The 72089-nt window shown below is 40.2% G+C and overlaps 2 protein-coding genes across 2 annotated transcripts; one reads left to right on the forward strand and one right to left on the reverse strand.

Moving 5' to 3' along the window:
* Positions 1–4773: 4773 nt before the first annotated feature.
* LOC144307933 (histone H2B-like) lies at positions 4774–5454 on the reverse strand. The gene has a single exon (XM_077888010.1). The coding sequence runs from the start codon at positions 5360–5362 to the stop codon at positions 4952–4954; it is 411 nt and encodes a 136-aa protein (XP_077744136.1). The 5' UTR covers positions 5363–5454; the 3' UTR covers positions 4774–4951.
* Positions 5455–14519: 9065 nt separating this feature from the next.
* LOC144308852 (uncharacterized) lies at positions 14520–26513 on the forward strand. The gene is made up of 3 exons (XM_077889872.1): positions 14520–14584; positions 18063–18698; positions 26351–26513. Coding segments are annotated over exons 1-3 (702 nt in total). The 3' UTR covers positions 26352–26513.
* Positions 26514–72089: the final 45576 nt, after the last annotated feature.

Genomic DNA, 72089 nt, shown 5'->3' on the forward strand with positions numbered 1-72089 from the left:
TAAAATCATAGAATCGTCTTAGTAGATGCAGAAAAAGTATTTAACAAAATTCAATATTCGACTCTCATTAAAAAAAAAAATCTCAAGAAGTGGGAATGGAGAGGACACACCTCAACATAGTAAAGGCCATGTGTGACGAGCTGACTCAATGGTGAAAAGCTGAAAGCTATTTCTCTGAGATCAGAAACAAGACAAGGACGCCCACTTTTGCCACTTTTATTCAACATACTATTGGAAGTCCTAGCCAGACCATTTAGGCAAAACAAAACAAAACAAAACAAAACAACCACGGAGAAGAAATGAAAAGGCATTCAAGTTGTAAGGGAAGAAGTAGAACTGTCACTATTTGCAGATGACATAATATTACTTATAGAAAGCCCTGGAGACTCCACCAAAAGACAGTTAGAACCAATAAATGGATTCAGTAAAGCTGCAGGAAACAAAATCAAAATTCAAAACTCTGTTGCATTTCTGCACACTGCTAACAACCTATAAGAAAGAGAAATTAAGAAACCAATCCGTTTACAATTGTATCAGAAAGAAGAAGATAACTGAGACTAAATTTAACTGAGGAAGTGAAAGATCTGTACACTGAAAACTATGAGACAATGATGAAAGAGATTGAACAGATGCAAATAAATGGAAAGATATTCCATACTCAGGGAGGGGAAGAATTGGTATTATTAAATGTTCATCCTACCCAAAGCAATCTAGAGATCAGTGCAATCCCTACTGAAATTCAATGGCATTTTTCACAAGAATAGAAGAAACAATCCTAAAATTTGTATGGAACCACAAAAAAACACCCCCCCCCCAAAAAAAAAAACCCAAGTAACCAAAACAGTCTTGAGGAAGAAGAACAAGGCAGGAAGCCTCATACTCCCTGATTTTGAACTATTTTACAAAGCTATAACAATCAAAACAGTATGGTATTGGCATAAAAACAGATGCATAGATCAACAGATGAGACTAGAGAGCTCAGAAATAAACACAGACATATACAGTCAATTAATTTACAAAAAGAGCCAAGAATATACAACAGGGGAAAGAACAGTCTCTTCAATAAATGGTGTTGGGAAAACTGGACAGCCACATGCAAAAGAATAGAACGGGATCACTGTCTTACACCACAGGCTAAAGACTGAATGCAAGACCCAAAACCATAAAACGCTTGGAAGCAATCATAGGTGCTAAGCTCCTTGACATCAGTCTTGGAGATTGATTGATTGATTGATTGATTGAGTTTTTGGATCTGACACCAAGAGGAAGGATAACAAAAGCAAATATAAACAAATGGGGCTACATCAAACTAAAAAGCTTCTGCACAGCAAAGGAAATCCTCAGCAAAATGAAAAGCCAACCTACCGAGTGGGAGAAAATATTTGCAAATCATGTATGTGATAAAGGGTTAATATCTAAAATATATAATGAATTCCAAAAACTCAAAGGCAGAAAAAAGAAAAATCAAACAACTTGATTAAAAACTGGGCAAATGATCTGAATAGACAGACAATTTTCCAAAGAAGACATACAGATGCCCAACAGGTACATGAAAAGGCCTTCCATATCACTAATCAGGGAAATACAAATCAAAGCCACAACAAGGTACAACTTCGCACCTGTTAGAATGGCTATAATTAAAAAGACAAGGAATAACAAATGCTTGTGAGGATGGAGAGAAAAAGGAAGTCTCATGCACTGTTGGTAATATAATGTATGGGATGTAAATTGGTGCAACCACTGTAGAAAACAGCATGGAGGCTCCTCAAAAAACTAAAAATAAAAGTACCATATAATCATCTAGTAATTCCACTACTGGGTATTTATCTGAAGAAAATGGGTACAATGAACGGGCACCACCATGTTCATTGCAGCATTATTTACCATAGCCAAGATATGGAAACATCCTAAGTATCCATTTCTGTTGGCATGATATGGCCTTTTTTTTTTATGTTTAGGATTTTCATTTTATTAGCTTTTTTTTTAAAGATTTTATTTATTCATGAGAAACAGAGAGACAGAGAGTGAGAGACAGAGACACAGGCAGTGAGAGAAGGAGGCTCCATACAGGGAGTCTGATGTGGGATTTGATCCTGGGACTCCAGGACCATGCCCTGGGCTGAAGGCAGGCACTAAACCGCTAAGCCACCCAGGGATCCCCCATTGTCAGCTCTTACATTTAGGTCTTTGATCTATTTTGAGTTAATTTTTGTATATGGTGCTAGGTCAGAATCCAAACTCCTTCTTTTGCATACGAATATCCAGTTTTCTTAGCTTCAATGGTTGAGAAGTCCATCTTTTCTATTGAACTCTTTGGTGAGACATCTGTCTTGAACCAAAGTATCCTCAAAGAGGGCTGATAGCTGAGGGGTGTCTGCTGGCAGCACATTTGATATGCTTTGAAGTCAGACCCACCTGGGTACAAATCGCAGCTGGTAAATAGTAATATTTACCAGTTGTGTGGCGTTAGGGAAGTTCTCTGAGCCTGTGTTTTCTCATCTGTAAAAAGGGAATGATAGTATTATCCACCTCATAGGGTTGTTGTGAGCATTAAATGAGATGACGGAAGTAAAATGCTCAGCACGACAAATGTAACAAGCACTCCGTAAATTTAGGCTGTATCATTTCCTCCCACATGGCACAGGAAGTCAGCTCATTTGCCCAACCCTGGCCTTTGTCTCCACAGTCTGGTTAATTGTCTTCAACCACGTACCTGTGACATGATTGTAACAAGTGCCAAATATGGTTCTTACTCCTGATATATGACAGCAAATGAGACAAGGACTCTCATATCAGGAAGTTCACTATCCAGTGTGAATTAAAGATAATAGTTAAGGAAACGGATATCTGAACCAAATAATTCTACAAAGAACTAAGTATATACACACACATACATAATGGGGGAGAGAGCAGTACTAGATTAGGTGGTCAGGAAGACCTCAATGCAGAAGTAGCAAGCAAAGGAAAATAAGATCCTAAAACGACTGTATTAAAAATTTCGAATAGGCATTGAACATGAAGATCAGTTAAACAGTAATTCACATGTAAATTTTAAAATATGACAAGAATGTAAAATAATGTGAGGAAAAAAACCTAAAAGCAAACAACTTTTGAAATCCAGTTGAACCTAATTCAATTACAGGACATTTGGGCAAAAATGAAAATTCTAGAGTATGCATACAATGAAAGGGTGAAGAGAAAGAACAACCCAGTAGGTTGACTTTGATTTATCATCAGTAGACTGCCAATAAAAAGAGGTACTTCCACTGAGCATACTCTTATTTCACAAACTCATGTGATTTTGAAAAACAAAAAATTGAATCTGCTGAGTGCTCTCAAAACCAGTTTACTCAATGATGGAGAATATGACTAATAGCAGGTCACATTATGGTCATACTTAACAGAACTGTTATCAGGGTGAACCTGTTTGAGCACCTTCTAAAGGTAGTTAGAACAGAAAACCCCAGGCAGCACATTGAAACTCTTCATTTTAGTCAGGGATCTTGGAGCCCTTATTGTGAGAAGATGCAAAATCAATCACTCGGGTATTGTGACAACAACATCTTTTTAAGAAAGAGGAATGAGTTGGAGAATGAAGTAGGGCAAGTTGTGTACGGCCTGCATTTCTATCAGGTTAAGAAAGAGACATGAATGCCAATAAAATTGGGAGTAATGAAAGAGCTCAGATTAATTTACAGCTTTCAGATCACTTCCAATCAAGGAAGGTAGGCCTAAACATCAGGAAACAAATCACACAATACGTATCTCTGATACTTCAAAGTGCCTCCAATTAAGGGGTTCCCTTACACAAATCTAAGGAAATTTTAATATTGGAAATGCTATAATTTACTTAAATAAATCAAGAGAAAATAGTGTTCTCAATGGCTGCTAAAGCTACCAAGAGGGCGCTTTTGATACCTAGTAAGTTACCTTAAATGGCTTAGAAAACTAAAATTGTTGTTCTGAGCACATAGATTTCAAACAAAATCTTAATATCACCTTTGCTGATGAAATGCTACTATCATTCTTATTAGAGCCAGCAAATGAAAAGAAAGCTTTTAATCAGCATTACGATTTAAAAGTATTTGTGAATATTTGGAAATTAAATTTTAAGAAGATTCAAACACTAAAAAAGGGCCTAAATAGTTTTGTTGATCTGATTGCACTGCAAATGAGTAAATATCTAGAAAAGCTTTGTCTTGGGAAACCTTACACTCCTAAAAGTAAACAGGAACTGCTGAAGCTATTATGTCAATCATATCTGCCAATATTCGCTGTACAAAACATTATAACAGAAATTTAAAGAAATTTATTGCAGGATCCATTTAAAATTGTAATAAAATTATGTATTTTATTTTAACATAATTACATCATGTTAACATAAATTATAAGTGCATATGAAAAAATTTTTCTAAAAAAGCATAGAGGAAAAAAAAATAAATAAAAATTAAAAAAAAAGCATAGAAGAGAGAGACGTTTCAGATTTTAAAAATCTCCTCAATAATTCACCTAACAGAAGTCAGATGGATTCTTATATCAGTTTCTGCACTTTATCTCTTGCCGTATCACTGATTATGAGCCTCTGGGAAACTCACCATAGGCTCATGAGAAAATGAGAGAGAAAAGGGTAAACATCATTACAACTGGAAAAAAAACCCCATTGAGACTGACCTACAGAAATATCTAACAGAAATGACTGTTGGGGAAAGCCAAGAAATGCAGCATGGTTAAGGAGAGTTCACAATTGTCCAAGGAATAAACGGCACTCAAATATATTTTAAAGGAGAGTTGATCATGTTTTGTTCATGGTAAAAAATACTTTAAATATCTGCAGAATGCCACAAGAACAAAAACTAGAGTTTGTCCCACTTTTTAGAGCTACAGGTCTTTTTCTGCCAAGTGAGGTGGCTCTGAAAAGAGCCTTTGGTTTGTGAGGTGGTCCTGAGGCAGCTCACTTGCTAAAGGTGTACCTCATGAGGGCCTTGGTGGCCTCAGACACCGCGTACTTGCCAATCTCCCCCGGCAGCAGCAGGCGTACGGCGGTCTGGATCTCCCTGGAGGTGATGGTGGAGCGCTTGGTGGAGCGGGCCAGGCGAGAGGCCTCGTCAGCGATGCGCTCGAAGATGTCCTTAACGAACGAATCCATGATGCTCAGGGCCTTCTGTGAGAGGCTCAGACCCTCGTCAACCTGCTTCAGAACCCTGGGGAAGTAGATGGCGAAACTGTCTGAGCGGCTGCGCCGGCAGCGACGGTGGCATTGACGCCTTGGCTTCTTCCTCTTCGGGGTCTCTGGTTCGGCTTCCCTGGGCTCTTTAGTGCCCAGGCATTCCTCCGAAGAGGTCTCACAGCCAGGCTCAGCCATGTGGGGCTCACCCTCCCGACAGCTCAGAAGGACGGACAATGGCGGCTGCTGAGGGGCACTGGCCCCTTTATAGTCGCTGCATTTCCTGACGTCACAGGCAACCTCTGTATCTGATTGGACAAAATACAATACAGGGAAGTGGGGTTCTATGCCAGGCTGTGTCGCTTATGATTGCATGCCCTCGAGTTTGACATCACATCAGACAATTAGAGAGGGAATCCAGTGTCCTCTAAACTTCTTGGTACCTCGGTCAGAAAAACTTTCAACCATTCCATTTCATTGTGCATTTTGTCTGCTGTTTTTCAACATCAAAATAGTAACAGATCTTGGGATCCCTGGGTGGCGCAGCGGTTTAGCGCCTGCCTTTGGCCCAGGGCGTGATCCTGGAGACCCGGGATCAAATCCCACGTCGGGCTTCCGGTGCATGGAGCCTGCTTCTCCCTCTGCCTGTGTCTCTGCCTCTCTCTCTTTCACTGTGTGCCTATCATAAATAAAATAAAATAAAATAAATAGTAACAGATCTTAGAAGAGTCGTGTTTTTATCAGAATACTTCATATTCCACATCATCACCTTATTTCTGATAAGCAGTAAGTGCCATTGGATCAGGATGCGCTAGAAACCAGGATGCTCTGGAGACCCAGAGTCAATGTGTATACCCCTTAAAATGGCAGCAAAGGTAAAGTGGTGGTGATAGAAACACAGGAGCACATAGGGAGACAAGGAAGAAAATGACACCTGTGTTTAAATAGTTAACGAATGTATAACAGGATGTAGCACTTCTTGAGCACCTTCCCCCCCCCTTTTTTTTAATTTATTTATGATAGTCACGCACAGATGACTCGTGGTGCTACTTTGTAAATGCTATAGGGAAGGACCTGCAGAATGGGATATCCCAGAGCTGAATCTTATTTCCCCATGTTTTCTGCACAAAGCAAGAGGTGAGGATATGAGATTGGGGTGGTTGGCTGTGGATCTGCTGAAAATGCCTGGTGCCCTGTGAACCTTAAGGTTTGTCCACAAGAGATAACAGGAGATGCCAGAAATTCTCAAGCAGAGCTCTCATGTGCATGCCTGGCCTGCCCTGGTGGGGCAAGACACATCTAGTGCCTAGAATAGAATGGAGAGAAACACAAGCAACCAAGAGTCCCCAAGAAGCCTCCATTCAGTCAGTCACTAGAATACCTTTTTTCTTTCTTGTCAAGCAACCAGATGACAATCTTAGCAGAGGGCAAAACCACTACTAACAAATAAATCAGAATAGATCTGGGCACACTGGCCAGTTTTTCAGGACCAGTTTGCTTACATTTTCAAGCAACTACCATCACTGTCAGATGCTCAGCCTAACCCAACAGGTGCCACTACAGGAAGGGAGAGGGAGAAGGACCAGCCCCAGAGGGACTGACAGCCTGGAACCTGTAGCTACCACAGATGGGTCCCTCTGAAGATCCTTTGCCCTCCTCTGGCTTTCCAGGTATCATGTCAACTAATCAAAGTTGGTATTAAGCTTCCTGTTGCCTGTCTCAGAAATACTACAAAAACATACCAGTCATAGAAAGGTCAACCAATGTTTGTTCATTGATGTCCCAACAGGGGAGCTTTGGAAAGACTTCACCAGAAGCACCAAAAATTGTAGACCTTTCAACTTTGGCTTTTTTGAGGGAGTCTGATCTCTATATAACAAGCCTATAGTTCCAGGGGAACAACTGTCCAAATTGGGACCATTTCTCCTACTAATCAGAATGGACTGTTGTCCTGGGCTAAGCCACTGTAGCTTGGGCAGGAACTCTCACATGGCCAGCAGAGTGCTGGTGCAAATCAAGAGAAATAACTAACAAGCAGCTGCCCCAAGTTCTGACTAAGACCCTCAGGAAAAATTGCAAAAGCCACAGTCTCCAAACATAGCACAACAAAGAAGTCATACTGATAAAAACAGCAAGATTTTTAATGTTTTCATCAGGATTTGCCAAGTTTAAAATTTTAAAAAAATATTTTACTTATTTATTCATGAGAGACACAGACAGAGAGAGAGGCAGACACAGGCAAAGGGAGAAGAAGGATCCATGCAGGGAGCCTGATGTGGGACTTGATCCCAGGACTCCATGATCACATGCTGGGCTGAAGGCAGGCGCTAAACCGCTGAGCCACCCAGGGATCCCCTAAAATTATTTTATGCTTGGAGGTGGCAAGATAGTTTTGGATCCTTAAAAAACATGTCAGTGATCTCAACCCACAGCAGTTGTCAGTAAAACATGTGTGGCAAAGAGTGCAAAAGCAAGCCATGTCCGATTTACTGCCAAGGCTAAAACCTCACTGAAAAAGGAGTGTATGAGGGTGCTTAGCAGGTTATAACAAAGCCCTTGTTACAATCATGTCACAGGTACGTGGTTGAAGACAATTAACCAGACTGTGGAGACAAAGGCCAGGGTTGGGCAAATGAGCTGACTTTCTGTGCCATGTGGGAGGAAATGATACAGCCTAAATTTACGGAGTGCTTGTTACATTTGTCGTGCTGAGCATTTTACTTCCGTCATCTCATTTAATGCTCACAACAACCCTATGAGGTGGATAATACTATCATTCCCTTTTTACAGATGAGAAAACACAGGCTCAGAGAACTTCCCTAACGCCACACAACTGGTAAATATTACTATTTACCAGCTGCGATTTGTACCCAGGTGGGTCTGACTTCAAAGCATATCAAATGTGCTGCCAGCAGACACCCCTCAGCTATCAGCCCTCTTTGAGGATACTTTGGTTCAAGACAGATGTCTCACCAAAGAGTTCAATAGAAAAGATGGACTTCTCAACCATTGAAGCTAAGAAAACTGGATATTCGTATGCAAAAGAAGGAGTTTGGATTCTGACCTAGCACCATATACAAAAATTAACTCAAAATAGATCAAAGACCTAAATGTAAGAGCTGACAATGGGGGATCCCTGGGTGGCTTAGCGGTTTAGTGCCTGCCTTCAGCCCAGGGCATGGTCCTGGAGTCCCAGGATCAAATCCCACATCAGACTCCCTGTATGGAGCCTCCTTCTCTCACTGCCTGTGTCTCTGTCTCTCACTCTCTGTCTCTCTGTTTCTCATGAATAAATAAAATCTTTAAAAAAAAAGCTAATAAAATGAAAATCCTAAACATAAAAAAAAAAGGCCATATCATGCCAACAGAAATGGATACTTAGGATGTTTCCATATCTTGGCTATGGTAAATAATGCTGCAATGAACATGGTGGTGCCCGTTCATTGTACCCATTTTCTTCAGATAAATACCCAGTAGTGGAATTACTAGATGATTATATGGTACTTTTATTTTTAGTTTTTTGAGGAGCCTCCATGCTGTTTTCTACAGTGGTTGCACCAATTTACATCCCATACATTATATTACCAACAGTGCATGAGACTTCCTTTTTCTCTCCATCCTCACAAGCATTTGTTATTCCTTGTCTTTTTAATTATAGCCATTCTAACAGGTGCGAAGTTGTACCTTGTTGTGGCTTTGATTTGTATTTCCCTGATTAGTGATATGGAAGGCCTTTTCATGTACCTGTTGGGCATCTGTATGTCTTCTTTGGAAAATTGTCTGTCTATTCAGATCATTTGCCCAGTTTTTAATCAAGTTGTTTGATTTTTCTTTTTTCTGCCTTTGAGTTTTTGGAATTCATTATATATTTTAGATATTAACCCTTTATCACATACATGATTTGCAAATATTTTCTCCCACTCGGTAGGTTGGCTTTTCATTTTGCTGAGGATTTCCTTTGCTGTGCAGAAGCTTTTTAGTTTGATGTAGCCCCATTTGTTTATATTTGCTTTTGTTATCCTTCCTCTTGGTGTCAGATCCAAAAACTCAATCAATCAATCAATCAATCAATCTCCAAGACTGATGTCAAGGAGCTTAGCACCTATGATTGCTTCCAAGCGTTTTATGGTTTTGGGTCTTGCATTCAGTCTTTAGCCTGTGGTGTAAGACAGTGATCCCGTTCTATTCTTTTGCATGTGGCTGTCCAGTTTTCCCAACACCATTTATTGAAGAGACTGTTCTTTCCCCTGTTGTATATTCTTGGCTCTTTTTGTAAATTAATTGACTGTATATGTCTGTGTTTATTTCTGAGCTCTCTAGTCTCATCTGTTGATCTATGCATCTGTTTTTATGCCAATACCATACTGTTTTGATTGTTATAGCTTTGTAAAATAGTTCAAAATCAGGGAGTATGAGGCTTCCTGCCTTGTTCTTCTTCCTCAAGACTGTTTTGGTTACTTGGGTTTTTTTTTTTGGGGGGGGGGTGTTTTTTTGTGGTTCCATACAAATTTTAGGATTGTTTCTTCTATTCTTGTGAAAAATGCCATTGAATTTCAGTAGGGATTGCACTGATCTCTAGATTGCTTTGGGTAGGATGAACATTTAATAATACCAATTCTTCCCCTCCCTGAGTATGGAATATCTTTCCATTTATTTGCATCTGTTCAATCTCTTTCATCATTGTCTCATAGTTTTCAGTGTACAGATCTTTCACTTCCTCAGTTAAATTTAGTCTCAGTTATCTTCTTCTTTCTGATACAATTGTAAACGGATTGGTTTCTTAATTTCTCTTTCTTATAGGTTGTTAGCAGTGTGCAGAAATGCAACAGAGTTTTGAATTTTGATTTTGTTTCCTGCAGCTTTACTGAATCCATTTATTGGTTCTAACTGTCTTTTGGTGGAGTCTCCAGGGCTTTCTATAAGTAATATTATGTCATCTGCAAATAGTGACAGTTCTACTTCTTCCCTTACAACTTGAATGCCTTTTCATTTCTTCTCCGTGGTTGTTTTGTTTTGTTTTGTTTTGTTTTGCCTAAATGGTCTGGCTAGGACTTCCAATAGTATGTTGAATAAAAGTGGCAAAAGTGGGCGTCCTTGTCTTGTTTCTGATCTCAGAGAAATAGCTTTCAGCTTTTCACCATTGAGTCAGCTCGTCACACATGGCCTTTACTATGTTGAGGTGTGTCCTCTCCATTCCCACTTCTTGAGATTTTTTTTTTTAATGAGAGTCGAATATTGAATTTTGTTAAATACTTTTTCTGCATCTACTAAGACGATTCTATGATTTTATCCTGTGTCTTGTTAATGCAGTGTATCACAATTATTGATTTGCATATGTTGAGCCATCCTTGCAACACAGGGATGAATCCCCCTTGATCTATGTTGAGCCATACTTGCAACACAGGGATGAATCCCCCTTGATCATGGTGGATGATTTATTTTTAATGTGCTGTTGAATTCAGTTTGCTCATGTTTTTTTTTTTTTTTTTTGAGAATATTTTCATCTGTATTCATCAGGGATATTAGTCTGTCAATTTCTTTTCTTGTAGCGTTCTTACCTGGCTTTTGTGTCATAGTAATGCTGGCCTTGTAAAATGAGTTTGGGAGTATTCCTTCCTCTCCAATTTTTGGGAAGAATTTGTGATGTATTGGTGCTAGTTCTTTCCTTCTTTCTTTCTTTCTTTCTTCTTTCTTTCTTTCTTTCTTTCTTTCTTTCTTTCTTTCTTTTTTTTGGTGCTAGTTCTTTAAATGTTTGGTAGAAGTCACCAGTGAAATAATATGTTCTTGGGATTTTCTGTTTTGGCAGGTTTTAAGTAATGATTCAATCTCCGTACTTGATATTAGCCTGTCAGATTCTCTGTTTCTTCATGACACAGTCTTGGTGGATTGTGTGTTTTAGGAATACATCCATTTCTTTTAGGCTATCCATTTGTTGGCATATAACCATTTGTAGTAATCTCTCGTGGTCCTTTGTATTTCCGTGGTGTCAGTTGTAATGTCCCCTCTTTCACTGCTGGTTTTATTTGAGTCTTCTCTCTGTTTTCCTGAGGTAGCCTAGCTGAAGTTTCATCACTTTTATTTATCTTTCCAAATCACCAGTTCTTAGTTTCATTAATCTTGTCTATCATTTTTTCTGGTGTCTGGCACATTTATTTCCACTCGGATCTTTGTTACTTCCTCCCTTCTGCTGACGTTGTGCTTAGTTTGTTCTTCTTTTTCTAGCTCCTTGAGGTGAAAATTTAGGTTGAGATCATTCTTGTTTCTTAATGTAGGTGTTTGTCACTGTAAATTTCCCTCTTAAAACAAAACATATAGGTTGCTGCAAAAGCAGTTCTGATATGCTATGCTTCCATTTGCATTTGTGTCTGGATTTCCCCTTTTGGTTTCTTCTTTGACCCAAGTGTTATCCAGAAGCATGTTGTTTAATCTCCACATACTGGTGAATTTTCTACCTTTTTGCCTGCTAGTGATACCTTGTTTCATACTCTTGCAGTCAAAAAAGATAGTATGATTTTAATGCTCTTAAATTTGCTAAGACTTGTTTTGTGATCTATCTTGGTGAATGTTCCATGCGCACTTGAGAAGAACGTGTATTCTGCTGCTGCCAGATGAAATGTTCTATATATGTCTGTTGAGTCCGTTTTGTCTAAAGTATGGCTCAAGTGCAGTGCTTCCTTGTTGATGTTCTTGTCTGGAAGATCCATGCAATATTGAAAGTGGGGTGCTGGAGTCTCCCTGTATTATCCTATTGCTGTTTATTTCTCCTTTCAGTTTTTTAAGTATTTGCTTAATATATTTAGGTGCTCCAGTGTTGAGTGCATATTTATGATTGTTACATCTTCCTGAAGAATTGACCCCCCTCATCATTACCTAACGACCATCTCTGTCTCTCGTTACCATTTTAGCTTAAAGTCTATTTTGCTCGACATTAGTATAGCTAACCCCACTCTCTTTGGTTTCCACCTGCATGGAATAGCTTTTGTCATCCCTTCACTTTGGATCTATGTATGTCCTCAGAGCTGAGGTGAGTCCCTCGTAGGCAGCACATAGTTTGATCTTGCTTTTTGTCCACTAAACCACTCTATGCCCTTTGATTGGTGAATTCAATCCATTAAGAGAGTAATTATTGATAAGACTTACTAATGTCGCCTTATTACTGGTTTCTTGGCTGTTCTCTAGTTCCACTTTTCACTATTCCTTTCTTGATGCCCTCCTTTGTAAATGGAATATTTTTCGTAGTGGTATGCTTTGATTACTTTCTCTTTATCTTTTGTGTATCTAGGTAGTTTTTACTTTTTGGCTCCCATGAGGTTTACACACAACATCCTGTAGGTATGACAGTCTATTTTATGCTGACAGCTTAACTTTGATGACATAGCAAAACTCTATCCTATTATTCCCCACCTAAATTTACTGTTTTTACATCATTGTTTATATTTTGTGTGTGTGTGTGTGTGTGTGTGTCCGTTAACAAATTGTTTTCAATACCTTTGTCTCTTATTCTTTATTTTAAAGTTACCTAGTCAGCACATCACCACGTTACAGTCTTAGGGTATTCTGAGTCTGACTGTATGCTTACCTTTAACAGCGTGTTGTGTATTTTCATATGTTTTGGTGTTACCAATTAGTTTCAGCTTGAAGAACTCCTTTCAGCATTTCTTGTGACATAGGGTTAGTCACAACGAGTTCCCTCAGCTCTCGTTTACTAGGGAAAGTCTTTATTTCACCTTCAATTTGGAAGGGCAGCATCGCTGGGTAAAGAACTCTTGGTTGGCAATTTCTTTCTTTTAGCAGTTTAAATATATCATCCCATTCTCTCCCGGCCTTTAAGGTCCCTCCCAAAAAACCCACTGATAGCCTTATGGAGCTTCCCTTGTATGAGAGAAAAATTGTTTTCTGTTGCTGCTTTTAAAACTCTCTCTTCGATTTTTGTTTTGTTTTGTTTTGTTTTTTTAAAGATTTTATTTATTTATTCATGAGAGACACAGAGAGAGACAGAGACACAGGCAGAGGGAGAAACAGGCTCCATGCAGGAAGCCTCACGTGGGACTCGATATTCGGTCTCCAGGATCATGCCCTGGGCCGAAGGCGGAGCTAAACCACTGAGCCACCCAGCCTGCCCTTCGATTTTGGTTTTAGACAATTTTATTGGTATGTGTTTTGGTGAAGCATGTTTTGGATTGTAATTTTGAGGTGACCTATTAGCTTCATGAACTTAGATGTCCACATCTTTGGGGAGTTTTCAGCCATTATTTCTTTAAATAAGTTTGTAATCCTTTGTCCTTCTCTTCTCCTTCTGGGGTGGCAGTAATTCATACATTATTGCTTTTTGATGGTGTCCCTAAACTCACATAGGCTTTCTTGATTCCTTTTCACCGTTCTTTTTTTCCTTTTGCTCTTCTAATTGTATAATTTCAATAGATAATGTCTTTTAGCTCACTGATTCTCCCTTCTGCTTGTTCAAGTCTGGTGTTGAAGTTCTCTATTGAATTATTCAGTTGCTTGTATTCTTCAGCTCTGAAATTTCAGGTTGGTCCTTTTTTATGTTTTCTGACACTTTGTTGAGCTTCTCATTTTGTTCTTGTATTGTTTTCCTGATATCATTAATTTGCTTATCTGTGTTCTCTTATAACCCTCTGAGCATTTGTAGAACAATTTTTTTTTGTGAATTCTTTGTCAGAAAATTCCTGGATCTCCATTTCTTTGGGGCCCACTACTGGAGGTTTGCTGTGTTCCTTTGGTGAACACGTTTCCCTGATTCTCGGATCACTGTTGCCTTGTGTAGGTATCTATGCATTTCAAGGAGCAGTCACCTCTTCCAGACTTTATGGAGTGATTCTGCAGTGTGGATGTGCAGCACACTGGGCTGTGCTATGACCCTGCATCTACTGGTGCAGGGCACTAAGGGCAGGGGCACACGGCAGCAGTGGGTCCAAGGAGGCTGTAATGTCTCTTCAGTTCAGGCCACTGAGGTCCACATTATCAACAACCGTGTGTATGTTGGTGAGCATGGTGGAGAGAATGCAGTGGCTGCAAGGGCTGTTGGGCTCCTGAGTGGTGACTCCAGGACCCATAGCTAGGGACCAGGGCAGGCAGTAATGGTGGCCAGAGCCAGTGGTGTACACATACTCTGCTGTGAGGGCCTAGTGCAGGTGTCTATGTGGCAGCAGTGGTCACCTGCAGACACACTTGTGGTGATGGGGGTCAGGGTGGGTAACAGAGGCCAAGGCCATCTATGCACTCACTGGAATCTGTGGGGGACCTGGGTGCCAGTGTGCTCTCCTATGGCTTCACACTCTACCCATAGGTATGCAGACTGCAGTGGAGTACAGTGATGGGGGTAAGGCTGGGGGTCATGCAGGTCCACAACCAGAGGAACCAGCCACCTGTGGGCATGGTGGTGTCAGCCAGTGACAGGAGGTAGAGCCTGATCTGAGCCCACAGACAGCTACAGGGGGCCCTGGATGATGGTGTGCTCTTGTACAGCTGCACTTTCTTCCCCTAGGCATGCATATGGACTTGAAAGCCAGTGATGGGAATCAGGCTAGGGCTTCACAGGTTCACAGCTGCGGGGACTATCTATAGGTGAGTGTGGTGTTGCTGGCCAGGGACAAATGACTGGGCCTGATACAGACTCACAAGGACATCAGGGGGCCCTAGGTGTCAGTATGCTGTCCTGTGGCCACACGATCTTTCCCCTGTGCCTATGCAGTATAGTGAGGGCCAGTGGTGAGAGTCCTGCTGGAGTGAAGCTGGAGATGCTATCTATAGGTGGGCATGGTGTTGCAGGCCAGAGACAGAAGGCTGAGCATGCTTTCCATAAGCAGCTGTTGCTGGGGGCCTGGCTGTCAGAGAATTCACCCATCACTGCACACTCTCCTCTGTGTGTGTACCCGCTGTAGCAGATGCAAATGATAGGATCAGGCCATGGCTAGAGGGGCTATCTGTGCCCCCAAGTGCAGGCAAGCTGGTGCGTCAGCCCAGGGTACTTAAGCTGGTGTCTTGCTCTTGCACACCTACGAGAAAACCGGATTGGCTGTAAGCTTAACTCCTGGGTCTTGGTGGAGGTAGGAAGGGACCAGGGTGGCTGGTGTTCTACACCTGTGCAGCCACAGAGTATTTGAATGGTTACTCATGTGGGTCCTGGCTCTGGAAGGGTGTGGTTTTGGTAGAGGTGTTGGCAGGAGGGTGGTCTGGGGCCTGGGGGTGGGTACTGAGGAATGGCTGGCTCTAGGAAACTTAAATACTTCTAGGACCATTGTCAGGATCTATGCACCCAGGCAGTGACTTCATCGTTGGTGGAAGCTGCTGAGTTGTATGCCACAAAATTCTCTGTAAACTGAAATCACTCCTGCTGCATATGTGTTGATAATAGCCTCTGCTTTTATTCCTTCTTCCTAGTCAAGTCTTTGCTGTTATGAGTGGAGTGAAACTGAAGCTAGACCTTCATGCAGTGCCAGGACAGTCTAGACAAGTTGTTCACTCACTCTACTTTTTCCTTCCCTAGTAAGAGGAATTCTTACTAGTTGGGAAATTTTTTTTCCTGGTCCAGAACAATGCTGGCTTGAGGGATGGAATGATGCAGGGAGAAGGATGTTGTCTTCCTTCACTTCTTGTGCAATTATGCTTTGCTTGTTTGTTTGCTTGACACTATTGCTAGAGCCTCCTAAGTGGAATGTAGAGGTCTCCCAGACTGTTTTTGTTCATGGACCACCATCTAATCATTGATGCTGTCAAGGAATGGGGAAGTGGAGACTCCCACATCCCTATTTTTCTCCAAAGTCTGAGAAACTTCCTGTCATAAAAGGGGAATAATATTCATGAGGCCAGTCCAGTTATTATACTCAGCAAGTAATTATGCACATGATTTTTCTTAAACATAATTCCCAGTGATGTGTGACAATACACCTGGGTAAGCACCAAAGACACCTAAAGCAATATGGTCCCTATCTAACTACATCTCCCATGGGTTAACATTGTTCACCATTGCCTCTGCAGGAATATCACTCCTCTGCTGGAGTGAAGCTGGAGGTACTATCTTACCTCCCCTAAGAGGAGGGTAGGTACCTAATTGACAGCTTTCAGGATTTCAGGATTTAAAGGCCTCTTTAGTGCCCTGCATACCTAACTCCATCTCAATTATGGTTACCTTAAGACTTTAACTCAGAAGTAAAGACATTTAAGAAAAATGATAACTCAGTACTTATACCCACTGAACACCATATGAAAGGAGATTTTAAAGAATGTAACTTAGAAGATGGAAAATGATCTGAGATGCCAGAGGAATGATAATAGAATGAATTGGCAAATAGAAGTAAATGAAATATCGATGGCATAAAATATTTATAATGATTATGGCGACTTAAAGCAAAAAGTTAACAAGACGGAACTAAATACAGTATTACGAATCACTTGGATGATGGGTTGTGTCCAAGGAGAGCACCTCATAGCAATACAGGAAGCATTCCACCATCACCTCCAGGGAGATCCAGAGAGCCATATGTCAGTGGCCGCCTGGGGAGACTGCCAAGCACACTGTGTCTGAGGCCACCAAGGCCGTCATCCGGTGCACCAGACACCAATGAGCTGCCTCAGGACCGCCTGACCACACCGCAAAGCAAAGGCAAGAGCCTTTTCTTTTCAGAGCTACCTCACTTGGCAGGAAAAGACCTGAAGCTCTCCAGAGTGCAGTCTACTCTAGTGTTTGGATCTTTGCCATTTTGTCGATCTTTATAAATTCTTAGTGTGAAAGAAATGTTAAAAAAAAAACAGTATCAGCTCGACTTTCTATGTCTTTAGTGCTATTGGCTATGATTTTTCTTAACCATACTGCATTTCATCACTTTGCTAAATGGTCATTTCTATTAGGTATTTCCCTAGGTTAGCCTCTTCAGGGATCTTAATGGTCAAAACTATTTCCAAAATAATTTTATTTACCTCACCTATTCTTATTCTCCTACCTGTGTCCAATAGTGTCATCCGGAGATTTTTGTTTTTTCAAAATGTGTGGTATAGCAACAATTTAAGTGCAATACCAGATATAACAATCACACTTACCCCATTCGCACCCCTTTAGTATATCCCATTATCTGAATTCAAATAACATAAAAGGGGACCCAAACAATGTGCCAAAAACTCAATCAAACAACCTAGAATCGTGAAGGCATAGAGTAACTCCAGATTTCCAACATGTTGCATTCCAACATAACGGAACGTGGAAGAGTGGTAGTTTTATTGGAATAATTTTGATTCCACATTAGTGCATCATTTCTGATAAGCGGTAAATGTGATTGACTTAGGATGTGCTACAAATACTCTGATGCTCTGGAATCAATGTGCCCGACCTTTATTTATCTTTAAGGATTTTATTTATTTATTCGTGAGAGACACACAGAGAGAGGCAGAGACACAGACAAAGGGAGAAACAGTCTCCTCACAGGGAGCCCCCTGTGGGACTCTATCCCCGGACACAGGATCACGCCCTGAGCAGAAGGCAGATGGCTGAACTACCCAGGCATCCCATTGTGTGCCCCTCTTTTATAATCACAGCAACGGTAAGGTGGAGATGAGGACTACTATGGAATAAAAAGTATTGCAAAAGGGTGCCTAGGTGGCTCAGTCTGTTAAGCATCTGGCTCTTGATTTTGGCTCAGGTCATGATCTCAGGTTTTGTGAAGTACAGCCAGACTTCGGGCTACACGCTGGGTGTAGAGCCTACTTGAAATCTCTCCCTCGCTCTCTGCTCCTCCCCCTTCTCTCCTACTCTCTCCTTCTCCAGAAAATTTTCATGTTGGAAATCTAGAGGTACTCAACGGCTTCCTGTGGAATGTTTAGAGGTCCTTCTGGCAGCCCTCATGGGAAACTTAGAGGCTGCCTGATTCCCGCTCTGACTGAGGAGATGCCAAGCTCGAAGGTGTGCCACGAGATCTGACAAGACCTGGCTGAATGACCCGCTCACTTCCTGGCTTTGCCTTTTGTCCAATCAGAGAGGAGCTTCCGGTGACATCGGGCCATACAGTGGCTATAAAAGAGCCCTGGCCCTTCAGCTGCTGCCAGTGCGCTTCCTTCTGAGCTATCGGGGAGGTGAGCCCCACATGGCTGAGCCTGGCTGTGAGACCTCTTGGGAGGAAAGCCTGGTTACGGAGGAGCCAGGCGGCAGCCTATCAGGAGAGCCCTCAGCAGGAGCAGCCGAGGCGCCAATGCCGTTACCGCCGCTGCCGCCGTCACCACCGCCACCGCTGCAGTCACCACCGCCACCACCGCCAACTCCGCCGCCGGGTCCGCTGCTCAGGCAGTTTCGCCACCTATTTCCCAGGGTTCTGAAGAAGGTTCATGAGGGCCTGAGCCTCTCGCAGAAGGCCCTGAGAGTCACAGATTCGTTCATTAATGACATCTTCGAGCGCATCATCGACGAGGCCTCTCGCCTGGCCCACTCCACCATCACCTCCAGGGAGATCCAGACCGCCATGCATCTGCTGCTGCCAGGGGGGATTGGCAAGCATGTCGTGTCTGAGGCCTCCGAGGCCTTCATCTGGTACGCCAGACGCCAATGAACAGACGCCAATGAACAGCTGACCCTCTGACCACCCCACAAAACAAAGGCTCTTTTCAGAGCTACCTCACTTGTCGGGGAAAGACCTGTAGCTCCCCACAACGCCACCTACTCCAGCGTTTGGCCCTATGCCATGCTGCCCATCCTTAAAGCACGTTCACCGTGGGCAGAACATGACAAAATGTTGTCAAGTCCACTTTAATATACGTGTGTGGTGTGGACCGTTAGGATTTCCTTGGCCGGGTTGCATTTTGTCACTTTCCTAAATGGCCCGTTCCTTCAGGCCAGCCTCTTCTGGTATCTTTTTGGTCACAGCTGTGTGTCCACAGTGATTTGACTTGCCTTAAGTATTCTCCTTCTCCCTCTTGTGTCGAGTGGTATCATCAAGAGATTTGTTTGAGTTTGTGATACAGCAATGAGTGAAGTGCTGTAGCAGATCCCGAACTGACACATAGCGCATTCACACTCCCCCAACAGAGCCTCTCGTCCAAATTCAACTACACACATACAAGAGGACCCAAACACTGTGCCGAAAACTCAATCAAACGACCTCGAATCGTGGCCTACTCGAGCTCCCCACCTTGGGAAAGGCCGATTTTACTGCACTCACATTTATCTGATTCCGTTCCTTGGTAGCCTATACTCTTGCACTTTTGACCCCAAATCTTCCTGAACCACGACTACGCATGGCTGATGGGATCGTCCAATGAGAGCAGCTGTGCTCCCAGCCGCTGCTAGCAGCAGCCAATCAGCAACTGGCAGCACATGATCCGTGGCCATTGGCCCAAAGGGTGGTGGGGTGACCAGGGCTGAACCAATAACAGCCTTCCTCGGACACCCAGCCTGGAGATTGAAGGGGGAAGGTGGCATGATTGTCTGCCTGGGGGTTTCCGTTCAAGCTCTTGCTTTGAACCAGTGTGGTTGGAGTATAAACATCCAGATGTCACGGTGGGACAAGTCCCTATCGTTTTTTGCATCCAGATAGGCAGAGGCTGTTTGGAAATTAAGGGAACTAAGATGATTCCTTCCTCTACCTCAAGTGATCTGATGGGTCGGAGGACTTAGGATAATGGTAATGCGCTTTACTACCCACTGTGTTTTTTCCTTCTTGCACGGGCTCTCCACCACCACCCCTTTTTTTCCTTTTCCTATAGGTACATGCTGAATTTCAAAGCAGTTCGTGATTATCCAAGTACGTTTTATTTCATTGATTCCTAGCTTCCTATATCTGTGGAGAGAGAACCCACGCGGGGCGGGGGGGACAGAATTCAATCCTTTGAAATGTGTTAGGAGTTGCATTAAAACTCACGATTTCATCAAGTTTGCTATGTGTTCCGTGTGAACTTTTAAAATAAATTCTAAATGACCTTTTATTTGAATGTAGAAACCTGTAAAGAATGTTACTCTGCACCTAGCAGTGAGACATAAGCTGGGTAAACTATGGAAATACAACTTTTTCTGGCGCCCACTAAAAGACAGAATAAGCCAAAGGTATTTGGAGCGGGGACACAAAGTGCTTGCTTCATAAATCCCAAGAAAAGCTACCACAAAATATAGTGCAAATAAATTCTCGTGGGTGGTACCTAGAAATTTCCATATACAGCGGGAAGAAAATTTTAGAAGCCAAAGGTTCTTTGCGGAGCCGTTGCCTTTTCAGAAAAGAACTGTGGACCATTTAGAAAAAGAAAACTGCATTTCAACAAGTCTAATTTCTATCATGCTTATTGCTGTTCACAATCCATGTGTCAATATGACATGCAGATGTTTTTCAAAGTTATTCATGCATATTGGCCTCATACACGTTGTATTATGTAAACAGTTATTTAAGAACCTGGATTCATTAGGATTGTGTGTGTGTATGTGTGTGGTTTTCATTTGTAATTTCAGAAATCAAATGGGAGTGCTAGTAAAACAACATTAAAATGCACCATAATTGGGCTGTGGATGGGACACTTGGAGTGGAAGTGTGAGAGACACACATGAAATCTGGGAAGGAGAAAGGAAAATGCCATTTGATGTTGAAGTCCAGAGTGGGAATTGACTACATCTGATTATTCCTATGAGTGAGTAATTGAGGAGAAAGGCACCTAGTGACTAATCATGATGTAATGCTGTGGTTACTGAGATGAAATAAAAGAATGGCTACTGCCTCACTAACAAATTATAGCAACAACATGGGGGGAAATAGCATTAATAGGACAGGCATACCCAAATCAAACTTTTTCAATGGTATTCATATTATTAAGTTCTTTGAAAAGCCATAAGCAAGGACCCAAACTCAGTACATAAATGTCTAAATCCAAAAATTCAAAAAACAACACCTATTCAGGACCCCTCCCAACTAAAGCTGCCACTGTTAACCCATTCAGATTTATCTGACTTTGTTCTTTTCAGGCTATAAACTTTTGTTCTTGAAAAGTCAGAACTTAATTACTTACAACACTACAGGTCTTATGGAGCGTCCAATCAGTGCAGCCCCACGCTTCTGAATCAGCCTCTGATGGACCTGCAGCCTCTGACCCACAGCCATTGGCTCTATATATGAGGCAGTGTCTCAAGATGAGCCAATACGTGTCTTCCTTGGTTATTCCACATGGGAAATTGAGGAAGAAGCATCTGCGATTCTTTCTTTTTTTTTTAATGAGCTCAACGTGTTTATTATTCAATTCAGCAGACATAAAGCCACTCTGTCTGATTGCTGTTGAGGTTTTTAAATGCTTCTTTCCATTTCTGCGTTTACGCTGTTGTGAGAGGGTAACAGTTTGTGGATCAGCACCAGCCCGGGGGAGGGGGGACGCATTTTGAGTAGCAATATGATGGAAGATGAAGCGATTGCCTGAAAGATGCTAGCTGTGAGCATCTGAGGAGGGGATCAAACCCAGGTCTTCTTACTCCAGGTACAGAAAGACTTGCTCCCCCTGCGAGCCTGCCACTGAACCTACCTGAAGCTTTTCTTCCCCTGTAACCATGGACAAAAGGAGGTCCTTGAGGTGGGTAGTAGCAGTCCTTCAGACACAGCAATGGAGACATCACTCCCCATTCTCCACATATCCCCAACTATAGGCAACCGTTATTCTGTTTTCTGTCTTTATGGATTTGCCTGTTCTGGACATTTCACATGAATGGAATCATACGATATTTAGTGTTTTCTGACTGGGTCCTTTCACTTGGATGTTGTCTTCAGGTTCGTCCATGTTTCACCATGTATCAGTACTTCATTTACTTTTATGGCTGAATAATATTCCATCCATACCACTTCTATTTATCCATTCATCAATTGATTGCCATTTGGGTTTCCCCCCACTCTTTGGATATTACAAACAATGTAGCTATAACCATTCTTTTCTATCATTTTATGTGGACATAGATTTTTATTTCTCTTAGGTATATATTTGGGCATGAAATTGCTGGGTTGTATGTTATCTCTCTGTTTAAGGTTTTGAGGAACTGCCTGACTGGTTTACAAAGTGGCTGTGTGATTTTACTTTCCCACCAGCAACAAATGACAGTCCCACTTTCTTCTCATCCTCAATAACACTTTGTTATTGTCTGTGTTTTTGCTTGTAGCCATCCTAGTGGGTGTGAAGTGGCATCTCACGGTGGTTTTGATTTGTCTTTCCCCGGTGACTAATGATGTTGAACATCTTTTCATGTGCTTACTGGACATTTGTGCATCTTCTTTGGAGAAATGTGCATCCAGATCCTTTGTCCATTTTTAATTTGGTTATTGTCACTTTCTTACAGAGTTTTAAGTGTTCTTCATTTATTGTAGAGACAGGTCCCGTATCAGATATATACACATATATTTGTAAATATTTTCTCCCATTCTGTGGGTTTTCACTTTCTTGGTGATGTTTTCTGAAGCATGGGCTTTTTACATTTCAATCAGGTTCACATTATCTATTTTTTTTATTGCTTGTGGTATCATATCTAAAATTCTATAGCCATATCCCAGATCATGAAGATTTACCTTTATGTTTCCTCCTAATCAGTTTATATTTTAAACTCCTATTTTGGTCATTGACCCATTTTCAGCTAATTGTTAATTTTTTTTTGTTTTCTTAAATCTTTAATTCCAGTATAGTTAAAATACAGCATTATATTAGTTTCAGGTGTACAATATAGTGATTCAACAGTTCCATATATTATTCAGTGCTCATCAAGGTAAGTGTACTCTATTTTTTCATTTATTTTTTGCATATTTTTTATTGAAGTTCAATTTGCCAACATATCGCATAACACCCAGTGCTCACCCATCAGGTGCACCCCTTAGTGGGTAAGTGTACTTTTAATCCCCTTCACCTATTTCACCAATCCCCCACTCGTCTCCCCTCTGGTAACCATCCCTTTGTCTTCTACAGTTGAGAGTCTGTTTCTCGGTTTCTCTTTCTCTCTCTCTTTCTGTCTCTCTCTCTCTCATTTTTTTTTCTCTGCTGATTTGTTTTGTTTCTTAAATTGCACATATCAGTGAAATCATACGGTATTTATCTTTCCCTGACTGGCTTATTTTGCTCAGCCTATACTCTGTAGATCCATCCATGTTGTTGTTGTAGATGGCAAGATTTTGTTATTTCTTATGGCTGAATAATATTCCATTATCTATATCTTTATTTCACATCTTCTGTATTTTTTAAAGATTTATTTATTTGAGAGAGAGAGCAAGAGAGAGCACGAGCACGTGGGGTAGGGAGGGACAGAAAGAGAGGGAGAGAGAATCCCAAACAGACTCTGCACTGAGCACAGAGCCCCTTGTGGCACTCAATCCCACAACCCTGATGTCACACCCTGAGCCAAATCCAAGAGTTGGATGCTTAACTGACTACACCACCCAGGTGCCCCTATATCACATCTTCTTTATCCCTTCATCCATCGATGGATGGTTGGGCTGCTTCCACAGTTTGGCTATTGTGAATAATGCTGCAATAAACATAGGGGCGCATACATCCCTTTAAATTCGTGTTTTTGTATTCTTTGGGTAAATACCCGGTGATGTAATTCCTGGATTGTAGGGTAGTTCTATTACTAATTTTCTGAGGAACCTCCATACTGTCTTCCACAGTGGATGCACCAATTTGCATTCCCAACAACAGTGCACAAGGGTTCCTTTTTCTCCACATTTGTGCCAGCACCTGTTGTTTCTTGAGTTTTTGATGTTAGCCATTCTGACACATGTGAGGTGGTATCTCATTGTGGTTTTGATTTGCATTTCCCTGATGAGTGATATTGAGCACCTTTTTATGTGTCTGTTGGTCATCCGTATGTCTTCTGTGGAGAAATGTCTGTTCATGGCTTCTGCCCATTTTTAATTGGATTATTTGCTTTTCAGGTGTTGAGTCTTATAAGTTCTTTATATATTTTGGATACCAATCCATCATCAGATATGTCATTTGCAAATATCTTCTCCCATTAGTAGGTTGTCTTTCAGTTCTGTTGGTTGTTTCCTTTGCTGTGCAGAAGCTTTTTATTTGGATGTAGTCCCAGTAGTTTATTTTTGCTTTTGTTTCCCTTGCCTCAGGAGACCTATCTAAAAAGATGTTGCTATCACCAGTGTCAGAGAAACTACTGCCTGTGCCCTCTTCTAGGATTTTTATGCTTTCAGGTCTCACATTTAGGTCTTAATCCATTTTGAATTTACTTTTGTGTATGGTATAAGAAAGTGGTCCAGTTTCATTCTTTTGCATGTAGCTGCTCAGTTTTCCCAGCACCATTTGTTAAAGAGGCTTTTTCCCATTGCATGTTCTTGCCTCCCTTGTCGAAGATTAATTGACCATAACATTGTGGATTCATTTCTGGGCTTTCTATTCTCTTCCATTGATCTATGTGTCTATTCTTTTTCAAGCTTTTATTTAAATTCCAGTTAGTAAACATAGAGTGTAATATTAGCTCTTTGTGTCTTTGTGCCAGTACCATACTGTTTTGATTACTACGCCTTTGTAATATAACTTGAAGTCTGGAATTGTGATGCCTCCAGCTTTACTTTTCTTTCTCAAGATTGCTTTGGCTATTCGGGATCTTTTGTGTTTCCATACAATTTTTTAGGATTGTTTGTTTTAGGTCTGTGGAAAACGCTGGTGGTATTTTGATAGGGTACTTTGATAGGTATTTTGCATTAAATGTGTAGATTGCTTTCGGCAGGACATTTTTTTTCTTTTTCTTTTTCGTTTTATTTTTAATTTTTTTATTGGAGTTCAATTTGCCAACATATAGCATAACACCCAGTGCTCATCCCATCAAGTGCCCCCCCTCAGTGCCTGTCATCCAGTCACCCCACCCCCGCCTACCTCCCTTTCTACCACCCCTTGTTCGTTTCCCAGAGTAAGGAGAATATTTATTCTTCCAATCCATGAGCATAGCATATCTTTCTGTTTCGTTGTGTCATCTTCAATTTCTTTCATCAGTGTTTCATAGTTTTCTGGTTACAGGTATTTCACCTCTTTGGTTAGGTTTATTTATAGGCGTCTTATTATTTTGGAGTGCAATTGTAAATGGGATTTGTTTTCTTAATATCTCTTTCTGCTGCTTCATGATTGGTGTATAGAAATGCAACAGATTTCTATATGTTGATTTTGCATCTTGCGGCTTTACTGGATTGAATTCTGTATCAGTTCTAGCAGTTTTTGGTGGAGTCTTTCGTGTTTTCAATATATAATATCATGGCATCTGCAAAGAGTGAGAGTTTGACTTCTTCCTTGCCGATTTGGAATGTCTTTTATTGCTTTTTGTTGTCTGACTGCTGTGGCTAGGACTTCCAGTACTATGTGGAGTAAAAGTGTGAGAGTGAACATCTTTTTCTTTATTGCTGAAGTATAATCGACATATGGTGCTATATTAGTTTCAAGTGTACAACATATTGACTTGACAATCCTGTACATTCCTCGGTGCTCACTACGACAAATGTAGTCACCATCTGTCACCATACAACATTATTTGTATGATATACTCAATATATTATACAATATAATATACTCAATGTATTATTATTGAGTATATTCCCTATGCTGTCCTTTTCTCCTCCATGACCTAGTTATTTTGTGACTGGAGGTTTGTAATTCTTAATCTCCTTTATCTATTTCACCCATCCTTCACCCACCTCCCTTCCAGCAACAGCCAGTTTGCTCACTGTATTTAAGAGTCTGTTACAACATTTTCTGGAGCCTATCAGTGAGACGTAAAGCAAAAGGGATGTTTCAAATGGGGAGGTGGCTTTCTTCATAAATACTGAAGATAATCTTCCAAAATATCCAGGGAAGTAAATCCATCTGTGTGGTGCCTAGATCTACCATATATATCAGGAAGGCAGTTTTGTAACCAAAGCCCTTTGCAAAAACATTTGCCTTCTTAGAGGATGAACTGAGATCTATTTAGAAAAACAAATCTCCATTTCATCCAGTCACTTAATTTCTATCATGCTAATTGCTGCTAGTTCAATATTCCCATGTTTGTCAATATGACATAAAGTTGTTTTTCTATTATTCATGCATTTTGGTGTCATTCCTGTCATTTTATGTAGAAAGTTATTTTGAGGATATAAATCCATTAGGATATTTGTGTGGGTTGTGGCACATGCACCCGTGTTTGGTTTTGGATTTTTTTTTTGTTTTGGTTATTTTTGTTTTTTGCATTTGTAATTTCAGAAATCAAGTGGGAGCACTAGAAAAACAAGTTAAAAATGTACTATCCCTGGGCTGTGGATGAAGACTGGATGTGGAAATATGAGGGACATGTATGAAATTTGCAAAGGAGAAAGGAAAATAAAGTTTAATGTTGAAGACCAAGCTGGAAATTGAGTGCATCTGATTATTCCCTTCAGTGGGTGATTGAGGAAAAAGGTACCTGGGGAGCATCTAATGCTGTGGTTATTCAGAAGGTGATATAAGAGAATGGATCCTGCTTCACTAATGAATACAAGCAACAATGCAAGGAAAATCATCTTAATAGGACAAGCATACCCAAGTCAATCTTTTTTCTACGCTATTCACATTATGCAATTCACTGAAAAGCATCAGGAAGGACCCAAATCCATTACAGAAATCTCTAAATCCAAAAGTTCAAAACAAAGTTTATTCAGGCTCCCTAGAATCTGTAGTTACTATTCTATCCTATTTAGATTTATCCGACTCTGTTCTTTTCATAATGTGTTTTTTTAAAGCTCAAAATTTATGACTTGCCACCTCAGCATAGGGATGATGGGAATGTCAGTTCAGAACATGTCATACCCCACACCCTTCTGAGGCATCCAATGAGGCCCTTACAGACTCTGAGCTACAGTTATTGGTCACTGTATGAGGAAGTATCCTTAGGTAAGCCATTAGGAGACTTCTTGGTTTGCCCCATTTTGGAAATTGAGAGGAAATCAACTGTGATTCTTACTGTCTTTTCTTTGTTTGATTAACAGCAGTTTTTAAATTATGGTGAATTCAGATATTTCTATATTAGTTTTCTAGGGTGATTATTCCAGTTACCAGGGACTGGTGAACTTAAGTAACATGTACTTCTTCGCAATTCTGAATGCTAGAGTTGAAAATCATGTGTCAGACACTTAGATGAGTCTGAGGTCTATGTGCAAAACATCTTTTATGGCCCACTTTCCTTATTGTCTTTTTCCACTTAGAATGCTACACTATTTCTCTTATACCACCCAGGGAGAGTCCAGAGAGATAAATTGGAGAGCAATGAATGTGTCCCACTTTTCTCTACATGTGGCTCTTCCCAATTGAGATTATCTCTATATATGGTATGGGGGAGTATAAGTATATAACCAATTTATTCCTACTATGCATTCATATGTAGAAGCAGCGATTATAGTACATTGAATTGGCCAAAAAGGTCCTATCCATGATTTTACATTAGCTTCCCTGCCTCACTATGAGCCCTGCCCAAATCCCATTAGCTGAATCCATGCACTTTTTTCCCAGAGGTCCAGGTAAGATAGTAACTTGAGCACCTATACCCAATAAGACCATTAAAATTTGAGTTCCACCCCTCCATCAAATTCTTTAGCATACTCATGTGAATGCGATGGCTTTCCCCTCTAGGCATCAGCCCCACTTCTGTTTTCAACTTTGAAACACCGAAGTTCGGCATGCATGGAGAGGTATTACAGACATGGAGGGAGAGAGTTCTATGCCATTAAACAAGACTTTGCATTACTTTCAGTTTTGACTGGCATGACAGCAGCTCATAACTCAACCAGATGTTTTCAGCATGCTTAATGCCTATATTGAGTGAAAAAGTCATCATGGTGGCACCTTTTATTTTAGCCTTGAGATCCCAGTCACTCAACAACCACAGCCATAGACATCCTGCTTTCTGGCTGAGGCTGTAAGGTTTCCTTGTTTTGGCTGCCTTGGGCTTCATTTATGTAGCAACAAATTGTTTTTAAAGAGTCCACTTTAATCTGGGTCATCTAATGTGCCATTGTCATAACATCTCCTAAATTGGGGTCCAGTTTCAACATTAGAGCTGAGAGTTTTCTAGGATAACAATACTGATCACAAGAATTTATTTAGCTTCTTTTTGTCAGTTTCTCATTGTCCAATGGGTCACCCCACTGAAACCCAATCCAAGGCAATAAAAGCCAGTAATACAGTACTAGTCAATTCCTCACCTATGGCTTTTCATGGGAACTTGTCTGTCTCAAGAAAATCTCCCTGAGAATACCTAAGCCAAATCTAGAAGTGCCTTAGTGGCTCAGTGGTTGAGCATCTGCCTTTGGCTCAGGTCATGGTCCTGGGGTCATGGGATCGAGTCCTGCATCAGCCTCCTTGCAAGGAGCCTGCTTTTCCCTCTGCTTATGTCTCTGTCTCTCATGAATAAATAAAAAAATAAAATCTTTTTTTTTAAATGCAGCCAAATCTAAGGTTGAAACAATAGACTGGATAGGATTGATCTAAAAGAACAGTGATTGCTATTTTTCTTTAATAAGCATTTCATATCCCACAAATCTCATCTCCTTTACTATCAAAGTTTTAAAAATTCACCCAGTTTCTCCCCATTGCAGTTGTGTAACTGTTGTCTGAGAAGGAGATCTTCCAGGCTGAATTCTAGTGCTATAGTTGTTACAGTGGGATAGACATTAAGGTAACCACCAAATGGGGGAAGACATCTGCTTTCTGTAGGGTAGTTAACAACTAGGGCACCATTCAAGAAGGCATCTTTGAGCTTACTTCCCACTTATCAGTTGGTAACTACCTCCTCAATTTCTCATTAATAGTAATTAGGTGGAGGGCCATTTATTACATAGCTACTTATACAACTTGGTCAATAGATTGCTATTGATTCACATGAACATTCCCAAAATCTCATTAATTAGCCTGTATGGACCCAACTCTTCCTCTTCTAGAAAATTTTATCTTGGTCAGCATCATTGCCACATAGTCACCACCTCATTGCCAAAATTTTCAGGAACTGTGAACTATAAAAGTTAGTTTGCCACAGTTTTATGCATGCTGATAGAAAACACGGGACTTCTGGAGCAGAGATGAAGGACTATTTAATACTCAAAGCAGTAGCAGTAGCCGGAGTGTCAGCATTTTGCATTGGTTTCTTGAGCCACAGGGAATAGAAATAGGGCAAGATGACATCTTTGCCTGCAATCAATTGTGTTAAAAGAGAAAACCTGAGCTTAGAAGGCACAAATATTTCATAATGTAAGCATGCCTGCCTTTTGTTCCAGAGGAAAGCACTATCTCTATTTTTCAGGTCTTTATGCAAGTTGTCCTTCACTCTTATGGGAGACATTATTTCTGTATTCTAAGGATTTCCCCTATATAGACATCCTTGAAAAGATTGCCTGGAGTAAAGGGCAGGTTTTTGCTTGCAAAACGTGCAGAAACAAGAGAGACCCATGGAGAATTGTCTTTCAACACGTTTCTAGTGTAAAACAAAATGTAGGCTGTAAATGTGTTGTTTGATGCACAACAAATTGAAGTCTTAGATGAATTTGCATATACAAATGTTATAAATGGGTATGAGAGAAAGGGAAATTATTTAGAAACTATAGAAAATCCTCTATATTTTTGATGGTCAGTTGAAAAGTGTTTCTAAAATAAAAACAGGCAAGTTGAAAAAAATGAATATGGTCTTTGCAAAATTGCTTTCTATTTTGAGGTCTGTATTATGAAACATGTTATAAAATTGTGAAAAAATACCTTTGTGCTTGTCAGTAGGGGAAGTTAAGTGACACAGCTGTTGACATGCAGGGAAATCACTTTTATCTGATTGGGAAAATAACAAGGATAAGACACAAATGAAAATACATGCATGGGGGTATATAGAGATCATTTTTATCCATCCTTCCCCTGCTATCCTGGAGTCACTAGGCCTAGACCATGAGGTTTATTACCTAGGGAAGGGAAGTGTGGCATCAAATATCATGGAGTAGGAGAAAAGAAAATATGACACAAGTAAATTTTCACATGACATAAGAGGAAATAGAAAGCTAGGTAATTTCTAGGAAATTATGTACAATTTAACCTGTCATTCCCATAACAATAAACATAATTAATACCCAGGTCTTGGTTTATAAAACCATTTTTGCAATTAAAGAAACCAAGATGTCTTCCTGAGGAATGAGTGGTACAAGCCCATATTGGGCACCTCAGCCCTAGTGTCTTGTACCAGGAATACAAGTCCCCACAATGTCTAACTTTGAGAATCTCTATCTCTAGGAGAATTAGAGGGTTATAGAAAAACCAAAACTCTGCTCTAAATCCCAGTGGAGAGGCAGGAGTTTGAAAAGTGCTTGGGGCCATATGTGAAGGAGATCTATTGTCTAATTTTAAGGTGTCTACTTGAGGGGCAGAGATATGTAGTAAATTTCTCCAGGAAACAAAAATGGTGGTGGGAGCCATTTAAAAAAATTGCCTTCTAAAAAAAATTGCCTTCTACCTAGATGGCCCAGTGCTGGTAAGCACCATTTCTGACACTCTATCTACCTTGCTAACAGTGCTTGTCCCACCCCAGCATATCCCTGTGGACCCACTCCATGGATAGGTCCAAATGCCTACCCTAGCAGGTGCCACTCCAAGGCAGTTCCTGCCCATTTGCACGTACTACGTAGCCTCTGTGAGGACCAGCATCCCACCAAAATGTTGCCCATCTTGTCAGAAATATAAGGAAGCCTTGGCCAGACCTGCAACCCCCAAAGCAGCTTCTACACCAGCATACCTGGTGGGGGCCTCAGCCTCAATCAGCATCCTTAACACTAGGGGAGCCAACCACACCAGCTAGTGTATCCACAATAGTTGTAGCTCAGCCACAATAGGAAACCACATGTATTCAACACAGGATACTCTTGCAGCACCAGGTTCTGATGACTAGGTATATTGCACTTCTGGGACCCACAGGATACCTTCTACACAAGGTCACTCCTTTAAACTGGGAGACATAGTTGATCTTCCTAATACATAGAAACATACAGAGTCAAGCAAAATGAGGATATAGAAGAATATGTTCCAAAAACAGAACCATACATATTGTTTTCAAGTGCACAAAAATATTCTCCAGGATAGATCACATGTGAGGCCACAAAACATGTCTCAAAATGTAAGAAGCAGTTTACTGCCTGCCTTTGGCCCAGGGCATGATCCTGGAGTCCCGGGATTGAGTCCCACATCAGGCTCCCTGCATAGAGCCTGCTTCTTCTTCTGCCTGTGTCTCTGCACCTCTCTCTCTCTGTCTCTGTCTTTCTCTCATGAAAAAATAAATAAAATCTAAAAAAATGTAAGAAGATTGAAATCATATTGAGCATCTTTCTTAACCATAACAGTATGAAACTAGAGATCAATCACAAGAAAAAAAAAACTAGGAAAAAATGCAAACTATGGAAGCCAAACAATATGCTACTAAACAATGGATCAATGAAGAAATCAAAAAGAAAAATTTTAAATCTCTCTAGTCAAACAAAAGTTGAAATAAAACATCCAAAATTCAATGAAATACAGCAAAAGCAGTTCTAAGAGGGAAGTTTATAGTGATACAGGCCTATCTCAAGAAATAAAAATCTCAAACAGTCTAACCTCACACCTAAAGGAACTAGAAAAAGAGCCCAAAGTTAGTAGAAGGAAGAAAATAATAAAAATCTGAGCAGGAATAAATTAAATAGAGACTAAAAATACAATAGAAAAGATCAGGAAAACTACGAGTTGGTCTTTTGAAAGATAAACAAGATCAATAAGCTTTTAGCAAGACTCATTAAAAAAAAGAGGGCCCAAATAAAATTAGAAATGAAAGAAAATTTACAACTGACACCACAGAAATACAAAGGATTATAAGAAACTACTATGTACAATTATGCCAACTAATTGGACAACCTAGAATAAATGAAAATTTCCTAGAAACATATAATCTCCCAAAACTGAATCAGGAAGAAATAGAAAATCCGAATAGATCAATTGCTAGTAATGAAATTGAATTATAATTAAAAAAAAACCTGCCGACAAAACAAAAGTCAAGGACCAGATATATTCACAGGTGAATTCTAAAATTTAAATTAAAACATTTAGGGGTCTCTGGGTGGCTCAGTGGTTAAGTGTCTGCCTTTGCTCAGGGCGTGATCCTCAGGTCCAGAGATCAAGTCCCACATCGGGCTCCCTGCAAGGAGCCTGCTTCTCCCTCTGTGTATGTCTCTGTCTCTCTCTTTGTGTCTCATGAATAAATACATAAAATCTTAAAAAATAAAATAACATTTAGAGGTGCCTGGGTGGCTCAGTGAATTGAGTGACCAACTCTTGATTTTGGCTCAGGTCATGATCTCAGGGTCCTGGGGCCAGGCCCCCATTTGGGCTGTGTACTCAGAGGGAAGTCTCCTTGAGGATTATCTCTCTCCCTCTCCCTCTGCACCTACCCCTGCTCATTCTCTCTCTCTCTCTCTCTCTAAGATAAATAAATTTTTTAAAAATTAAAACATTTAAAGAATTAATACATATTCTCCTCAAACTATTTCCAAAAAATAGAAGAGGAAGGAAAATTTCCACATACATTCCACAAGGCCAGAATGATTTTGAACCCCAAATCAGACAGACTATTAAAAAAGAAACTACAGTCCAATACCCCTAATGAACATAGATACAAAAATCCTCAACAAAATATTAGCAAACCACATTCAACAATACATTAAAAGAATCTTTTATCATGATCAAGTGGGATTTACTCCAGGGATGGAAGGATAATTCAATATTTCCAAATCAACCAATGTGATATACCACATTAACCAAATGAAGGATCAAAATCATATGATCGTTTCAACAGATGCAGAAAAGCATGACAAAAATCAACATCTGTTTATGTTAAAAATTCTCAGCAAGTTGGATTAAGAAAGAATATACCTCAATATAATAAAGGCCGTATATGACTACACGAATAACATTATACTTAATGGTGAAAAACAGAGCTTTTATTCTAACATCAGGAATAAGACAAAGATGTCCACTCTTACCACTGTTATTGAACATGGTACTGGAAATACTAGCAACGGCAATCAGACAAGAAAAAGAAAAGGCAACAAAATTGTAAGAAAGAAGTAAAACTGTCACAATTTCCAGACAGCATGATACTAAACATAGAAAATGCTAGACTTCACCAAAAAACTATTTAGAAGTAAAAAATGAATTCGGTAAAATTACAGGATACAAAATTAATATACAGAAATATGTTGTGATTTTATACACTAATAATGAAGTAACAGAAACAGAAATCAAGAAAACAATTCCATTTAGTATTGAACCAAAAATAACAAAATACCTAGGAATAAACTGAACCAAGGAGATAAAAGACCTAAACTCTGAAAACTATAAAATACTGATGAAAGAAACTGACATAAGTAAATGGAAAGATATTCCTTGCTCATGGATTAGAAGAATTAATATTGTTAAAATGTCCATATGAGAAAAATGTAGATTTCATCAATCTACAGATTTTATGAAATCCATATCAAAATAACAGTAGCATTTTTCACATAACTAGAACAAATAATCCTAAAATGTGTATGAAATCACATAAGATCCAGAATTGCCAAAGTAAAAATGAAAAGTAACAAAGCTGGAGGTATAGTACTTTCATATTTCAAACTAACACAAAGCTATAGTAAAACAATATGGTACAGGCACAAAAGCAGACACATAGGTCAATGGAACAGAATAAAGAGCAGAGAAATAAACCCACACTCATGTGGTCAATTAGTCTACAACAAAGGATGCAAAAATATACAAAGGAGAAGAGACAGTGTTCCCAATAAATTGTGGGAAAACTGGACAGGTACATGCAAAAGAGTGAAACAGGATCACTTTCTTACATCAAAAATATACTCAAATTGAACAAAGATCTAAATGTAATTAATACATGAAACTAGGGAGGCCAGGCAAGATGGCTGGATTCTCCAAGTCACCTGTCCCCACCAATTTACCTAGATAAATTTCAAATCATCCTGAAAACGTACGAATTCAGTCTGAGATTTAAAGAGAGAACAGCTGGAATGCTACTGTGAGAAGAGTTCCCGCTTCTATCAAGGTAGGAAGATGGAAAAAAATAAAGAAATAAAAAAGCATTCAAGGGGGAGGGGCCCCCCGAGGAGCCTGGCTAAGGCCGGGTGGCGAGTGCCCCCAGGACAGGAAATCCCAGTCCTGGAGAAGCAGAAACTTTACCAATCTTCCCAGATGGAAAGGCGCTGGCAGGGAACTCGGGCAGGATCCCAGGAGGGGCAGGGATGCCCTCAGGCTCCCACGGGCACTAACAGAGGAAGTGCGCCTGGGGAGAGAGCACGCCACACACTGCAAGCCAAACACTCTAAAGGGGTGGAGGGCGCGCCAGCAGGACCTCGGGAGCAGCTCAGGCGGCAGCTCCACGCTGAGGGGAGTGTGCGGCCCGGGAGCACGATTCCAGTGGTGCAGGCCCCGGAGCCAGGGGCGCTGGGGACACAGCCCAATATCCAGCGCTCCCCCCAGGACAGGCGGACACCGGGAGGGCCCAGGTCAGCAAAGACACTCCTGCTGCTGGGAGCCCCAGAACTGCGAAGATCAGCACCTCCGGCCCCCGGAGCATCCAGGCCCCTGTGGAAGGGGAGCTGTGGTAGTTACTGCAGGAGCTGACTCTAGAGCTGAAGAGCTGGCCGCCACCACTGTTGTTGTTCCTCCTGGTGTCACCTTGTACCTGAGACTGAGCAGGGGCCTCACAGGATAAACAGCTCCCACTGAGCCTGGCACCAAGCAGGGGGATGGGCAGCTCCTCCAGGTGCACACACCTGAGAATCAGCACAGCAGGCCCCTCCCCCAACAACCAGCTGGAAGGACAGGGGAAAAGCAAGTTATTGACCAAGCAGCGCTGGAAAGTTCCAGGGGAAGTCGAGGGATTTACAGTATATAGAATCAGAGGATACTCCACCCTTGTTTTTTGTTTTGTTTGTCCCCCCCCCCTTTTTTCTCTCTTTTTCTCCTTTTTCCTCTATAACTCTTGTTTCTGGCCACTCTGGGCTGAGCAAAATGACTAGAAGGAAAAACTCACCACAAAAGGAAGAATCAGAAACAGTCCTCTCTCCCACAGAGTTACAAAATTTGGATTACAATTCAATGTCAGAAAGCCAATTCAGAAGCACAATTATAAAGCTATTGGTGGCTCTAGAAAAAAGCATAAAAGATTCAAGAGACTTCATGACTGCACAATTTAGATCTAATCAGGCTGAAATTAAAACTCAATTAAATGAATTGAAATCCTAACTAGAGGTCCTAATGATGAGGGTTAATGAGGCAGAAGAATGGGTGAGTGACATAGAAGACAAGTTGATGGCAAGGAAGGAAGCAGAGGAAAAAAGAGAAAAACAATTAAAAGATCATGAGAATACATTAAGGGAAATAAACGACAGCCTCAGAAGGAAAATCCTATGTTTAATTGGGGTTCCAGAGGGCGCCAAAAGAGACAGAGGATCAGAAAGTGTATTTGAACAAATCATACCTGAGAACGTCCCCAACTTGGGGAGGAAAACAGGCATTCAGATCCAGGATATAGAGAGATTCCCCCCTAAAATCAATAAAAACCATTCAACACCCCGACATTTAATAGTGAAACTTGCAAATTCCAAAGATAAAGAGAAGATCCTTAAGCAGCAAGATACAAGAGATCCCTAACCATTATGGGGAGAAGTATTAGGTTAAGAGCAGACCTCTCCACAGAGACCTCGCAAGCCAGAAAGGGCTGGCAGGATATACTCAGGATCCTAAATGAGAAGTACATGAAACCAAGAATACTCTATCCAGCAAGGCTCTCATTCAAAATAGAAGGTGAGATAAAGAGCTTCCAAGACAGGCAGGAACTGAAAGAATATGTGACCACCAAACCAGCTCTGTGAGAAATATTGATGGAGACTCTGTAAAAGAAAGAGGAAGTCCAAGGAAATAATCCACAAAAACAGGTGAATAGGTATCATGATGACACTAAATTCGTATCTTTCAATAGCAACTCTGAACGTGAATAGGCTTAACGATCCCATCAAAAGGCGCATGGTTTCAAACTGGATAAAAAAGCAAGACCCATCTATTTGCTGCCTACAAGAGACTCATTGTGGACCTAAGGACACCTCCAGCCTGAAAATGAAATGTTGGAGAACGATGTACCATTCAAACCTAGTGGTTTAGCGCCGTCTTCAGCCCAGGGACTGGAGTCTCGGGATCGAGTCCCATGTTGGTCTCCCTGCAGGGAGCCTGCCTCTCCCTCTGCCTATCTCTCTCCCTCTCTCTGTGTCTCTCATGAATAAATAAAATATTTTAAAAAACAAAAAGGAACAGAACAGTACCAGCACCCTGAAAGCTTTCCAAAGTACCCACGCCCAGTAATTTCTTTGTCTAAGGATAACAAGAAACCTCATTTCTAACAGCACTGATTAGTTTTGCCCACTTTTTTGTTTTGTTTTCAAATTTTTAAAAATTTTAATTCCAGTATAGTTAACATGCATATTAGTTTTAGGTATACCACTCAACAATTCCATATGTCACCCAGTGCTCTTCACAAGTGCATTCCCTAATCCCCATCATGTACTTTATTCACCCACCCCCTCCCTTCTGGTAACCATCACACCTGTCAGAATGCCTAAAATAAACACACACACACACACACACACACACACACACGAAACAACAGCTGTTGGCAAAGGATATGGAGAAATAGGAACCCTTGTGCACTATTGGTGGGAATGCTTACTGGTGCAGTGACTCTAGAAAACAGTATGGAGTTTACTCAAAAAGTTAAAAACAGAAATACCTTATGATCCACTAATCACACTATTGGGTATTTACCCAAAGAATATAAGAAAACAATCAAAGGGATATATGCACCTCTGTGTTTATAACAGCATTATTTAAAACAGCCAAGATATGGAAGCAGCACAAGTGTCCCTTGATTGAAAAATGGATAAATAAAATTTGGTATTATATATATATATATGAAATACGAATATTATTTAGCCATTAAGCCATGAAAAAGAATGAAATCTTGCTGTTTGCAATGACATGGATGGAGCTAGAGAATATAATGCTGAGAGAAATAAGTCAGGGAAAGACAAATACCATATGATTTCGCTCATATATGGAATTTAAGAAACAAAACAAACAAGCAAAGGGACTAAAAAGAGAGAGAGAGAGAGACAAACCAAGAAACAGACCTTTAATTTAGAGAACTGATGTTTACCAGAGGGGTGGGGGGGGGTTGTTTTAAATAGGTGATGGGGATTAAGGAGTGCACTTATTGTGATAAGCACTGAGTGATGCATGGAATTGTTTAAACACTATATTTTACACCTGAAACTAATAAAACATTGTATGTTAATTAACTGGAATTAAAATAAAACCTTAAAAAGTAAATTTAAAAAGTTTATTGCTTATGTTTTCTTTAAGGAGCTTTATAATTTCAAGTATTTATTTTTATTTTTTATTGGAGTTCAATTTGCCAACATATAGCATAACACCCAGTGCTCATCCCTAGTGCCCCCTCACTGATCATCACCCAGTCACCCCAAACCCCCACCCACGTCCCTTTCCAGTACCCCTTGTTCGTTTCCCAGAGTTAGGTATCTCTCATGTTTTGTCACCTTCGCTGATATTTTCATTCATTTTCTCTCCTTTCCCTTTATTCCATTTGACTAAATTTTATATTCCCCAAATGAATGAGACCATATAATGTTTGTCCTTTTCCAATTGACTTATTTCACTCAGCATAATACCCTCCAGTTCCATCCACGTCCAGCAAATGGTGGGTATTTGACATTTCTAATGGCTGAGTAATATTCCATTGTATACATAAACCACATATTCTTTATCCATTAATCTTTCGATGGACACCGAGGCTCCTTCCACAGTTTGGCTACTGTGGACATTGCTGATAGAAACATCGGGGTGCAGGTGTTCTGGCATTTCACTGCATCTGTAACTTTGGGGTAAATCCCCAGCAGTGCAATTGCTAGATCGTAGGGCAGATCTATTTTTAACTCTTTGAGGAACCTCCACACAGTTTTCCAGAGTAGCTGTACCAGTTCACATTCCCACCAACAGTGCAAGAGGGTTCCCTTTCTCCACATCCTCTCCAACATTTGTTGTTTCCTGTTTTGTTAATTCTCACTGGGGTGAGGTGGTATCTCATTGTGTTTTGATTTGTATATCCCTGATGGCCAGTGATGTGTAGCATTTTTTCATGTGCTTGTTGGCCATGTCTATGTCTTCCTCTGTGCAATTTCAGTTCACGTCTTTTGCCCATTTCAGGATTGGATTGTTTGTTTATTTGCAGTTGAGTTTAATAAGTTCTTTAAGATCTTGGACTCTAGCCCTTTATCTGATGTGTCATTTGCAAAAATCTTCTCCCATTCTGTAGGTTGTCTTTCAGTTTTGTTGACTGTTTCTTTTGCTGTGCAGAAGCTTCTTATCTTGATGAAGTATCAATAATTCATTTTTGCTTCTGTTTCCCTTGCCTTCATGGATGTATTTTGCAAGAAGTTGCTGTGGCTAAGTTGAAAAAGGGTATTGCCTGTGTTCTCCTCTAGGATTTTGATGGATTCTTGTCTCCCATTTATATCCTCCATCCATTTTGAGTTTATCTTTGTGTATGGTGTAAGAAAATGGTCTAGTTTAATTCCTCTGCATGTGGCTGTCCAATTTTCCCAGCACCATTTATTGAAGAGAATGTCTTTTTTTTCCAGTGGATAGTCTTTCCTGCTTTGTTGAATATTAGTTGACCATAAAGTTGAGGGTCCACTTCTGGATTCCCTATTCTTTCCCTTTGATCTATGTGTCTGTTTTTGTGCCAGGACTACACTGTCTTGATGACCACAGCTTTGTAGTAGAACCTGAAATCTGGTATTCTGATGCCACCAGCACTGGTTTTCTTTTTCAATATTCCCCTGGCTATTCGGGGTCTTTTCTGATTCCACACAAATTTTTTTAAAGACACACACAGAGAGAGAGAGAGAGGCAGAGACACAGGCAGAGACAGAAGCAGGCTGCATGCAGGGAGCCTGATGTGGGACTCGATCCCGGGACTCCAGGATCACGCCCTGGGCTGAAGGTAGGCGCTAAACCGCTGAGCCACAGAGGGATCCCTGATTCCACACAAATCTTAAGATGATTTGTTCCAACTCTCTGAAGAAAGTGCATGGTATTTTGATAGGGACTGCATTAAATATGTAAATTGCCCTGGGTAGCATTGGCATTTTCACAATATTAATTCTGCCAATCCATGAGCATGGAATATTTTTCCATCTCTTTGTGTCTTCCTCAATTTCTTTTAGAAGTGTTCTGTAGCTTTCAGGGTATAGATCCTTTACCTCTTTGGTTAGGTTTATTCCTAGGTGTCTTTTGCTTTTGGGTGCAATTGGAAATGGGATTGACTCCTTAATTTCTCTTTCTTCAGTGTCATAGTCAGTGTATAAAAATGCCAAGGATTTCTGGGCATTGATTTTGTATCCTGTCACACTGCTGAACTTCTGTATGAGTTCTAGCAATTTTGGGATGGAGTCTTTTGGGTTTTCTATGTACAGCATCATGTCATCTGCGAAGAGGGAGAGTTTGACTTCTTCTTTGCCAATTTGAATGTCTTTTATTTCTTTGTGTTGCCTGATTGCTGGGGCAAGCAATTCTAGTACTGTGTTGAATAGCAGTGGTGTGAGTGGACATCCCTGTCTTGTTCCTGATCTTAGGGGAAAAGCTCCCAGTGATTTCCTATTGAGAATGATATTTGCTGTGGGCTTTTTGTAGATGGCTTTGAAGATGCTGAGGAATGTTTCCTCTATCCCTACACTCTGAAGAGTTTTGATCAGGAATGGATGCTGTATTTAGTCAAATGCTTTCTCTGCATCTATTGAGAGGATCCTATGGTTCTTGTTTCTTTGCTTGTTGATATGAACTATCACATTGATTGCTTTACTAGTGTTGAACCAGCCTTGCATCACGGGGATAAATCCCACTTGGTCATGGTGAATAATCTTCTTAATGTAGTGTTGGATCCTATTGCCTAGTATTTGTAGAGAATTTTTGCATCTGTGTGCATCAGTCATAGTGGTGTATAATTCTCCTTTTGGGTGGAGTCTTTGTCTGGTTTTGGAATTAAGGTGATGTTGCCCTCATAGAACGAGTTTGGAAGTACTCCATCTCTTTCTATCTTCTGAACAGCTTTACTAGAATACATATTGTTTCTTCTTTAAACGTTTGTAGAATTCCCCTGGGAAGCCATCTGGCCCTGGACTTTTGCGTCTTGGGAGGTTTGTGATGACTGCTTCAATTTCCTCCCCCGTTATCAGCCTGCTTAGGTTTTCTATTTTTTCCTGTTCAGTTTTGGTAGTTTGTGGTTTTCCAGAAATCTTCTAAATTGCCTAATTTATTGGCGTATAGCTGCACATAATAAGATTTTTTAAATTGTTTGTATTTCCCTGGTATTGGTGGTGATTTGTCCTTCCTCATACATGATTTTATTAATTTGAGTCTTTTGTCTCTTCTTTTTAATAAGGCTGTCATTGTCCCTTTCTCCCTTCCCTTATCTATCTTATTAATTTTTTCAAAGAACCAACTCCCAGTTTTGTTTATCTGTTCCACAGTTTTTATGGTCTCTATTTAAATGAGTTCTGCTCAAATCTTTATTGACTCTCTTCTTCTGCTGGGTGAAGCTTTTATTTGCCATTCCTTCTCCAGCCCCTTTGGGTGCGAGGTTAACTTTTGTATTTGAGTTCTTTCCAGTTTTTGGATGGATGCTTGTATTGTGATGCATTACTCATTTAGGTCTGCTTTTGCTGTATCCCAAAGATTTTGAACGGTTGTATCTTCATTCTCATTAGTTTCCATGAATTTTTTTTTTATTTATGATAGTCACACACAGAGAGAGAGAGAGAGAGGCAGAGACACAGGCAGAGGGAGAAGCAGGCTCCATGCACGGGGAGCCCGACGTGGGATTCGATCCGGGGTCTCCAGGATCGCGCCCTGGGCCAAAGGCAGGCGCTAAACTGCTGCGCCACCCAGGGATCCCCTCCATGAATCTTTTTAATTCTTCTCTTTTTTCCTGGTTGACCCTTTCATCTTTTAGCAGGATGGTGTTTAACCTCCACGTGTTTCAAATCCTTTAAAACTTCTTCTTGTGGTTTACTTCTAATTTCAAAGCATTACGGCCTGAAAATACACCGGGTACTATCCCAGTCTTTTGGTATCGGTTTCGACCTGATTGGTGACCCAAAATGTGGTCTACTCTGTAGAAAGTTCCATGTGTACTTGAGAAGAATGTGTAACATTTGCATTTAGATGTAAAGTTCTTTTTTTTTGAAGCTTTATATATTTTTTATAATAAATTTATTTTTTATTGGTGTTCAATTTACCAACATACAGAATAACACCCAGTGCTCATCCTGTCAAGTGCCCCCCTCATTGCACGTCACCCATTCACCCCCACCACCTGCCTTCCTCCCCTTCCAGCACCCCTAGTTCGTTTCCCAGTTAGGAGTCTTTATGTTCTGTCTCCCTTTCTGATATTTCCCACACATTTCTTCTCCCTTCCCTTATATTCCCATTCACTATTATTTATATTCCCCAAATGAATGAGAACATATAATGTTTGTCCTTCTCCGAGTGACTTTTTTCACTCAGTATAATACCCTCCAGTTCCATCCACGTCGAAGCAAAAGGTGGGTATTTGTCGTTTCTAATGGCTGAGTAATATTCCATTGTATACATAAACTACATCTTCTTTATCCACCATCTTTCGATGGACACCGAGGCTCCTTCCACAGTTTGGCTATTGTGGACATTGCTGCTAGAAACATCAGAGTGCAGGTGTCCTGGCGTTTCAATGCATCTGTATCTTTGGGGTAAATACCCAACAGTGCAATTGCTGCGCCGTAGGGCAGGTCTATTTTTAACTCTTTGAGGAACCTCCACACAGTTTTCCAGAGTGGCTGCACCATTTCACATTCCCACCAACAGTGTAAGAGGGTTCCCTTTTCTCCGCATCCTCTCCAACATTTGTGGTTTCCTGCCTTGTTAATTTTCCCCATTCTCACTGGTGTGAGGTGGTATCTCATTGTGGTTTTGATTTGTATTTCCCTGATGGCAAGGGATGCAGAGCATTTTCTCATGTGCTTGTTGGCCATGTCTATGTCTTCCTCTGTGAGATTTCTCTTCATGTCTTTTGCCCATTTCATGATTGGATTGTTTCTTGGGTGTTGAGTTTAATAAGTTCTTTATAGATCTTGGAAACTAGCCCTTTATCTGATACGTCATTTGCAAATATACTCTCCCATTCTGTAGATTGTCTTTTAGTTTTGTTGACTGTATCCTTTGTTGTGCAAAAGCTTCTTATCTTGATGAAGTCCCAATAGTTCATTTTTGCTTTTGTTTCTTTTGCCTTCGTGGATGTATCTTGCAAGAAGTTACTGTGGCTGAGTTCAAAAAGGGTGTTGCCTGTGTTCTCCGCTAGGATTTTGATGGAATCATGTCTCACATTTAGATCTTTCATCCATTTTGAGTTTATCTTTGTGTATGGTGAAAGAGAGTGGTCTAGTTTCATTCTGCATGTGGATGTCCAATTTTCCCAGCACCATTTATTGAAGAGACTGTCTTTCTTCCAATGGATAGTCTTTCCTCCTTTATCGAATATTAGTTGATCATAAAGTTGAGGGTCCACTTCTGGGTTCTCTATTCTGTTCCATTGATCTTGGTGTCTGTTTTTGTGCCAGTACCACACTGTCTTGATGACCACAGCATTGTAGTACAGCCTGAAACCTGGCATTGTGATGCCCCCAGCTATGGTTTTCTTTTTGAAAATTCCCCTGGCTATTCAGGGTCTTTTCTGATTCCACACAAATCTTAAAATAATTTGTTCTAACTCTCTGAAGAAAGTCCAAGGTATTTTGATAGGGATTGCATTAAACGTGTAAATTACCCTGGGCAACATTGACATTTTCACAATATTAATTCTGCCAATCCATGAGCATGGAATATTTTTCCATCTCTTTGTGGCTTCCTCAATTTCTTTCAAAAGTGTTCTATACTTTTTAGAGTATAGATCCTTTACCTCTTTGGTTAGGTTTATTCCTAGGTATCTTATGCTTTTGGGTGCTATTGTAAATGGGATTGACTCCTTAATTTCTCTTTCTTCCATCTCATTGTTAGTGTATAGAAATGCCATTGATTTCTGGCATTGATTTTGTATCCTGCCACACTACCAAATTGCTGTATGAGTTCTAGCAATCTTGGGGTGGAGGCTTTTGGGTTTTCTATGTAGAGTATCATGTCATCAGCGAAGAAGGAGAGTTTGACTTCTTCTTTGCCGATTTGAATGCCTTCAATTTCTTTTTGTTGTCTGATTCCTGAGGCTAGGATTTCCAGTACTGTTTTGAATAGCGGTGGTGAGAGTGGACATCCCTGTCTTGTTCCTGATCTTAAGGGAAAGGCTCCCAGTGTTTCCCCATTGAGACTGATATTTGCTGTGGGCTTTTCGTAGATGGCTTTTAAGATGTTGAGGATGTTCCCTCTATCCCTACACTCTGAAGAGTGTTGATCAGGAATGGATGCTGTATTTTGTCAAATGCTTTCTCTGCATCTAATGAGAGGATCATATGGTTCTTGGTTTTTCTCTTGCTGATATGATGAATCACATTGATTGTTTTACGGGTGTTGAACCAGCCTTGTGTCCTGGGGATAAATCCTACTTGGTCATGGTGAAAATTTTCTTAATGTACTGTTGGATCCTATTGGCAATTATCTTGTTGAGAATTTTTGCATCCCTGTTCATCAGGGATATTGATCTGTAATTCTTTTGGTGTGGTCTTTGTCTGGTTTTGGAATTAAGGTGATGCTGGCCTCATAGAACGAATTTGGAAGTACTCCATCTCTTTCTATCTTTCCAAACAGCTTTAGGAGAATAGGTATGGTTTCTTCTTTAAACGTTTGATAGAATTCCCCTGCGAAGCCATCTGGCCCTGAACTTTTGTGTCTTGGGAGGTTTTTGATGACTGCTTCAATTTCCTTCCCGGTTATTGGCCTGTTCAGGTTTTCTATTTCTTCCTGTTCCAGTTTTGGTAGTTTGTGGTTTTCCAGAAATGTGTCTATTTCTTCTAGATTGCCTAATTTATTGGCATAAAGCTGCTTATAATAAGTTTTTTAAATCGTTTGTATTTCCTTGGTGTTGGTAGTGATCTCTCCTTTCTCATTTGTGATTTTATTTATTTGAGTCTTCTCTCTCTTCTTTTTAATAAGGCTGGCTAATGCTGTATCTATCTTATTAATTCTTTCAAAGAACCAACTCCTGGTTTGGTTGATCTGTTCCACAGTTCTTCTGGTCTTGATTTCGTTGAGTTCTGCTCAAATCTTTATTAACTCTCTTCTGCTGGGTGAAGCTTTATTTGCCATTCTTTCTCCAGCCCCTTTAGGTGCGAGGTTAGCTTTTGTATTTGAGTTCTTTCCAGTTTTTGAATGGATGCTTGTATTGCGATGTATTTCCCCCTTAGGACTGCTTTTGCTGCATCCCAAAGATTTTGAACGGTTGTATCTCATTAGTTTCTATGAATCTTTTTAATTCTTCCTTAATTTCCTGGTTGACCCTTTCATCTTTTAGCAGGATGGTCCTTAACCTCCACGTGTTTGAGGTCCTTCCAAACTTCTTGTTGTGATTTAGTTCTAATTTCAAGGCATTATGGTCTGAGAATATGCAGGGGACGATCCCAATCTTTTGGTATCGGTTCAGACCCGATTTGTGACCCAGTATGTGGTCTATTCTGGAGAAAGTTCCATGTGCACTTGAGAAGAATGTGTATTCAGTTGCGTTTGGATGTAAAGTTCTGTAGAGACCTGTGAAAACCATCTGGTCCAGTGTATCATTTAAAGCTCTCGTTTCTTTGGAGATGTTGTGTCTGGAAGACCTATCGAGTGTAGAAAGTGCTAGATTGAAGTCACCAAGTATATGTGTATTATTATCTAAGTATTTCTTCACTTTGGTTATTAATTGATTTATATATTTGGCATCTCCCACATTCGGGGCATATATATTGAGGATTGTTAAGTCCTCTTGTTGGATAGATCCTTTAAGTATGGTATAGTGTCCCTCTTCATCTCTCACTACAGTCTTTGGGGTAAATTTTAGTTTATCTGATATAAGGATGGCCACCCCTGCTTTCTTTTGAGGACCATTTGAATGGTAAATGGTTCTCCAACCTTTTATTTTCAGGCTGTAGGTGTCCTTCTGTCTAAAATGAGTCTCTTGTAGACAGCAAATAGATGGGTCCTGCTTTTTTATCCAGTCTGAAACCCTGCACCTTTTGATGGGGTCATTAAGCCCATTCACGTTCAGAGTTACTATTGAAAGATATGAGTTTAGTGTCATCATGATATCTATTCAGTCCTTGTTTTTGTGGATTGTTCCACTGAACTTCTTCTTAAAGGGGAATTTTAAGAGTCCCCGTTAAAATTTCTTGCAGAGCTGGTTTGGAGGTCACATATTCTTTCAATTCCTGCCTGTCTTGGAAGCTCTTTATCTCTGCTTCCATTTTGAATGAGAGCCTTGCTGGATAAAGTATTCTTGGTTGCATGAGGAAGTTCTCATCTATGATTTGTTCAAATACACTTTCTGTGGCAGCCCCAGTGGCTCAGTGGTTTAGCACTGCGTTCAGCCCGGGATGTGACCTGGAGACTCAGGATGGAGTCCTACGTCGGGCTCCCTGCATGGAGCCTACTTCTCCCTCAGGTGCTCGCTCTCTCTCCCTCTCATGAATAAATAAATAAAATCTTAAAAAAAAATACACTTTCTGGTCCTCTGTCTCTTTTGGCGCCCCCTGGCACCCCAATTAAACGTAGATTTTTCCTTCTGAGGCTGTCATTTATTTCCTTTAACCTATCCTCATGATATTTTAATTGTTTTTCTCTTTTTTCCTTAGCTTCCTTCCTTACCATTTATTTGTCTTATAAGTCACTCACTCTTTCTTCTACCTCGTTAACCCTTGTTGTTAGGACCTCCAGTGTGGATTGCATCTCATTTAATTGATTTTTAATTTCGGCCTGATTAGATGTAAATTTTGCAGTCATGAAATCTCTTGATTCCTTTATGCTTTTTTCCAGACCCACCAGTAGCTTTCTAATTGTGCTTCTGAACTGGCTTTCTGACATCGAATTGTAATCCAAATTCTGTAACTCTGTGGGAGAGAGTAGTGTGTCTGATTCTTTCTTTTGTGGTGAGTTCTTCCTTCTACATTTTGCGCAGTGCAGAGTGGCTAAAAACAAGTTGTACTGGAAAAAGGGAAGAAAAAAAAGGGGTGGGAGAAACAAACAAAAAACAAAAAACAAGGAGTGGGAAACAAACAAGGTGGGTATCCCCTGATTCTATATACTGTAAGTCCCTCAAGTTCCCCTGGAGCCTTCCAGTGCTGCGTGGTTAGGAACCTGCTCTTCCCCTGTCCTTCCAGCTGGTCTTCTGCAGGAGGGGCCTGCTGTGCTGATTCTCAGGTGTGTGCATCTGGTGGTGTCGCACTGCTCCAGCTAGGTGCATGGATCTGTGGGAGCTGTTTATCCTGTGAGGCCCCTGCTCCCTGGCGGCCCTGCTCAGTTCCAGGCACAATGTGACACCATGAGGAACAACAACAGTGGTGGCGGCCAGCTCTCCAGCCCTAGAGTCAGCTCCCGCAGTAACTACCACAGTCTCCCAGGGGCCTGGATGCTCCAGGGGCAGGAGGCGCTGATCTGCACAGCTCAGGGTGACCGGTAGCAGGAGTGTCCTCGCTATCTTGTGTCCTCCCAGCCTCTGCCTGTTCAAGGGGATCACCAGATCCTGGGATGTGCCCCCCCGGCGCCTTTGGCTCTGGGGTCTGCGCTGTTGGAATCACACCCCCAGGACTGTGCAGCCCCCTCTGCGCAGAGCCGCCGCCTGAGCTACTCTCAGGGCCACGCAGCCCCCTCTGTTCAGAGCCGCCACTTGAGTCACTGCCTGAGCTGCTCCAGGGCCCCAGGTGTTGTGTGTTCCAGCCCTTTTGGGAGCTGGGCCCATGGTGTGTGACACACTCTGCCCTGGTGCGCACTTCCTCTATTAGTGACCCCGGGAACCTGGGGGCTCCACTGCCCCTCCTGGGATCCTGCCTGAGTTCCCTGCCAGTGCTTCTCCGTCCGGAAAGATTGGTAAAGTTCCTGCTCCTCTGGGGCTTGGCTTTCTTTTCCTTGAGGCTCTCGCCGCCCGGTTTTAGCCCGGCTCCTCGCGGGGGCCCCTCCCCCTTGGATGTTTTTTTCTTTATTTTTTTTCCGTCTTCCTACCTTGATAGAAGCGCGAACTCTTCTCACTGTAGCATTCCAGATGTTCTCTCTTTAAATCTCAGGCTGAATTCGTAGGTTTTCAGGATGATTTGAAAGTTATTTAGGTAAGTTGGTGGGGACAGGTGACTTGGGGAATCCTACTCTTCCCCCATCTTGCCCCGCATCCTAATGATCCTTTTTAAACAATAAAAACTCATTGCATTATACTCCACCTAATACAAAATTCAACCTCTTTCAGTATATATTTCAGTTGTTTTTAGAATATTCCCTGAGTTGTGCAACTACCATTGCTATCTCATTTCAGAATATTTTCATCACTCTGAAAAACTCCATACTCATTAGCAGTTGCTCCTGATCTCCCCTCTTTGCAGCCCCTGGTAACCATTAATCTATTTTTTGTCTCTATACATTTATCTATCCTGGACATTTCATTTAAATGGAATTATTTTGTGTCTGCCTTCCTTCATGTAGTGCAATTTTTCAAGGTACATCCATATTGTAGCATGTTTGGTAGTTCGTTACTTTTTATAACTAAATAATATTCCCTTGTATGGGTATACTACATTTTGTTTATACATTTGCCAATTAATGGGCAACTGGGATGTTTCTATGTTTTGCCTATTGTTAATAATACTGTTATGAATATATATGAGTTTATGTGTGGATATATTTTCTAATTTCAGTATAGTTGACACACAATGTTACATTAGTTTCAGGTGTACAACATAGTGATTCAATATCTTTATATATTATGTTATGCTCACTACAAGTGTAACTACCATCTGTCACCATACAACATTATTACAGTATCATTGACTGTATTTCCTATGCTATATATTTTTTTAATTTATTTATGATAGTCACAGAGAGAGAGAGAGAGAGAGAGAGAGAGAGACAGAGACACAGGCAGAGGGAGAAGCAGGCTCCATGCACCGGGAGCCTGATGTGGGATTCGATCCCGGGTCTCCAGGATCGCGCCCTGGGCCAAAGGCAGGCGCCAAACCGCTGCGCCACGCAGGGATCCCCCCTATGCTATATTTTTATTCCTTTGACTTATTCATTCCATGAGTGGAAGCCTATATCTCCTACTGCTCTTCACCCATTTTACCCATCTACTACCCTCTTCCTCTGGCAATCATCATTTTGTTCTCTGTATTTATAGGTCTGATTCTAGTTTTTGATTGTTTCAGTTTTTAGATTCCACATATCAGTGAAATCATATGGTATGTGTCTTTTTCAGTCTGACTCATTTCATTCAGCATAATACCTTGTTGGTCCATCCATATTGTTGCAAATGAGAAGATCCTATCTTTTTTATGGCTGTGTAATATTCTATTGTGTGTGTATATATGTATATAGTATACAGTTGTGTGTATTTTACATATATATATATATATATATATATATATATATATGCACACATATACTTACCTCCTTTATCCATATATATGGTCTTTATTCATCTACTGGTGGACACTTGGGTTGCTTTATTTTTTAAACTTTTTATTTAAATTCAATTTAGTTAACCTATAGTATATTATTAATTTCAGGGATAGAATTGAGTGATTTATCAGTTTCATATAACACTCAGTGCTCATTACATCAAGTGCCCTCCTTAATGCCCACCACTGAATTATCCCTTCCCTCCACCCCCCTTCCCTCTGGTAACCCTCAATTTTTTCTCTAGAGTTAAGAGTCTCTTATGACTTGCCTCCCTCTCTGTTTTTATCTTATTTTGTTTTTCTTTCCCTTTCCCTGTGTTCACCTGTATTGTTTATTAAATTCCACCTATAAGTAAAATCATATGGTATTTGTTTTTCTCTATTTCACTTAGCATAATGCCCTCTAGTTGCATCCACATCATTGCAGATAGAGGATTTCATTCTTTTTGATTGTTGAGTTATATATACATATATAATATGATATATATCATATATATATATATCACATTTGCTTTATCCATCTGTCTATCAATGCACATCTGGGCTCTTTCCATATTTTGGCTATTGTGGACATTGCTGCTATAAACATTGGGTTGCTTTCATATGTTGGCTACTATAAATGCTGCAATAAACATAAGGGTGCATATATCTTTTTGAATTACTTTTTTTTTGTTTTCTGTGGATAAATACTCATTAGTGGAATTACTGAATCATATGGTATTTCTAACTTTTTGGAGAAGCTTCCATACTGTTCTCCACTATGGCTGTACCAATTTACATTCCCATCAACAGTGCATGAGGGTTCCGTTTGCTCCACATCCTCACCAACACCTATTATTTCTTCTTTGTTTTATTCTAGCCATTATGATGGATGTAAGGTAATATCTCATTGTGGGGTTAATTTGCACTTCCCTGGTGGTTCATGATGCTGTGTGTTTGCTATCTCTATGTCTTTAGAAAAATGTCTGTTCAGGCTTTCTGCCCATTTTAATTGGATTATTTGTTTTTCTTGGTGTTGAGTTGTAAAAATTCTTTACATATTTTGAATATTAACCTCTTATCAGATATACCATTTACAAATATCTTCTCCCACTCAGTAGGTTACCTTTTGTTTTGTTGATGGTTTCCTTCACTGTTGTGTGGACATGATATGTTTTCATTTCTCTTGGCTATATAACTAGGAATGGCACCAGTGGGTTACATTTTGAGGAGCACTCAAACCTTTTTCCAAAGTAGCTGTACCATTTATAATCCTAACAGCAATGTTTGAAAGTTCAGACTTCTTCACATCACTGCTAACACTTGATGTCTTTTGTCTTAGCCATCCTGTGAAGAGTGAAGAGGTATCTCATTGTGGTTTTGATTAGAATTTTCCTGATGACAAATTAGCTTGGACATCTTTTTACTTTTTCATTTTTTAAAGATTTTATTTATTCATGAGAGACACACAGAGAGAGGCAGAGACACAGGCAGAGGGAGAAGCAGGCTCCCCTGACATGGGACTTGATCCCAGGTCTCTAGGATCACACCGTAGGCTGAAGGTGGCGCTAAACCACTGAGCCACCTGGGCTGCCCTGAAGATCTTTTTTATATACCTATAATCCATTTGTATATCTTCCTTAGAAAAATGACTGTTTGTACAGTTTGGTATTTTTTAAATTGGGTCATTTGCCTTTTTATTGTTCATTTGTAAGCATTCTTTATGCACAAGTTTTTTTATGATAAATGATTTGCAAAAATTTTCTTCCATTCTTCAAGTGTCTTTTCATTCACTTCATGATATACTTTGACTTTGAAGCATAAAAGTTTTAAATTTGGATGAAGTCCCATTTAACTTCTTTTTATTTTATTGCTTGTGGTTTTAGTGTCAAATCTTGTCTAATCCAAAGTTAACGAAGATTGACTTCTGGGTATTTTTCTAATAGTTTTAAAGTTTTAGGTCTTATAATGAGGCCTATGATTTATTTTTAGCTAATTTTTGTATATATTTTATGTGAGGAAGGGTGTCCTCAACCAGTGGCTGCAAGACAGTTTGCCCTATCTCTCAATTAGAAGATTTTTTTCCTTGTAGCCAGCTATTCCATTTGTGCCTTACATATTCTTACAGCACACAATGGGCTGCTTCTTACTAGCAGCACTAAATCCTTTTCTCACCAGTTATTTTGTCAAAATATGGCTGAACTAGAATTGAATGACCTTAGTTTGTTTCTGTCTTTTTTTAGAGGAAGAAAGAAAAGCTTCTGAGGTCAAATGTTGCTGTGGTACCACTTTCCTACTTATATGAGAAATGGCAGTTACATGGTTTGTTGCTGCCATCTGCTGTTAAGCATAGTTCAAGCAACAATTTGGTAGCCCCAAGAGTTAGTTGACAGGGTTAACAAACTTAAATACTTCAGTGGTTGGGTAGGCAGTAGGAGTGTGTGCAAGATACTGGTTAGGAAGTATGAAAACTGCTAGCACCAATCCATAAAAAAATAGGCAGCAGATCCTCACCTCCAGGGAATTGGTCTAGTAAGGCCAGATCTTTGGATTTTTTTTTTATCAAGAAAATCCAGAAATCTAGATATTTAAGTGTGAACTTTCCAAATTTTAAACTAAAAGTTAAAGAAAATTTAAGTGCTATGCTGGCCAAACATAACAGGTCCCTAAGATAATAATTTGTAATCTCTTTTTCTCCTGCCACAGTCCCAAAGACTATTTGAACAAATAAAGGAGTCAAAATTAAAAGCAATTTTCTCTAATGAAATTTAAGTCACATTAATGATGTCCCAGCCTTCATAGGCTGCCTGACTTATTTTGGATATGAAGAACTGATATTCCTTGAGGGCAGGGACCAAGTCTTCTGCATCTTTGTATCATCATCAATGAGTTCACTGCCCTGGATGGAGTAAGTGTTTAACCAATAAAGAATAAGTCCATGCTTTGACCCTGACACTGAACAGCTCTATAATCTTGGGTGACTCAAATAGCTTCTCTGAATGTTGCTTTCCTCATCTGTAAAATATGCATTCTGAGGATCCATTTTTATGAAAGTGGATAAAGACAAGCTGAATAAAGAAATGTTTAAGTTCTTTAGGAAGAAGTTCCTAAGCATAAACTGAGTGAGCCACAGCCAAAAGGTCCTTAGATTTCTGGGAAACCAATGTCATATTAAAAAGGACCCTGATGAAAATCAGCCATAGAACAATGTGACACAGACTAAGAAAATGGAATGTTTCAACTTGAACATAAGTTGGATGATTAATGCTAAGTCCACAACTTTGCCTTCATACACTACTCAAAACTCTCTACCTAATTAATTTCTTGAAATACAAACATTTCCAATCTATATAATTTTTTAGTTTTAAATTATCATTCCAGTATACTTAACATACAGTGTTATATTAGTTTCAGGTGTACAATATAGTGATTTAACACTTCCATACATCATCCAGTGCTCATCACAACAGGTGTACTTCTTTTTGAGTGTGTGAGAGTACAGAATTCTGTTTTATTTATTTCATTTTAATTTTATTTTTTTCCTTTATTAAATAGCCTCCATGCATAGCATGGACCCCCAATGCATGGACCGAACTCACAACCCTGAGATCAAGACCTGAGCTGAGATCAAGAGTCGGATCTTAACTGACTGAGCCATCTGGTGCCTTATTTTGTTGTTGTTTTTTTAGTTTTTGTTTAAATTCCACTTGGTTAAAATACAGTATTATATTAGTTTCATGTGTGCAATATAGTGATTCAACACTCCCATATGTCACACTGTACTCATCACAAGTGCACTCCTTAGTACCCATCACCTATTTAACCCATCCCTCCCACACATCTCCCCTCTGGTAACCTACATTTGGTTCTGTATAATAAAGAGTCTGTTTCCTGATTTGTCTTTTTATCTCTCTTATTTTTCTCTTTCCTTGTTTGTTTTGTTTCTTAAATTCCACATGTGACTGAAATCATATGTTATCTTTCTCTGACTGATTTATTTCACATAGCATTATATTCTCTACCTGCATTTGTGTCATTGCAAATGGCAAAATTTCATTCTTTTATGGGAGAAGATATTTGCAAATTACCTATCAGATAAAGGGATAGTTTCCAAGATCTATAAAGAACTTATTAAACTCAACAGCAAAGAAACAAACAATCCAATCATGAAATGGGCAAAAGACATGAACAGAAATCTCACAGAGGAAGACATAGACATGGCCAACAAGCACCTGAGAAAATGCTCCACATCACTTGCCATCAGGGAAATACAAATCAAAACCACAATGAGATACCACCTCACACCAGTGAGAATGGGGAAAATTAACAAGGCAGGAAATCACAAATGTTGGAGAGGATGTGGAGAAAGGGGAACCCTCTTGCACTGTTGGTGGGAATGTGAAATGGTGCAGCCACTCTGGAAAACTGTGTGGAGGTTCCTCAAAGAGTTAAAGATAGATCTGCCCTACAACCCAGCAATTGCACTGCCGGGGATTTACCCCAAAGATACAGATGCAGTGAATCGCCGGGACACCTGCACTCCGATGTTTCTAGCAGCAATGTCCACAATAGCCAAACTGTGGAAGGAGCCTTGGTGTCCACTGAAATATGACTGGATAAAGAAGATGTGGTTTATGTATACATTGGAATATTACTCAGCCATTAGAAAGGACAAATACCCACCATTTGCTTCGACGTGGATGGAACTGGACGGTATTATGCTGAGTGAAATAAGTCAATCAGAGAAGGACAAACATAAAAAATAGTGAAAGGGAATAAAGGGGAAAGGAGAAAAAATGAGTGGGAAATATCAGAAAAGGAGACAGAACATGAGAGACTCCTAACTCTGGGAAACGAACTAGGGGTTGTGGAAGGGGAGGTGGGCGGGGGGTGGGGGTGACTGGGTGACGGGCACTGAGGGAGGCACTTGATGGGATGAGCACTGGGTGTTATTCTATATGTTGGCAAATTTAACACCAATAAAAAATAAATTTATAAATAAAAAAAGAATAAAAAATTTTCCTTTTTTGTGACTAATATTCCATTGTGTGTGTGTGTGTGTGTATATATATATACTACATCTTTATATCCATTCATCTGTAGATGGGCACATGGCATGCTTCCATAGTTTGGATATTGTAGATAATGCTGCTATAAATGTAGAGGCACATGTATCCCTTTGATTAGCGTTTTTGTATACTAAGGGTAAATACACATTAGTGCACTGCAGGATCATAGAGTAGTTTTATTTTTAAACTTTTGAAGAATTTACCAGATTGCATTCCCACCAAAAGTGCATGGGGGTTCTTTTTTCTCATCTCCTTGCCAACACCTGCTGTCTCTTGTGCTGTTGATTGATTTTAGCCATTCTGACAGATGTGAAGTGATATCTCATTGTTTTGAGTTCCATTTCCCAGGTCAGAACTAATGAGGAACATCTGTTCATGTGTCTTCTGGCCATCTGTATGTCTTCTTTGGTAAGATGTCTGTTCATTTTTTCTGCCAATTTTTAAAAATTGGATTATTTGTTTTGGGTGTTGAGTTGTATAAGCTCTTTATATATTTTGGATAGTAACCCTTTATTGGATATGTTGCTTGCAAATATCTTCTCCTATTCTATAGTTTGTCTTCTGGTTGGGTTATCTGTTTCCTTAACTGTGCAGATTTTATTTGGATATAATCTCAATAGTTTATTTTTGCTTCTGTTTCCCTTGCCTTAAGACACACATATAGAACAAAGTTGCTATTGCTGATGTCAATGAAGTTACTGCCTATGTTCTCTAGGATTTTGATGGTTTTGAGTCCCACATTTAGGTCTTCAATCCATTTTGGGTTTTTGTGTTTGATGTAAGACAGTGGTCCGGTATCATTCTTTTGCATGGAACTCCAGTTTTCCAAGCACCATTTGTTGAAGAGACTGTCCCTTTTTCATTGGATATTCCTTCCTGTTCTGTTGAAGATTAGTTGACCGTAATTGGTCCATTTCTGGATTTTCTGTTCTGTTCCATTGATCTCTGTTTATGTTTTGTGACAGTACCCTACTATCGTGATCACTACAGCTTTGTAAAATAACTTGAAGCCTGCAATTGTGATGCCTCCAGCTATGCTTTTCTTTTTCAAGATTGCTTTGGCTATTTGGGGTCCTTTGTGGTTCCATACAAATTTTAGGGCTGTTATAGCTCTGTGAAAAATGCTATTGATATTCTGATAGGGATTGTATTAAATGTGTAGATTGCCTTGGGTTATATATATATTTTAACAATATTTGTAATTCCAATCCATGAGTATAGAATGCCTATCTACTTCTTTGTGTCATCTTCAATTTCATTCATCAGTGTTATACAGGTCTTTCAGCTCATTGATTAGGTTTATCCCTAGGTATCTTATTATTTTTGGTACAATTGTAAATGGGATTAATTCTTTGATTTCTCTTCCTGCTGCTTTGTTATTGTTGTATAGAAATGCAACAAATTTCTGCATGTTGATTTTTGTATCCTGCGACATTAGTGAATTCATGTATTCATTCTAGCAATTTTTTTGATGGGGTCTTTTGAGTTTTCTACATAGTGTATCATGTCATCTGCAAATAGTGAAAGTTTGACTTCTTCCTTGACGATTTTATTTCCTTTTGTTGTCTGACTGCTGAGGCTAGGATTTCCAGTACTATGTTAAATAACAATAGTGAGAGTGGACATCCCAGTCTTCCTCCTGACCCTAGAGGGAAAGCTCTCAGTTTTCCCTCATTGAGGATGAAATTAGCTGTGGGCATTTCATATATGGCCATTTTGATGTTGAAGTATGTGCCCTCTATGCCCACTTTGTTGATGTTTTTTTTTTTAAATCAAGAATGGGTATTGTACTTTGTCAAATGCTTTTGTTGCATCTATTAAGAGGATCATGTGGTTCTTATCCTTTCTTTTATTAATGTGGTGTGTCACATTTATTGATTTGCAAATACTGAACCACTCTTGCATCCCAGGAGGAAATCCCACCTGGTCGTGGTAAATGATTTTTTAAATGTACTATTGGATTTGATTTGTTAGTATTTTGTTGAGAATTTTTACGTCCATGTTCATCAGGATATTGGCCTGTAGTTCTCCCTTTTAGAAGTCTTTGTCTGGTTTTAGAATCAGGGTAATGATGGACTCATAGAATAAGTTTAGAAGCTTTTCTTCCACTTCTATTTTTCAGAATAGCTTGAAAAAATTGGTATTAACTTTTCTTTAAATATTTGGTAGAATTCTCCTGTGAAACCATCTGGCCCTAGACTTTTGTTTTTTGGGATTTTTGATCACTTATTCAATTTCTTTGCCATCAGTCCATTCAAGTATTCTATTTATTCCTGTTTCAGTTTTGATGGTTTGTATGTTTCTAAGAATTTATCCATTTCTTGCAGATTGTCCCATTTTTGTTGGCACATAATTTTTCATAATATTCTCTTATTGTATATCTGTGGTGTTGGTAGTTATTTCTCCTTTCTCATATGTGATTTTATTTATTTGGGTCCTTTCTCTTTACTTTCTAAGTCTGGCTGGGGGTTTATAAATTTTATTAATTTTTTCAAAAAACCAACTCCTGGTTTCATTGATCTGTTCTACTAGGGTTTTTGTTGTTGTTGTTGTTTCTATATCATTTATTTCTGCTCTAATCTTTATTTCCCTTCTTCTGCTGGCTTAAGGTTTCATTTGTTGTTCTTTCTCTGGCTTCATTAGGTATAAGATTAGGTTGCTTATTTGAGACTTTTCTTGCTTCTTTAGGTACACATATATTGCTATATACTTCCCTCTTTTGGTCACTTTTGCTGCATCACAAAGGTTTTAGACCATCGTGTTTTCATTTTCATTTGTTTCCATGTATTTTTAATTTCACCTTTAATTTCCTGGTTGACCCATTCATTGTTTAGTAGGATATTTTTTAACCTCCATGTAATTGTAGTCTTTCCAAATTTGTTTATAAATGACTTCAAATTTCATAGCATTGTGGTTAGAAATGATGTATGGTATGATTTCAATCATTTTGCACTTGTTGAGGCCTGATTTGTGACCCACTATGTGATTTATTCTGGAGAATGTCCCATATGCACTTGAAAAGAATGTGTATTCTGCTCTTTAGGGTAAAATGTTCTGAATATATCTGTGAAGTCCATCTGGTCCAGTGTGTTATTCAAAGCCATTGTTTCCTTATTGATTTTCTGCTTAGGTGATCTGTCCTGCTGTGAGTGAGTTGTAATAATCCCCTACTATTATTGTATTATTATCCTTTATGTTTGAGTTTCTTTACGACTGTTATTAATTGTTTTACATATTAGGTGCTCCCAAATTGGCTCATAAACATTTATAATTGTTATATCTTCTTGTTGGTTAGTCCCCTTTATTATGATAGAATACCCTTTTCCAACTCTTCTTACAGTCTTTGGTTTAAAATCCAGTTTGCCTGAGATAGGTATGGCTACTCCAGCTTTCTTTTGACATCCATTTGCATGATAAATGTTTCTCCATCACCTTAATTTCAATATGCAAGTATCTTTAGGTCTAAAATGATACTCTTCTAGGCAATATATAGATGGTATTTTTAAAATCCATTCTGATATGCTATGTCTTTTGATTAGAGCATGTAGTCCATTTGCATTCAGAGTGATTATTGATAGATATATATTTAGTACCATTTTGTTACTTGTTTTGTTATTGTTTCTGAAGATTTTCTCTGTTTCTTTCTAGTCTTTGTCATTTTTTATCTTTCTTTCCCACTCAAAGAGTCCCCTTTAATATTTCTTGCAAGACTGATTTAATGGTCACAAGCTCCTTTAGTTGCTGTTTGTCTGGGAAATTCTTTATCTCTCCTGTATTCTGAATGATAACCTTGCTGGATAAAGTATTCTTGGCTGCAGATTTTTCCCATTCAGCACTTTGAATATATCATGGCACTCTCTTCTGGCTTGCCATATTTCTGTGGAAAGACCTGCTGCTAATCTTATTGATCTTTCCTTGTAAATTAGAGACTTCTTTTGTCTTGCTGCTTTTAGGAATTTTTTTCTCTATCTCTATATTTTGCATATTTAACTAAAGTATGTCTTGAGGCACCAGAGTGGCTCAGTGGTTGAGCATCTGCCTTTGGCTCAGGTCATGATCCTGGAGTCCTGGGATCAAGTCCCACATTAGGCTCCAGTAGGGAGCCTACTTCTCCCTTTGCCTATGTCTCTGCCTCCCTCTTTTTTTTTCTCCCTCTCTCTGTCTCTCATGAATAAAAAAAAAGAACACTACAGTATGTCTTGGTGTTAGCCTGCTTTTGTTGATTTTCATGGAACTTCTCTATGCCTTCTGGATTTGAATGTTTGTTTCCTTCCCCAGATTAGCAGTTTTCAGCTATAATTTCCTCAAATAAATTTTCTACTCTTCTCTCTCTCTTCTTATGGGACTCCTATGTTACAAATGTTATTACACTTTATGAGGTCACTGAGTTCCCTAAGTCTACTTTCATCACCTAATGCTTTCTTCCCCTCCTCTTTTCAACTTCATTATTTTTCCATAATTTTATCTTCTCTCTCACTTACTTGTTCCTCCGACCCCCTATTTTATTTATTTATTTATTTATTTATTTATTTATTTATTTATTTGATTTATTTGATTTTATTTATTTGACAGAGAGTGAGAGCAAGTAAGAGCACAAGCAGGGAGAGTGGCAAGCAGAGGGAGGGAGAGAAGCAGGCTCCCTGCAGAGCAGCAAGCTCAATGTGGTGCTTAATTCGAGGACCCTGGGATCATGACCTGAGCTAAAGGCAGATGCTTAACCAACTGAGCCACTCAAGTGCCCCATGTTCCTCTGCTTCTTCTATTCTTGTGGTCATTACATCCAGTCAGTTTCAAATCTCAGTTATTGCATTTTTCATCAGCCTGATTCATTTTTAGCTCTTTTATCTCTGAAGTAAGGGTCTCCCTGATGTTTTCAGTTCTTCTTCAGCCCACCTAGTATCCTTATTGCTTTTAATTCTGGATGAGGCATATAACTTTTATCTGTTTCAATTAGATCGCAGGCCATGACCTTTTCTTGTTCTTTCTTTTGGGATGAATTCCTGTCCTGTTATATTGTATAGGTCTGTCTTCTTTTCTGTGTTAAGAAAGCCTGTTATGGTTCCTGCTACAGGGAGTAATGGCTTTATCAAGAAGAGGTCATATAATGTCCAGGACCTGGTGATTTGGGAATTGTCTCTGGTGTGTACCACGTACACTCTGCTGCTGTATTATGGCTGCTCCATTACTCAGGTCAGTTCTCTGCAGAGTTTCTCCTTGTCTGCAGTGTGGAGTGTTCAGACCTTGGCCAGAGTGTGTTGAGTTTTCATTAGGTGTGCTCTGGTCAAATTGTTAAGAGACCTGATGCTATTTCCACTAGAATTGAAGTTTCCCAGAATTCTATGGTCAGTAGACATGGTGCATGTAGGGGTTTGTACTGGTCTTCTGGGGAAGGGGCCTACTGCACTGGTTGCTAGGCATACTTGCCCTAGAAAAGCAGTACCAGCAGAGCACCGTGGGGCAGGACTTGGTGTAAGCAGGTCAGGCAACCAGTGTTGGCACTCTGCTATTTACTGAAGTTGGTTTATGCTGAGGGGTAAAGAAAGGAAATGGCACCAGCCTACTCCTTTGTCCCTTGAGAGAGGAGTCCATGCTTGCTGCTCTCAGGGAAGCAGTTTCGGAGTAAATAATTTCCCTCCATACATCACAGGTGTTTTTCAGACCGCTAATTTCATACTATCTCTCTGGGTTGTTTGCCTGCCTGGAGCAGCACAGCACAGCACACCTTGAGTTCTACTCTATCCATGCCTGCTGATTTTTAAATTTCCAAACTTCAGGGACCTAGATTGGTGAGGACCTGCACTGGTCCTCTGGGAAAGGGTCTCACCATGTTAGAACTGCTGTAGGTTTGACACAGAAGGGAAATTGCACCAGAGGACAAGAGTATGGAGTTTGGAGCAGGTAAGCTAAACAGGAGTGTCCTGGTTAGCTTCTCTTAGCAGGTGTATCTGTGCCAATGCTGGGGGCAGGGAAGGGAAATGGCAACTGCCAATTCTAATTGTTCCTGGAGAGGCAATGCCACCTCTCACAGATGCACTCCCAAAGGTATGACCAGTCTCTCCTTGTGCCCCTTAGGCAATCTTCAGATAGTGCAGTCTGTTCCAGGGTTCTTTGCCTGCCTCCACTCTCAGAGTAAGGCAGTGTTCTCAAGTTCCTATCACAGCCAAACCTGGGGACCTCTGAAACTCCAGTCTTTGAGCCCTGCTGTTACAAAAACTCACAAAATTCAGCTCCTCTCTTTTCCCCAGCCAATGGCTTTGGGGGAAGTGTTTGCCTTGTACTTATCCCTGTGCAATCCACTCTCTCTCACCTTTCCCTGAAAATAGGTCTCTTTCCCCTCTGCAGCACCTGCAATCTGTTTCTCCCCCAAACCATGCCTCCATACTTCTTACCTCCCTCCAACTGGCCTCTTCTCCCTTTAATTGTGCAGTTTGTTCTGTCAGTCCTCAGGTTGATTTCTTGAGTATTCAAAAACAAGTTATCTAGTTGTGTTCGAGGGATAAAACGAACCTAGGGTCCTCCTATTTTGCTGCTAACTTAGCTCCCTCCCCAACACTTCTCCCAACTGATATTTTAGAGAAATATTCATTTTCCCTGCTTTTGTGTTTCCTACTTTTATACTGTCATATTTGGTCTGTCCTTTACACTCAAGGAGTCCTCTTAATAGTTCTTGAAGAGCTGGTTTAGTGGTCATGAACTCCTTTAGTTTTTGTTTATCTGGGAAGATCTTTCTCTTTCCTTTAATTCTGAATGATAGCCTTGCTGGATAGAATATTCTTGGCTGAAAAATTTTCCTACTCATTATTTCAAATATGTCATGCCACTCTCTTATGGCTTGGAACATTTCTGCTGAAAAATCTGCCTATAGCCTTACAGGGTTTCCCTTGTATGTAACTATCTTCTTTTGTCTTGATGCTTTTAAATGTTTTTCTTTATCACTATATTTTGCCATTTTAATTATGATATGTTTTGGCATGAATCTATTTTTGTTGATTTCGGTGGTAGTTTTTTGTGCCTTCTGGATTTGGATATCTGTTTTCTTCCTCCAGATTAGGGAAGTTTTCAGCTATTACCTCTTCAAATAAATTTTCTGCTTCCTTTACTCTCTTCTTCTTCTTCTGGGACTCCTATAATGCAAATGTTATTACATTTGATGGAGTCACTGAGTTCCCTAAGTTTATTCTCATTTTGCATAAATCTTTTTTTACCTCTTTTGTTTAACTTGATTACTTTCCATTACTTTGTCTTCTAGGTCTTTAATTAATTCCTCCGTTTCTTCCAGCCTACTGTTCATTCCACCAAATGTGTTTCTCATTTCATTTATTGAGCCCTTTATCTCTGCTATGTTATTCCTTATCTCTGTGTTAAGGATATTACTCATGTCTTTCACTTTTTTCTCAAATCCAGATAGTATCTTTATGATCATTACTTTAAATTCTCTATCAGACAAGGCACTTCTATCTGTTTTGCTTAGATCTCTGGCCATGGCCTTGTCCTGTTCTTTCATTTGGGACAAATTTTTGTCTTCTCATTTTGTCTAAGCCTCTGTGCCTGCTTCTATGTGTTAGGAAAGTCAGCTACTTCTCCTGTTCTTGAAGGTAATGACCTTATGAAGAAGAGGTCCTAGAGTGCCCTGTGGTTTGGTATACCCTATTTCCCAGGACCTGGCACTTCCAAGAGTGTCTCCAACGTGTGCTACTTATGCTCTGCTGTTGTGTCTGGGCCACTTTATCTTTCAGGCCAGTCATCTGTAAAGACTCTCTTTGCCCGTTGTGGGTAGTGTTTGGTCCTGGCCTGAAAGTGACAAGTTTTAACTACATATGGCCTAGTCCGCTTGTGAGATGAGCCCTGTTGTCACCACTGTCAGAACCAAGGCCCTGTAAAACTCCTGGGTCAGGAGACATGTTGTGAGTAGGGATTTACTCTGGTCTTCTGGGGAAGGTGAGTTTCATTGGGACGGAGTCAAGCATAACAGGGAAGGGCAGTTCCATTGGAGCACAGAGGGGGAAAGGTCTTGGTAAATAAGCTAGTGAGTGTCAGTGTTGTCCTGGTTCCCACAGGTGGCCCTCTGCTTATGCTGAAGGTTAGGGAAGGGAAATTAGTACCTGCCAGTTCTTTTGCTCCTGGAGCGGTCTTTCCTTGGATTCTGCCTCTCTGGGACATGCTCCAAGGTGAGCAAATAAACCCCCCACTGTGTCCTAGGCACTCTTTAGATTACTGATTCTACACTATATGTCCATGGGCTGTTTGCCCTGCCTTCTCTCCAAGAGGCACCCCAATGCCTTCTGGGCTCTCCTTAAGACAAGCCCATTGACCTTTAGAACTTTAGGATTTAAGCCTCACTGGTTGGAACAACTCACAGAATTTGGCCCCTCTAGCTTTCCAAGGCAATTGCTGTGAGGACTCATTTTCCCCATGTGGTCCCCTGTCTCTCACTCTTCTCCATAACTACAGCTCCCTTCCCACAGCAGGGGCCTGGATCCACTTTTCTCCCAGGCCACATGTCTGCACTTCCTAACTTCTTTGATGTGGCCTCTTCTCTACTTTTATTTGTGGAGTTGTTCTGCCAGCGTTCAGGTCAATTTCTGGGGTATTCAGAATGATTTTATAGTTACCTAGTTGTATTCATGGAACAAGGCAAGCCTAGGGTCCTCCTACTCTGGCACCATCTTCCCCTCCTATACTGATTATACTAAGTTTTGAAATCAAGTAGTATGAGTCTCTAACTTCATTTTACTTTTGCAGGAGTGTAACTATTTCTGGTCCTTTGCATTTCCATATCAATTTCTGGCATCAGCTTATCATTTTCTGTAAAAAAAAGGCAGCTATGATTTTGATTCTATAGATCAATTTGGGAGTACTGCCATCTTAATAATATGGTTGACCCTTGAACAATGTGATGGTTAGGTGTGCTGACCCCCCTGATGCAGTGGAAAATGTATGCATATTTTTTTACTCCACTAAAATTTAAATTTAACTACTAATAACCAACTAACGACTGTAAGCCTTACTGGTAACAGTCAATTAACACATGTTTGGTATGCTATATGTATTATTTACTGTATTCTTACAATAAAGTAACCTAGAGAAAATAAGATGTTATTAAGAACATCACAAAAAAAAAAAAAAAAACACAAGGAGGAGGGGCAAGATGGCGGAAGAGTAGGGTCCCCAAGTCACCTGTCCCCACCAAATTACCTAGATAACCTTCAAATCATCCTGAAAATCTACGAATTCAGCCTGAGATTTAAAGAGAGAACAGCTGGAATGCTACAGTGAGAAGAGTTCGCGCTTCTATCAAGGTAGGAAGACGGGGCAGGGGGGAATAAAGAAACAAAAGGCATCCAAGGGGGAGGGGCCCCGCGAGGAGCCGGGCTGAGGCTGGGGCGAGTGTCCCCAGGACAGGAGAGCCCCGTCCCGGAGAAGCAGGAGCGGCACCAACCTTCCCGGGCGGAAAGGGGCTCGCAGGGAGTTGGAGCAGGACCCCAGGAGGGCGGGGATGCCCTCAGGCTCCCTGGGACACTAACAGACACCTGCGGCCGGGGAGACTGCGCCGAGCTCTCTAAGGGCTGCAGCCCGCACATCTGGACCCGGGAGCACCTCGGAGGGGCTCGGGTGGCGGCTCCGCGGAGGGGGCTGCGCGGCTCCGGGAGCAGCTCGGCGGCGGCGGCTCTGGCAGAGGAAGAGGCTCCGTGCGGAGGGGGCTGCGAGGCTCCGGGAGCAGCTCGGAGGGGATCTGGCGGCGGCTCCGCGGAAGGGGGCTGTGCGGCCCGGGAGCGCGAATCCAACAGCGCAGGCCGGGAGCACAGGGCGCTGGGACACAGCCCAGGATCCGGCCTCCCCTGGGACAGGGAGAGGCCGGGAGGGCCCAGGACAGCAAGGACACTCCTGCCCCGAGCTGAGCAGATCAGCGGCCCCGCCCCGGAACCTCCAGGCCCTGTAGACCGAGAGTTCCGTAGTTACTGCGGGGGCTGAATCCAGGGCTCCAGAGCTGCGGCAGCCACTGGGGTTGTTCCTCCTGGGGCCTCACGGGGAAAACAACCCCCACTGAGCCCTGCACCAGGCAGGGGCACAGCAGCTCCCCCAAGTGCTAACACCTGAAAATCAGCACAACAGGCCCCTCCCCCAGAAGACCAGCTAGACGAACAAGTTCCAGGGGAAGTCAAGGGACTTAAAGTATACAGAATCAGAAGATACTGCCCCGTGTTTTTTTTTTTCTTTTTGATTTCTGATTGCTTCTGCCACCCTTTTTTTTACCTTTCTTTTTCTTTCTCTTTTTCTTCTCTTTTTTCTTTTTTTCTTCCTTTTTGCTTTTTTTTTTCTCTTTTCTTTCCTTCTCTCTCTCTCTTTTTCTCCTTTTCCCAATAAAACTTGTTTTTGGCCACCCTGCTCTGAGCAAAATGACTAGAAGGAAAACCTCACCTCAAATGAAAGAATCAGAAACAGTCCTCTCTCCCACAGAGTGACAAAATCTGGATTACAATTCAATGTCAGAAAGCCAATTCAGAAGCACTATTATACAGCTACTGGTGGCTCTAGAAAAAAGCATAAAGGACTCAAGAGACTTCATGACTGCAGAATTTAGATCTAATCAGGCAGAAATTAAAAATCAATTGAATGAGATGCAATCCAAACTAGAAGTCCTAACGACGAGGGTTAACGAGCTGGAAGAACGAGTGAGTGACAAAGAAGACAAGTTGATGGCAAAGAGGGAAACTGAGGAAAAAAGAGACAGACAATTAAAAGACCATGAAGACAAATTAAGGGAAATAAATGACAGCCTGAGGAAGAAAAACCTACGTTTAACTGGGGTTCCCGAGGGCGCCGAAAGGGACAGAGGGCCAGAATATGTATTTGAACAAATCTTACTGAAAACTTTCCTAATCTGGGAAGGGAAACAGGCATTCAGATCCAGGAAATAGAGGGATGACCCCCTAAAATCAATAAAAACCGTTCAACACCTCAACATTTAATAGTGAAGCTTGCAAATTCCAAAGATAAAGAGAAGATCCTTAAAGCAGCAAGAGACAAGAGATTCCTCACTTTTATGGGGAGAAGTATTAGATTAACAGCAGACCTCTCCACAGAGACCTGGCAGGCCAGAAAGGGCTGGCAGGATATATTCAGGGTCCTAAATGAGAAGAACATGCAACCAAGAATACTTTATCCAGCAAGGTTCTCATTCAAAATGGAAGGAGAGATAAAGAGCTTCCAAGACAGGCAGGAACTGAAAGAATATGTGACCTCCAAACCAGCTCTGCAAGAAATTTTAAGGGGGACTCTTAAAATTCCCCTTTAGGAAGAAGTTCAGTGGAACAATCCACAAAAACAAGGACTGAATAGATATCCTGATGACACTAAACTCATATCTGTCAATAGTAACTCTGAACGTGAATGGGCTTAATGACCCCATCAAAAGGCGCAGGGTTTCCGACTGGATCAAAAAGCAGGACCCATCTATTTGCTGTCTACAGAGACTCATTTTAGACATAAGGACACCTACAGCCTGAAAATAAAAGGTTGGAGAACCATTTACCATTCAAATGGTCCTCAAAAGAAAGCAGGGGTAGCCATCCTTATATCAGATAAACTAAAATTTACCACGAAGACTGTAGTGAGAGATGAAGAGGGACACTATCTCATACTTAAAGGATCTATCCAACAAGAGGACTTAACAATCCTCAATATATATGCCCCGAATGTGGGAGCTGCCAAAATTTAAACCAATTAATAACCAAAGTGAAGAAATACTTAGATAATAATACACTTATACTTGGAGACTTCAATCTAGCTCTTTCTACCCTCTATAGGTCTTCTAAGCACAACATCTCCAAAGAAACGAGAGCTTTATTTTTTTTTAAATTTTTTTTTAATTTTTTTTAATATTTATTTATTTATTTATTTATTTATTTAATTTATTTATGATAGGCACACAGTAAGAGAGAGAGAGGCAGAGACACAGGCAGAGGGAGAAGCAGGCTCCATGCACCGGGAGCCTGACGTGGGATTCGATCCCGGGTCTCCAGGATCGCGCCCTGGGCCAAAGGCAGGCGCCAAACCGCTGCGCCACCCAGGGATCCCAAGAAACGAGAGCTTTAAATGATACACTGGACCAGATGGATTTCACAGATATCTACAGAACTTTACATCCAAACGCAACTGAATACACATTCTTCTCAAGTGCACATGGAACTTTCTCCAGAATAGACGACATACTGGGTGACAAATCAGGTCTGAACCGATACCAAGAGATTGGGATCGTCCCCTGCATATTCTCAGACCATAATGCCTTGAAATTAGAACTAAATCACAACAAGAAGTTTGGAAGGACCTCAAACACGTGGACGTTAAGGACCATCCTGCTAAAAGATGAAAGGGTCAACCAAGAAATTAAGGAAGAATTAAAAAGATTCATGGAGAGTAAATAGAATGAAGATACAACCGTTCAAAATCTTTGGGATGCAGCAAAAGCAGTCCTAAGGGGGAAATACATCGCAATACAAGCATCCATTCAAAAACTGGAAAGAACTCAAATACAAAAGCTAACCTTACACATAAAGGAGCTAGAAAAAAAACAGCAGATGGACCCTACGCCCAGCAGAAGAAGAGAGTTAATTAAAATTCGAGCAGAACTCAACGAAATCAAGACCAGAAGAACTGTGGAACAGATCAACAGAACCAGGAGTTGGTTCTTTGAAAGAATTAATAAGATAGATAAACCATTAGCCAACCGTATTAAAAAGAAGAGAGAGAAGACTCAAATTAATAAAATCATGAATGAGAAAGGAGAGATCACTACCAACACCAAGGAAATACAAACGATTTTAAAAACATATTATGAACAGCTATACGCCAATAAATTAGGCAATCTAGAAGAAATGGACGCATTCCTGGAAAGCCAAAACTACCAAAACTGGAACAGGAAGAAATAGAAAACCTGAACAGGCCAATAACCAGGGAGGAAATTGAAGCAGTCATCAAAAACCTCCCGAGAAATAAGAGTCCAGGGCCAGATGGCTTCCCAGGGGAATTCTATCAAACGTTTAAAGAAGAAATAATACCTATTCTCCTAAAGCTGTTTGGAAAGATAGAAAGAGATGGAGTACTTCCAAACTCGTTCTATGAGGCCAGCATCACCTTAATTCCAAAACCAGACAAAGACCCCACCAAAAAGGAGAATTACAGACCAATATCCCTGATGAACATGGATGCAAAAATTCTCAACAAGATACTAGCCAATAGGATCCAACAGCACATTAAGAAAATTATTCACCATGACCAAGTAGGATTTATCCCCGGGACACAAGGCTGGTTCAACACTCATAAAACAATCAATGTGATTCATCATATCAGCAAGAGAAAAACCAAGAGCCATATGATCCTCTCATTAGATGCAGAGAAAGCATTTGACAAAATACAGCATCCATTCCTGATCAAAACTCTTCAGAGTGTAGGGATAGAGGAAACTTTCCTTGACATCTTAAAAGCCATCTAGGAAAAGCCCACAGCAAATATCATTCTCAATGGGGAAGCACTGGGAGCCTTTCCCCAGGATCAGGAACAAGACAGGGATGTCCACTCTCACCACTGTTATTCAACATAGTATTGGAAGTCCTAGCCTCAGCAATCAGACAACAAAAAGACATTAAAGGCATTCAAATTGGCAAAGAAGAAGTCAAACTCTCCCTCTTCGCCGATGACATGATACTGTACATAGAAAACCCAAAAGCCTCCACCCCAAGATTGCTAGAACTCATACAGCAATTTGGTAGCATGCAGGATACAAAATCAGTGCCCAGAAATCAATGGCATTTCTATACACTAACAATAAGACTGAAGAAAGAGAAATTAAGGAGTCAATCCCATTTACAATTTCACCCACAAGCATAAGATACCTAGGAATAAACCTAACCAAAGAGGTAAAGGATCTATACCCTAAAAACTATAGAACACTTTTAAAGAAATTGAGGAAGACACAAAGAGATGGAAATATATTCCATGCTCATGGATTGGCAGAATTAATATTGTGAAAATGTCAATGTTACCCAGGGCAATTTACACATTTAATGCAATCCCTATCAAAAAACCATGTACTTTCTTCAGAGAGTTAAGACAAATTATCTTAAGATTTGTGTGGAATCAGAAAAGACCCCGAATAGCCAGGGGAATTTTCAAAAAGAAAACCATATCTGGGGGCATCACAATGCCAGATTTCAAGTTGTACTACAAAGCTGTGGTCATCAAGACAGTGTGGTATTGGCACAAAAACAGACACATAGATCAGTGGAACAGAATAGAGAACCCAGAAGTGGACCCTGAACTTTATGGTCAACTAATATTCAATAAAGGAGGAAAGACTATCCATTGGAAGAAAGACAGTCTCTTCAATACATGGTTCTGGGAAAATTGGACATCCACATGCAGAAGAATCAAACTAGACCACTCTCTTTCACCATACACAAAGATAAACTCAATATGGATGAAAGATCTATGTGTGAGACAAGATTCCATCAAAATCCTAGAGGAGAACACAGGCAACACCCTTTTTGAACTCAGCCACAGTAACTTCTTGCAAGATACATCCACGAAGGCAAAATAAACAAAAGCAAAAATGAACTATTGGGACTTCTTCAAGATAAGAAGCTTTTGCACAGCAAAGGATACAGTCAACAAAACCAAAAGACAACCTACAGAATGGGAGAAGATATTTGCAAATGAAGTATCAGATAAAGGGCTAGTTTCCAAGATCTATAAAGAACTTATTAAACTCAACACCAAAGAAACAAACAATCCAATCATGAAATGGGCAAAAGACATGAAGAGAAATCGCACAGAGGAAGACATAGACATGGCCAACAAGCACCTGAGAAAATGCTCTGCATCACTTGCCATCAGGGAAATACAAATCACAACCACAATGAGATCCCACCTCACACCAGTGAGAATGGGGAAAATTAACAAGGCAGGAAACCACAAATGTTGGAGAGGATGCGGAGAAAAGGGAACCCTCTTACACTGTTGGTGGGAATGTGAAATGGTGCAGCCACTCTGGAAAACTGTGTGGAGGTTCCTCAAAGAGTTAAAAATAGACCTGCCCTACCACCCAGCAATTGCACTGTTGGGGATTTACCCCAAAGATTCAGATGCAATGAAACACCGGGACACCTGCACCCCGATGTTTCTAGCAGCAATGGCCACGATAGCCAAACTGTGGAAGGAGCCTCGGTGTCCAACGAAAGATGAATGGATAAAGAAGATGTGGTTTATGTATACAATGGAATATTACTCAGCTATTAGAAATGACAAATACCCACCATTTGCTTCAACGTGGATGGAACTGGAGGGTATTATGCTGAGTGAAGTAAGCCAGTCGGAGAAGGACAAACATTATATGTTCTCATTCATTTGGGGAATATAAATAATAGTGAAAGGGAATATAAGGGAAGGGGGAAGAAATGTGTGGGAAATATCAGAAAGGGAGACAGAACGTAAAGACTGCTAACTCTGGGAAACGAACTAGGGGTGGTGGAAGGGGAGGAGGGCGGGGGGTGGGAGTGAATGTGTGACGGGCACTGGGGGTTATTCTGTATGTTAGTAAATTGAACACCAATAAAAAATAAATTAAAAAAAAAAGAAGATGTGGTTTATGTATACAATGGAATATTACTCAGCCATTAGAAATGACAAATACCCACCATTTGCTTCAACGTGGATGGAACTGGAGGGTATTATGCTGAGTGAATAAGTCAATTGGAGAAGGACAAACAGTGTATGTTCTCATTCATTTGGGGGATATAAATAATAGTGAAAGGGAATATAAGGGAAGGGAGAAGAAATATGTGGGAAATATCAGAAAGGGAGACAGAACATGAGAGACTCCTAACTCTGGGAAACGAACTAGGGGTGGTGGAAGGGGAGGAGGGCCGGGGGTGGGAGTGAGTGGGTGACGGGCACTGAGGGGGACACTTGATGGGATGAGCACTGGGTGTTATTCTGTATGTTGGTAAATTGAACACCAATAAAAAATTAATTTATTAAAATAATCACAAGGAAGAGAAAATACATTTATATTACTGTACTGTATTTACTGGGAAAAATCTGCATATAAGTGGACGTGCACAATTCAAACCCTTGTTTCTCAAGGATCAACTATATTATATCCCTGATTTATGAAAATGAGGAGTCTTCCAACTTATTAAAATGTTTAATTCATTTTAATGATGTTTTGTAGTTTTCTATATATGGTTTTTGCAAAATTTATTTCTAAGTATTTTATTCTTTTGATACTATTGTAAACAGAGTTGTTTTCTTAATTTCCTTTCCGGATTGTTCATTGGTAATGTATAGAAATTCAATTGATTTTATATCCTGCAACTTTGTTGAACTTGTTTATTAGTTCTTATAGTTTTTAATGGATGCCTTAGGATTTTCCTTTTTAAATTTTATTTTGAGAATGAGAGAGGGGCAGAGGGAGAGAGAAAATCTCAAGCAGACTCCATGCTGAGCACAGAGCTGGATGTGGGGCTCAATATCATGACCCTGAGATTACAACCTGAGCTGAAATAAAGAGTAGATGCTTAACTGACTGAGCCAGCCAGGGGCCTCTGGATTCCTTAGGATTTTCTGTATTTAAAATCATGTCATCTGTGAACAGAGATCTTTTTACATCTTTTGTTTTCCAATCTGGATGCCTTTTATTTCATTTTCTTAGGTATTTGTCCTGATGACAACTTAAATACAATGTTAAGTAGAAGTGATGACAGCAGACATTTTTATGCTGTTCCTGATATTAGGTGAAAAGCTTCGTCTTTTACCATTAAGTATGATACTAGTTGTGGTGTTTTTCTGGATGATCTTTATCAGGTTAAGGAATTTCCCTTCTACTCCTAGCTTATTAAGTGTCTTTTAACAGTTAAATATGAGAATCTGTCTTTTATCTGGAGTACTTAGGCCAGAAGTCAGCAAATTATGGCCTGTACACCAATTCCAGCCCAACCCACTGCCTGGATTTATAACTGTTACTAGAACAAGGTCAAGCTCATTTTTTTAATGTGTTATATATAGTTGTTTTCATACTGCAATGGCAGAGTTGACATTCAAATTTCCATGGCCCTCAAAACCTAAAATATTAGCTATCTTATCCTTTACAGAAAAGTTCACTGACCATTGGTTTAGGCAACTTAAATTTAATGTCATTATGAATATAGTTGATTTTAAATCTTGCTATTTATTGTTGTATTTTATTTATTCTATCTGTTCTGTTTTCCTTTTTTTTCTTTTCTTGCATCCTTCTGGATTAATTGAATTTTTCTTAGTTATTCATGTTATCTCCACAATTGGCTTATAAACTTTATTTCTTTGGTACTTCCTCAGTAGTTGTTCAAGGACTTACAATATGCTCTTTATCACAATTTAACGTATTACAGTTTACTTTCAAATAAATTTTTACTATTTAACATATAGTGCAAGAAATTTACAACAGTATATTTTATTTTTCCTACTTTTGTCCTTTGTACTATTGTCATATGCTTTACTTTCACATACATTATAAATTTCACAATATATTGGGGTCTTTGCTTTAAAATATCTTACTTGGTGTTTACATTTTTAAATTCATTTTTAAACTTATATCCGATTAAATTTTCTTTTTCTGGAGTATACTTCTATGAATTTTGAGCAAAAAAATAAATAAAAATAAAGTTGTATAGCCTCCACAAAAAACAAGTTTCAGAACATACCATGGATGCTTCCCTGTCATGCTTGATCTTTATAGAAAGGACTTATTTTTTGTCATTCTTGTACCTCCCAATTATTTTCTCACCAAATTGGAAGTTGAGCAGTGAAATGATTTACACATTTCTTGAGCACTGGATGGCAGTGCTGTATAACTGAGAAAACAAATTCTTTTTTTCTAAAGTCCTATAGGTACCTCCTGAAAATAATTCACTAATATATTTGTTCTCATAAGCAGATCAGGAGAAAGCACAGGTCTTTATTCCCAGGATAGCTCAGACTAGTTTTTTTCAAACTTTAAAATGCATCACAGCTAACTGGAGGGCTTGTTAACATGCAGAGTGCTGGATTCCACACAAAGAGTTCAGTAGGTCCCACATAAAAAGTTCAGTGGGTCTGGAGAAAGGC

The sequence above is a fragment of the Canis aureus genome, chromosome X (genome assembly GCF_053574225.1).
Source record: "Canis aureus isolate CA01 chromosome X, VMU_Caureus_v.1.0, whole genome shotgun sequence".
Classification (NCBI taxonomy): domain Eukaryota; kingdom Metazoa; phylum Chordata; class Mammalia; order Carnivora; family Canidae; genus Canis; species Canis aureus.

Bases quoted from the DNA above. Each gene is read 5' to 3' on its own strand.
- LOC144308852 (XM_077889872.1), top strand. From the start codon at position 14,520: ATGCAGGTCCACAACCAGAGGAACCAGCCACCTGTGGGCATGGTGGTG. The intron at 14,585-18,062 runs GTAGAGCCTGAT...CTGACTGAGGAG, and splicing joins GTGTCAGCCAGTGACAGGAG to ATGCCAAGCTCGAAGGTGTG.
- LOC144307933 (XM_077888010.1), bottom strand. From the start codon at position 5,362: ATGGCTGAGCCTGGCTGTGAGACCTCTTCGGAGGAATGCCTGGGCACT.